The following is a 72,089-nucleotide window of genomic DNA, read 5'->3' as shown; positions in this document are numbered from 1 at the left end:
TGGAACCAAACATATGGCCAAACAATGGTCACTGATTTATTATGTTTTTTTAATCTTTTTATATTTGTATCTATGCTCATGGAATGAGATATGGCTAAACAATTGAAATTCTGGTTCAAAAGTGTTAGAAAATTCATTATATTTTGGATCTTGTTTCTTTGTTCGGTTTATTTCTTGTCAAGTAGATCATAAATCAAGAATATTAATGGAAGCTTTTGAATGTCTAAGAATCTGTTTGGAATTCCAGGTGGATTTGAATGCCCAATCACAATAGTAACTTTCTACTTAAACTCTGAATAAAATAAATTGGAGCCTTTATTTTTGTGTGTGTTTTTTCTTATTCTAAAGATACTTGAATATCTTGCAAGTGTATGAACATCAGGAAAAAAAAAAAAGCAAGTTTGTTTTTTTATTTTATTTAATTAATTATTATTATTATTTTTTAACATGATAGTATGGTTTTGCCTACTATAAATACCCAAGGATTGGAATTTATTTATTTATTTTTTTTATGGTTTTGTATTTGTACCTATGCTAAGAGATGAGATATGGTAACACAATTGAATTTTTGGTTTAGACATATTCATAAGCACTTGGTGGACAATTTATGGAGGCAGAGACGTGAATATCTTGTGTAGACATATAGTCAAACACATAATAGGTAGATTTTGAAGGAACACACCATGAATAAAACAAGAGCATGTGTCACACCCCAAATCCAAGCATGACCGGCTGTGGTCCACAGGGACTTAGCCCAAGGCGCACGTAAGCCTAAACATGAACCTAAAATCACAAAGAATAATTGTGACGATAGCCCATAAATAAATAAAACAAAACCCAATCCAGTGATAAGTCACAAGAATAAATGGTAAAACCAGCCATAACTAACTTCAAAAAAAAAAAAAAAAAAAAAATACTAAATGGGACACAAACCGCTCACAAAATAAAATAATTCTAAATAAAACCCAACCACAATGTATGCACAAAATTCGACATAACAAGCTAAAACAAAATCAATGAATGTCCTAGAGGTCTATGCAATTGAGTCCCTGTCATGCCCTGGATTTTATTACCTGAAAATATAACCAAAACCCTCCATACAATTCATTTTATTAACTATAATTATAATTGCAAATACTCATTACATGGTGTAACAATAATATTATTCTGTCTTGCATAAATACAACAATAATACATGTCAAGAGTCACATTGAATTACACATGAATCTCTCATTACAACAAGCGTCTCTCATTTACACTATGACAATATAAGAGAAAATAAACTCTTCAATCCTCAATTTGGCGTTCCAAACTTCGTCCCTAAAAAATGGTTAAAATAATTGGGATGAACACGAAGCCTAGTAGGAATCTTCCCTGACTCTAAACAATAAGGTCCTTAGATACATGAGGTCATGAAATGCTAAAGTGTGATACAAAAATAAATTCATTGTGCTCTTTTCATACTCAAATTACAATACATATAGGTAATACCATTCTCATAAAGAAATTCATGAAAACTTTTCAAAGAAAAAGCTCTTTCTTTTGTTTCTGTATCAGTCGAATATATTTTTCAAAAGAACCCATTATAATCCACATAAAAAAACCCATACAATTCCATATACTCGACTTTATCCAATCAAGATTATTCACTTTCCATTATCTCGAACACATGTACAAATCTCATTATAATCATTCCACATAATCCAAATGGGACACCGGCTCCATTACCAAGCCTTAACATCATACCACACGCTTTACTGATCACAAGCCAGAAGGAATGCGGAACCTCACGCTTTGCCGGTCACAAGCCGGAAGGAACGTGAAACCTTTACATATTTCATCAACCCACACGCTTTACCGGGCACTACTTGTAACGCCCTAAAAAATATAACATTAAACCAACATTTTAGACATGCATTGATACAAAAGAAATCAACCATTTCTATTCATCAGAGTAATTCTTACAACTGTATTACATGTTAACAACAAAAGCAACTGCCCTATGGGCTTACAGCTTTCCAAGTTAACACTTGGTTACAAAAGAAGAGTACTAACTCAATACATATTAAGCCCTTGGCTTGAATTTACATGTAATACATCGAATAAACAAAAGGAAGAGTCTTCAACTCTCATCATCATCCAAGTTATGACCTTGGAGGTAGCATACTACCTGTACCTGAAAATAACGTCCCATAAAGGGTGAGCCAACGCCCAGTAGAGATATGCTAAACACAGCATGAGCAATAACTAAGACATTAGCAATTGATAAATGTTCAATTTTCATAAACCAATTCATAACCCATTTCCATCTCATAACCACTACGTTCATGTTTCATTTCAGTTTCCATTTCTTATCAATTTCACAATTTACATCAATGGCTTAGAACCTGCCCAACTACTTATATGAGACAGTGGCTCATATTAAACATTTCTCATTATCCCAATAGATAAACATGCTAGTTGTATCAACATCTCAACAGGTAAGCATACAAGTTGTACCCACATTTCAATAGATATGCATATTAGCTATATCAACACTTCCAATGACAAGCATATAAGCTGTATCAACACTTCCAATGACAAGCATATGAGCTGTATCAACACATTATCTGACAAGCATATGAGCTGTATCAATGGAGTCCATCCCCTATCTCCTCCCAAACAACATCCGGTTTAGAGGTCCATCTCCTATCTTCCCCTAAATCGTGGAGTACATCCCCTATCTCCTCCCCCACACACACAATGCATATATACACAAAGGTCATATACATAATCAATCAATACATAACGTTAATGTATTCTATCAATTGCCATACTCTATGACATATCCAATTGATTAGTTTTAGTTTGCCTAATCATCATGCATTGTCTACAACAATCAAAACTACCCTCCACTGGTGGCCCAAGCAATTATTTCTAAACAGATAATAAAAGCTCCAACAGATAAAATATCAATGTTTTCAAAAGTGAGCGATTTATAAATCCAACTCCATCATTTCACAACATATTGAGCCAATTTCATTATTTCCAACTCAATTCCATAAGTTCACAATTTTTTCAAATTAATTATACCAATTAATTTTAAACAACAAATTAGGGCTTTTACCCCCAACTCTCGATATTAACCCAAAGGTTCCAATATCACCAACCGACATGAATATCATCATTTTGAAACCCAAAACACATATTATGAGCCCAAAATCATAGAACCCTCTTTAACACATTTTGAAACCCTAAGTCCCAAAATCAACCATTTAAACAACAGGCTCAAAATCTAGGTTAAAACCCATAAGAGTGAGTAGGAATCCCTACCTCAAAAGATGAGATCCAAAGAAGAAGATGGTGAAAATGAAGTTGCTCCAAACCACGAGCTCCTCGAATCAAAAGATAGCCCTCGACGATCAACAACCTTTTTGTAAAGACCAAAGGTAAGGAAAACACCCTAGTTAGATCAATATCTAGAGAGAAGGCAAGGTTTTAGAGAGAGAGGCTCTCAAATGGCCTTTTCGAAAAAGTAAGAGAGAGAAAGGATGAGAAAAAGTGATTTAAAACTGCCTCACAGTCGATTGATATACGACATTCCCGCTCGAGCGAAAAACACAACGCTCGAGCGTCAAGAAAAAAAACTAGGTCCGCTCGAGCTCCAAGACACAAGAATAAAGTAAATCTGCTCGAGCGCGAAAACCAGTCCGCTCGAGCGTAGATTTCCCCCTCCCAGAACTTACACCCAAAGGTACCACCTGCTCGAGCGCCCAAGTACCCGCTCGAGTGCCACCGCTCGAGCGTAGAGAAACCCACTCGAGCGTAAAAATCACACCTGCAGAAGTTTTGCTGGGACACGAAAATACTGGGAGTGTGCAATCTCCGCTCGAGCGCAAGAAGACCCACTCGAGCGGACCTCCTAAAAACTGGGCAACAAAGAATTGAAACCAAGGCCTAACCAACCTGTAACAACTCTGCTCAATATATCCTAAAACTCAATCAAGCGGAATTAAAGGACGACAACAGGATAGATACAACTACCATCATCATGGAACCGAGTCCGGAATACAACAAATCAGTAAAGGGACAACCGGGATCGCTATAACCTCCCCCCCTTAAAGAATTTCGTCCCTGAAATTAAACACAAGTTTTTCAAAAACAAGATTTTTCTCAATCCTCAACAATATTACAACAGAATATTAAACAACCCGACCCATTACCGGTCAATCCCATCTCTTTTCAAGAGGCAAAACACATTATTTAAAACAACTTGCATTATCAACATGCATTTCTTTGAAATTTACCAATTTCAACTCATTTTCCACAATTCAATCATACATGCAACATTATCATCATGCTTGCATTTCCACGATACATTAACATACGCAATGTTAAAACAAACTTCCATTAGCCAAAATATTCACAATGCTTTACCACTTAAGATACATACAATGTTCTTAGAGTTCAACAATATTATAGAGTTTCATTACAAAATTACACATTGATAAACATGTCCGGATACTTCTCACGGACTTCCAACTCACGTTCCCAAGTGGCTTCCTCCACTCTGTGATGTTTCCACAAAACCTTTACCAAGGGAATGGTCTTGCCTCGCAAGACTTGATCTCGCCTATCCAAGACCCGCACTGGTCTCTCCTCATACGAGGCATCCTCATCTACCTCCAAGTCCGTCCAATCTAACACATGGGATGGATCCGGCTCATACTTTCGAAGCATACTAACATGAAAGACGTCATGAACCCCGGACAACTGTGGTGGCAAAGCCAAACGATAAGCAACTTCCCCATTCCTCTCGAGGATCTCAAAGGGACCAATAAACCGAGGGGATAACTTCTCACTCTTCCCGAACCTCATCAAACCTCGCCTAGGTGATATTTTCAAGAAGACATGATCACCTACCTCAAACGCCAAAGGCCTCCTCCTACGGTCGGCATAACTCTTTTGGCGACTTTGGGCTGTAATAAGCCTCCTACGGATAAGCTCAACTTTCTCTGTCGTCTCCCTAACCAACTCTGAACCCAACAAAGGTGCATCACCCACCTCGGCCCAACACACTGGAGACCTACACGGTCGGCCATACAAGGCCTCAAACGGTGCCATACCGATGCTAGACTGAAAACTGTTATTGTAGGCAAACTCCACTAAGGGCAACTGCCTCTCCCACGTCCCACTAAAGTCAAGGACACAACCTCGAAGCATATCCTCAAGGATCTGAATAGTACGCTCAGACTGCCCGTCAGTCTGAGGATGATAGGCCGTACTAAAGGTCAACTTAGTGCCCAAGGCACTCTGCAAACTCTGCCACAACCTAGCAGTAAAACGAGGATCTCTATCTGAGACGGTCGTCACTAGGACCCCGTGCAATCTCACTATGTCCCGAATATACAAGTCGGCGAGATGATCTACCAAATCTCTCACGCGTATAGGATTGAAGTGCGCCGACTTAGTCAACCGGTCTACAACCACCCAAATGGCATCACTACCCCGCTGAGTCCTCGGAAGACCTACAACGAAGTCCATAGTGATATGCTCCCACTTCTACTCGGCAATAGGCAAGGGTTGCAACAAACCCGCTGGCCTCTGATGCTCGGCCTTCACTTGCTGGCAAGTAAGGCACTTAGACACGAAAACAACCACATCTCTCTTCATACCCCGCCACCAAAACTGGCGACCCAAATCCTGATACATCTTAGTGCCTCCCGAATGCACCGCAAGACGTGAAGGATGGAACTCTCGGAGTACTTCCTCTCGGCACGACTCTGGCACACACAGACGGTCTCGGTATCTCACACTCAGGTCGGGATACACCGTTAAACCCTTCTCAGCCTTCCCATTTGAGATCTTCTCTCGGAAGGACTTTACCTCAAGGTCACCTCTCTGTGCCTCTAACACTCGAGTCACGAGTGTAGGCTGCGCAATAACAGAAAACAAGGCCGCAGCCCCAACAGATTCGCCCAGATGCAAATCAAACTTGCCAAGTACACCCAATATCCCCCATTCCTGGATGGCTATACAAGCTACACCACTAATGGATTTCCTACTAAGGGCATCGGCCACCACATTGGCCTTTCCCGGGTGATAGTGCAACTCAAAATCATAGTCCTCAATGAACTCCATCCATCTCCTCTGCCTCAAATTCAAGTCCCTCTGTGTAAACAGGTACTTCAAACTCTTGTGGTCTGAGAACACCTCGAACCTCTCACCATAAAGGTAGTGTCTCCACATCTTCAAGGCAAAGATCACTGCTGCTAACTCTAGGTCGTGTGTAGGGTAGTTCTTCTCATGTATTTTCAACTGACGTGAGCCATAAGCTATCACTTTCCCCTCTTGCATCAACACACAACCCAAACCCTCTGGTGAGGCATCACAGTAAACCGCATAACCCAACCCTCTCTCCAGAATAATCAAGACCGGAGCGGTGGTCAATCTAATCTTCAACTCTTGGAACGACTTTTCACAAGTCTCACTCCATACAAACTTGACCCCCTTCCGCGTCAATCTAGTCAACGACGAAGCTAGCTTGGAGAAATCTTTCACAAACCGACGGTAATACCCAGCTAATCCCAGAAAACTGCGGATCTCAAACACACTCTTAGGCTGTGCCCAATCTTGCACTGCCTCAACCTTGGATGTATCTACAGACACTCCTTCCCCGGATACCACATGGCCTAAGAATTTCACCTCTCCTAGCCATAACTCACACTTCCCAAACTTGGCATATAGCCTATGGGCTCTAAGCAACTCAAGCACCACTCTCAAGTGTTCCTCGTGCTCCTCCTCAGAAGGCGAATAGATAAGAATGTCGTCCACGAAAACGACTACAAAACGGTCTAAGAATTCCCGGAAGATCCAGTTCATCAAATCCATAAAGATTGCCGGTGCATTGGTAAGCCCGAATGGCATCACTAGAAACTCATAATGGCCATACCGCGTACGGAATGCCGTCTTTGGAATATCCTCCTCCCTGACCCTCAACTGGTGGTAACCCGATCTCAAGTCTATCTTAGAGAAACAACGGGAACCCTTCAACTGGTCAAACAAATCATCCATACGGGGCATAGGGTACTTATTCTTGACCGTAGCCCGATTTAACTTTCGGTAGTCTATACACAATCTCAAGGCACCATCTTTCTTTTTAGCAAAGAGGGTCGGTGCTCCCCACGGCGAAGCACTAGGGCGAACAAAACCCTTATCTAGCAATTCCTGGAGTTGGATTTTCAACTCACACAACTCGGCTGGGGCAAAACGATAAGGTGCCACAGAAATCGGCGCTGTGCCGAGCACTAAATCAATAGAGAACTCTATCTCTCGGTGAGGTGGCAAACTAACGAGATCCTCGGGAAAAACATCCGAATACTCACAAACCACCCTCGACAAAACAATCTGGGTCTCATCACACTCACCACTCATAAAGCTAGCAAGTAGACCACTAAGCTCATTCCGCCCTCGTGGACCATACATCGGTGGCAACACACTACCAACCTGATCCCCCAAGAAATGGAAACACTCCCCGCTCAAGGTACAAACCGTGACCCTTTGGCGGTAGCAATCAATAATAGCCCGGTATGACGATAGCCAGTCCATACCCAAAATAACATCAAAACCCTTAATGGGCATGACCATAAACGGAAAAGGAAGCCTATGGTCGGCGACCTCTATATCACAACCCCTAACACCTTGTTTCAAGATCAACTCACCACCGATAGGCGATACCACACATATAGGAGATGCTAACTGTGCTAACTCCAATTCCAAAACAGATGCAAATGCAGCAAATACAAAAGAATGAGATACACCCGTATCAATCAATACACTAGCAACCGAGTTGCAAAACAGAAAGGTACCTCTCACTACTGATGGAGCCGGTACTAGGTCCTGCGCGGTAACAGCATACACGTGCCCTGTAGGCCCCTGATCTACCTGCTCACCTCTAGGAGCAAAAGACTGCTGCACTGACTGGGATGACGAAGCTCCCGGATTGGCCCTTGAGGCCTGCACAGACTGAGCTAGCTGATAACTCTGCGTTTGCCTAGAACTAGACACTCCTGAAGTAGCACTAAACTGTGGGCAATACCTCTTCAGGTGCCCAGGCTGACCACACTGATAGCAAGACAAAGGCTGGCCCCTGTCCTGACTCTGGCCCTAAGGTCTAGCTGAAGAAGAAGCAGCTCGCTGACCCCCTCCCTTCTGCGGGCAAACCGAAGACTTGTGACCTAGCTGGCCACACGCAAAACAAGTCAAGCCTCCTTGACTACCTCTCCCAGAGCCCGTACTAGGCACTGGAAAGGTCGATCTAGCCACACCACCCTGAGACTGTTGAGGGTTAGAACCCCTCTGTCTCCTGCCGTCACCCTGACCATCATGGCTCCTCTTGGAGCCTCTCTGCCCCTCGTCTTTCTCCTGCATCATGAGCTCTATATGAGCTGCCGCATCCACCAAACGTCTATATTCCCTGATGAAAGATCCACCAACCCTCAACTTGAGGCCTCGCCTCAACTTCTGCTCAAACTCAAAGCAACGGCGTTCCTCGGACGCCACTAGTTCAGGTGCAAACCTGGATAGACTAGTAAAAGTAGCCTCAAACTTGGCCACTAACAAGCCCTGCTGTTTAAGCTGGCAAAACTGCTCCCTCAGCTTCTCCTTCGCAGCTGAATATAAAAATTTCTCCTAGAAAGCATTCACAAACGCCTCCCATGCACCACTAACACTGTCCTTCTCATACTTCCACCATTGACCCGCATCTCCCTTCAGCTGGAAGGATGCCAGGGTCACCTTCAAAGCCCCGTCCTCGATGCCCAGCATCTCAAACGTCTTCTCCATCTGTTCCAACCACTTGTCAGCCTTAAGTGGCTCCTTCGGATCCCCAACGAACTCGTCCGGGTTAGACCGGAAGAATTCCCTCTTCAAGAAAGAAGGCCCTGCCTTAGCAACCTGATTCTCAGCTCTGAGAATACCCAAAGCTCCCGCTATCTCTCGGGCCAAGGCACCCATAGCCTGCTGACCCGCTGGCTCGGCCACGTTGGCCTGACCAACTCCCTCCTGCACTGCCGGAACGTCATCCGGTAGAGGCACCTCCTGCCTACCATGCCTGCTACGCTTACCACGCCCTCGTCCTGACATCCTAATAAAGGTAACCAAGACTATTAGCACATTCACAAATGTGCCGAAGCTATAACACTTGCGTCCTAATGCATGGACAACTGTAATTCACTCCACGTAAGCACATAAACACATAAACACTTACGAATTTCATTTCCGGATAATGATAGTCCCGAGGCGTTACTAGAGTTCCGGTTAGAAACAACATTGATCAAGTGCTTTTCCAACAAGACTCCCAGAAACCCAAGGATCCAATCAACATCCTAGAAACTAAATCCCATACCCACATAGTCACATAAGCATGTTATCAATTAAGCACATAGCATATGACACTACATCTAAGTCTCTATCAAGCGAGACAAACCCATTGTGATCCTAATCACTTCCCACGTACCCAAAGTATTCGAACCCGGTACGTTCTGATACCAAGTTGTAACGCCCTCAAAAATATAACAATAAACCAACATTTTAGACATGTATTGATACAAAAGAAATCAACCATTTCTATTCATCAGAGTAATTCTTACAACTGTATTACATGTTAACAACAAAAGCAACTGCCCTATAGGCTTACAGCTTTCCAAGTTAACACTTGGTTACAAAAGAAGAGTACTAACTCAATACATATTAAGCCCTTGGCTTGAATTTACATGTAATACATCGAATAAACAAAAGGAAGAGTCTTCAACTCTCATCATCATCCAAGCTATGTCCTTGGAGGTAGCATACTACCTGTACCTGAAAATAACGTCCCATAAAGGGTGAGCCAACGCCCAGTAGAGATATGCTAAACACAGCATGAGCAATAACTAAGACATTAGCAATTGATAAATGTTCAATTTTCATAAACCAATTCATAACCCATTTCCATCTCATGACCACTACGTTCATGTTTCATTTCAGTTTCCATTTCTTATCAATTTCACAATTTACATCAATGGCTCAGAACCTGCCCAACTACTTATATGAGACAGTGGCTCATATTAAACATTTCTCATTATCACAATAGATAAACATGCTAGTTGTATCAACATCTCAACAGGTAAGCATACAAGCTGTACCCACATTTCAATAGATATGCATATTAGCTATATCAACACTTCCAATGACAAGCATATGAGCTGTATCAACACTTCCAATGACAAGCATATGAGCTGTATCAACACATTATCTGACAAGCATATGAGTTGTATCAGTGGAGTCCATCCCCTATCTCCTCCCAAACAACATTCGGTTTAGAGGTCCATCCCCTATCTTTCCCTAAATCGTGGAGTACATCCCCTATCTTCTCCCCCACACACACAATGCATATATACACAAAGGTCATACACACAATCAATCAATACATAACGTTAATGTATTCTATCAACTGCCATACTCTATGACATATCCAATTGATTAATTTTAGTTTGCCTAATCATCATGCATTGTCTACAACAATCAAAACTACCCTCCACTGGTAGCCCAAGCAATTATTTCTAAACAGATAATAAAAGCTCCAACAGATAAAATATCAATGTTTTCAAAAGTGAGCGATTTGTAAATCCAACTCCATCATTTCACAACATATTGAGCCAATTTCATTATTTCCAACTCAATTCCATAAGTTCACAATTTTCCCAAATTAATTATACCAATTAATTTTAAACAACAAATTAGGGCTTTTACCCCCAACTCTCGATATTAACCCAAAGGTTCCAATATCACCAACCGACAACAATATCATCATTTTGAAACCCAAAACACATATTATGAGCCCAAAATCATAAAACCCTCTTTAACACATTTTGAAACCCTAAGTCCCAAAATCAACCATTTAAACAATAGGCTCAAAATCTAGGTTAAAACCCATAAGAGTGAGTAGGAATCCCTACCTCAAAAGATGAGACCCAAAGAAGAAGATGGTGAAAACAAAGTTGCTCCAAACCACGAGCTCCTCGGATCAAAAGATAGCCCTCGACGATCAACAACCTTTTTGTAAAGACCAAAGGTGAGGAAAACACCCTAGCTAGATCAATATCTAGAGAGAAGGCAAGGTTTTAGAGAGAGAGAGGCTCTCAAATGGCCTTTTCGGAAAAGTAAGAGAGAGAAAGGATGAGAAAAAGTGATTTAAAACTGCCTCACAGTTGACTGATATACGACATTCCCGCTCGAGCGGAAAACACAACGCTCGAGCGTCAAGAACAAAAACTAGGTCCGCTCGAGCGCAAAAAGGTCCGCTCGAGCTCCAAGACACAAGAATAAAGTAAATCCGCTCGAGCGCGAAAACCAGTCCGCTCGAGCGTAGATTTCCCCCTCCCAGAACTTATACCCAAAGGTACCACCCGCTCAAGCGCCCAAGTACCCGCTCGAGTGCCACCGCTCGAGCGTAGAGAAACCCGCTCGTGCGTAAAAATCACACCTACAGAAGTTTAGCAGGGACACGAAAATACTGGGAGTGTGCAATCTCCGCTCGAGCGCAAGAAGACCCGCTCGAGCGGACCTCCTAAAAACTGGGCAACAAAGAATTGAAACCAAGGCCTAACTAACCTGTAACAACTCTGCTCAATACATCCTAAAACTCAATCAAGCGGAATTAAAGGATGACAACAAGATAGATACAACTACCATTATCACGGAACCGAGTCCGGAATACAACAAATCAGTAAAAGGACAACTGGGATCGCTATACTACTCCGGAAGGAAAGCGAAACCTTTATTAAGCGCCATGCTTTTCCGGCTCAAATACAGCGGGAAACGGACCCCAAGGCAACATTACAATCCATCAATTTCTTGAGTCATTGCTCATTATGAATTGTGGGCAAAGCCAACACATTCATTCATCATTTCCATTACTTATTAGCTCAATAACATGTACTCATTATGTTCCACAACATTCTCTAGTATTCATCAAGTCATTCGTTGTTACAATCCCAACAAAACCAATAACAACATTCATTATTTTTATCACAAAATTCATCCAATAACACATCAGCATATGGCGCATTTTTAGATGCATTCTCAATTCTTATATTCCAATGATCTTTTAACTTTTCCACATAATTATCAAGTCTTCATACTCAATTTCATACACAACAATCATCATAAATTATCCCCAATTAATTAATTTAATTACTCATCTTAATTTCTCCAACATAACCTTTCTATACAATAATTATTTTCCAACCATTATTCATCATTATTTGTTCTCATCTCTACAAAATGTAAACTTAATTTCATAAATCAAATGCCAATTGAAGCTTTCTTCATTCCCAATATAGATTTCATAACTAGGGTTAAACATAAATTAGGGCTTTTTACTATTTGACACAAAACCACATTCTCATGACCCTAACATTTTATATTTCACTTAAATCATCAATTCAAGTTCCATAAATTAAAAACCCTAGCTTCCTTCACATGTCGTTTTAAAAATCTCCTCAAAATGAGGGTTTTATGTAATAGAAATCATCACCCATCTATCCACAAGACAATATTGAAGAGAAGCAAGGAAAATCCCTACCTTTAGCAAAGAGAGAGAGAGAAACCCGAAATTTCAAATTCAACAAAAACACGATCTGCTTGGATAGATTGAAAGCCCTAGGCGTGCTCTTCGTTTTGATGTAAGGAACATGGGGTGAAAAGTGAAAGGAAGGGGATGATACTCAAGCTTGAAAGCTTGAAACCCACAACAATGATGGAAAAGAGGAAGAAGAGAAAGAAGGAGCAAGAGAGAATAATGAAAAAGTGAACCGAAAATGATTTTTAAATATGCTGAGTTCACACCCTTCGCTCAAGTGAAGGAAGATTGGCTCGAGCGAAGAAAAGAAGCTCTCAGAATCTTTGAAAAACGCACTGTTTGCTCGAGCTAAGAAAATCTTGCTCGAGCGAGCATGCCTCTAGCACAGAAACTCAAAATTGGAACAGGCATAACTCTCTCGTTGAACTCCGTTTTAGGTGGTTCTTATGTCCAAATCGAAGCCCCGGAAATAAAATTTCCAATGGTTCTAACCTCACATCCAAATTCAAAGTATGGAAAGAGAACAGGTAAAAAGAGTGAAGGCTGGTCAAAAACAAAAACTCAAATTTGGGGCTTTTGATCTAGTCTTGTCTAAATACCTTGTTAAGGCTTCAATCAAGGTTCGAAACATCACCCAAGGATCCTCAATTATAACATTTAAGGTTCACTTGCCAACCCATCAATGTCAAGAGTCTGACAACCATACAAATTTGAAGATGACGGGCGCCAATTTACACCAATTCGATACGTATTAGAACCCGAGCCATTACAGTCCCCGCTACGCCATGAGTTCATTCTAATTCCTTCTAACACCTGGAAGTGGTAAACAACTAAGTCAGCTGATAGCTCAGTGCGTAGCAACATGGATAGTAAATACAGTTTTGAAAACATGGTTCAATTCCAAAATAAGATATATCACAGAAACTAGATTGGCATACAGTTTGGATAAAGATAATCTGTTTCAAAAAGAAGGTTCCACAGTTCAACAGTTAAAATACTCATGTCTCTCAAGAACGTGATTGTGGGAGCCGAATAAATAACAGAATCAGAAGCATACGCTCTAGAAGATAGACATTACTCGACTCTAACCTGCACGATCAGGAGGCCGAATACAACAAATAGGCCGAATAACTATTGAACTATGGAGCCGAATAAATAAGCGGATAGTGAGCGAAAAGTGGACCAGTGTGATAACCCTATTCCGTATTATGCTAAATAATCTTAATTGTGATTGTGATTATATGTTTGATAAGATTTGGTGTGCCATTTATATGAATATATGTGGTTTTGAATTTCTATCTGTTCACCGTAGGAATATCTGTTTGATTTTCTGCTTTGGAATTTAAATTGAAGGCCCCATTGGCCACAGAAACCGAAATTGGCCACGCCATTGTAATTAGCGTAATTTTTAGAACCTACGGTGAAATTTAATTGAAAATTTATTCGGATCAAAATAATTAGATTCAGAACGGTTAATTAATTATTATTATTTAACTCTAATCAAATGTGATTAGTGAGAGACTATAAAAGGAGGTCTATTATGCTTATATTCATCTATTGTGAGCTCAAAATCGAAAATTGCTCCAAGGAAAGGGAGTGAGGGTCGGCTAGAGAGAGAGAGAGGGAAACAATTGAAGCTTGATCTTGAAGCTTGAATAATTTGAAGACCAACTCAAGAATTAGCATAAGTTTGGAAGATTGAGGCTCCTAGGTGAGTAACCAACCCTTAATTCATGGGTTTGAGTTTGTAACCATATGATTTCAAAAGGAATAGCTTACCTAGAACAAGAATTGTGTCATAATCGGTGAAATTGAAGTTAATTTGCACATGCATGTATAGGATCACCATGATTTTGCATAATCAAGCATGTATTAAGTTGAATGTGGGAAAATGAGTGTTAAAGCATACATGCAAGCATGGTTTTGTTGTTTTTCATGGTTATGAGCATCATTAGTGCCATTTGAAATGGAATTGGGGTCAAAGACTAACATGCATGTTGAATTAATAGAGATATGAATTTGGTATGAAATTGAATGCATGAGTTTTGATTATACAAAGGAAATGTTGGATAATTTGAGAATCTGATGATGATTTTGAGCAAATTGGTGTCATACTCTTTCATTCTCACATAGTGTGATGTATTTGCATGTTTTGAACCAAAATCATGAGCTTTGGAACCTTTGAATGTCGAATTTGAGCTCAAGAACAAGTTCTGAAAAACCCAGAATTCTTGAAGTCCGCTCGAGCAGGGGAACCGCTGCTCGAGTGTAAAATACGAGCTCCTAGAATATTTTGCAGACATTAATGTCCGCTCGAGCGGGGAGCTATGTAGAGTAACCTTCAGCTCGAGCGTCCGAATTCACGCTCGAGCATAAAAATGAGGTAACCAGTACTTTTGCAGACCTAATGGGTCCGCTCGAGCGGGGAAGTCCACGCTCGAGAGGGGACCCCTGTTTCAAAAATTTTGTAAAGGTGTTCTGTGCTTCGTTTTCCGTTCTTTTTCATTTCTAAGGACTCTTAGGCATGCATTGAGGATTATGATGAATTAAAAGAACAAGAAAGAAGCCTAAGAGGGATGTATGAATTAAGAACGGATTGAATCGTTTGTGACCCATATGTGTTATGTAATGTGTAGGGTTAAGCTCCAGGGCAAATCACCCAGCCGATCACTGTGAGTAATATTTTAATAGAGATATTTCGAAATATGTTATTTGTCCAATTACTTATTCCTCTATAAGCTTTCTGAGTCTGTTGATTTGAATTGTAGACAAATGTTTGCTATGCCATATGGTTGGGCCTAAGGCCGTTTTCTATAAATGAATGGGCCGGAGGCCGTCTGACATGAATGATAGTCTGACTCGAATGATAGTTTGATATGGATGGCAGTCTGACTTGAATGATAGTCTGACATGAATGAATGGGCCGGAGGCCGTTGGATATGAATGAATGGGCCAGAGGCCGTATGACATTAATGAATGGGCCAGAGGCCGTATGACACGAATGAATGGGCCAGAGGCCGTATGATACAAATGATAGGGCCAAAGGCCATCAGACATGAACGAATTGGGCCCGAGGCCATTTGATGTGTTTGGAATTGCAGTCGCTTGACCTACATATACTTATATCTATATGTATATGCCTCATAGAAATATGAATTGGGCCCAAGGCCGTTTGGTGTATATTGTTCTAAGTACCGTTCGTGTAACTTCTTTATTTAATATTATTTACTGGGCTTTTACTCACGCTCATTCATGTGTCTGTAGGTGAGCTAAGAGAGGTCCAAACCCTGCCTCAGTGAAGTTTGTGTGGAACAACCAAGGTTTTGAAGAGTCAGCCCATACGTCTCATGCACGAGACTCGTCTTCGCCCTTTTGCTATTATGTTATATTTTGTCATGTTGGCGAGGACTTTGGATTACGATTGTATATAGTTTTGATTGGCTGACCTAGACTTGAATGATCCTGTATGTACAGAACTTTGTGTTAGTACATATTTTGTTGTGAGTTATTAATGTGTACATGTATGGTTTGTTATGACGTGCCATATAAGCACAGCTCTAAGGACAAAGTTTTAAATTTGCTTCCGTTTGGCCCTTTTACTCTGATGAGTTATGCTTTATTTGGTTTGAGGCTGTAGGTAATCTCGTGATTACTGGCCGGTTATGTCCTTAATCCATGGGGGCAGGTTCGGGCCATGACAGAGTGGTATTAATAACTCACACACTTGTCCAAATGAACAATAAGCGTCTAGAAGAGATCTAGGATGCATTCATGTGATCAGTATGAATTTGGAAGCATCGAGAATATGCTTAAATGTTTTAATATGAACAATTATGTGCTATGAGTTTGTGATTTTCTTACATTGCAAATTATTTGAATAAGTATGCTCGTTAGTATATGCATATCTGTGAATTTTTTTGTATAAAGCATAATGCAAGTCTAATCAGATGGTGAGAACAAGAGGTGATGAGATAGAAGAGTCCTCTACTGCCAGAATGGATAGGATGGAAAGATTGATTCAGGAAATGGTAGAGACGTTGCGGCAACAACAGTGGCAACAACAGTGGCAGCAACCACAGCCTCCACCTTCGGCACCACCCGTGCCAGATAATCAGAATGATGATCGGATAATAGCTCTCACTAAAGAATTAAGAAAATGAAACCACCACAGTTCGATGGGGGATTAGATCCGTTGAAAGCCGAAGCATGGGTCCTCGATATCGAAAAGCTATTTGAGGTGTTCCCTTGTTCGAAGACACAGAAAGTGCTTCTAGCCACCTTTATGCTAGAAGACGAAGCAAGAAGATGGTGGATTAAATGCATGAAAATCATAAAGATGTTGACTGGACCAAATTCCTGGAAGTCTTTTATGATAAGTATTTCCCTCAGCGTGCCCGCGACAGGAAAGTGTCGGAGTTCATGGAACTTAAACAAAGACAGCATGACAGTGGCTGAGTATGAGGCCAAATTCACTGAATTGGCTAGGTTTGCACCACATGTGATCGACACTGATTAAGAGAAATCGAGGCACTTTGAAGGTGGGCTTCGAAACGACATTTTAGAAAGGGTGAATGTCTTGAAGCTGGAAACCTATATTGGGGTGCTAGGCAGGGCCATAATATTAGAAGCTAATATAGCTAGACAAACTAAACCAACAACCGACTAGAAAGGCAACAAAAGACAAGGCTTCTTTACGAAGAAGAAATTTTTGAAGAAGCAGAATACGGGCTCCTCGAGTACTTCTAATTCTTCCCGAGATACATCCCTAATGTGTAATATTTGTAGTAAAAGGCATCGTGGGGTTTGTTACCGTGTGTCAGGGGCCTGTTTTAAATGTGGTAAACAAGGGCATATGGCCAGAGATTGTAATCAGAATAGTGGGAAGTTAGCTGCTAGCTCAACTGCATCGATCCCGAAGCCGGGAAATACTATGAGATCTACTCCCACCGGGGATACCGTGAGGCAAGGGAGAGTTTTTGCGCTTGTTCTGGGCGATACACGGAATGCTAACGTAGTTGTCTCAGGTACTATTTCTATATGTAATCAAGATGCTTTTGTGTTAATTGACTCCGGGTCAACGCACTCTTTCGTAACATGTGCATTTGCATCTAGACTGAGTAGACCTCTAGAATTATTGCCATATTTACTATGTGTGTCTGCTCCATCTGGGGAATCTGTAATGTGTGAATCTGTATATCGTTTTTGTGACGTGCGAATTGGGAATGCTATTTTGTATGTGGATTTGTTGCCCTTAAACTTTAGGCACTTTGATATAATTCTGGGCATGGATTGGTTGACTAAATATTGTGCCACCATTGATTGTGTGACAAAACGTGTTGTGTTTAGACCACCAGAACATGAAGAAATTGTATTTGTGGGTAACGGGGTAGTACCTCCACCTTATTTAATATTTGCAATGAAGGCATGTAAACTGATCAGGAAAGGGTGCTAGCGTTATTTGTGTTATGTTTTGTCTGAACCATCTGTGAATGTTGAATTGAACAGTATCCCTATTGTTAGAGAATTTCCATATGTGTTTCCAAATGAATTACCAGGGGAATTGGTGGACAGGGAGATAGAGTTTACGATTGAAATTATGCTAGGCACCCAACCTATTTCTAAAACTCCCTACAGAATGGCTACTGCTGAAATGAAAGAACTGAAGGAACAGTTGCAAGGCCTGCTTGACAAAGGGTTTATCCGGCCTAGCACTTCACCATGGGGTGCACCAGTGTTGTTTGTGAAGAAGAAAGATAGAACTTTGCGTTTGTGCATCGACTATCGAGAACTGAACAAGGTAACAATAAAGAATAAATATCCCCTACCCCGTATTGATGACCTGTTTGACCAGTTGTAGGGATCACAAGCATTCTCCAAGATTGATTTGAGATTCGGGTATCATCAGTTGAAAGTAAAGGCAGAAGATGTTGAGAAAACCTTGTTTAGAACGAGGTATGGTCATTTTGAATTTCTTGTTATGCCATTTGGAGTGACTAATGCTCCGGCAGCGTTTATGGACTTAATGAACCGAATTTTTAAAACCTACCTTGACGAATTTGTTATGGTTTTTATTGATGACATTTTGATATACTCCAAGAATAGACTTGAACATGAACATCATTTGAGAACTGTCCTGCAAACACTTAGAGAAAAGAAATTATTTGTCAAACTAAAGAAATGTGAATTTTGGTTGGATGAAGTTATCTTTTTAGGGCATGTGATCAACAAGGAAGGGATTTTAGTGGACCCACAGAAAATAGAGGCAATTGTGAATTGGCCTACACCAACAAATGTGACAGAAGTCCGTAGTTTCATGGGCTTAGCCGGTTATTACAGGAGATTTGTGAAAGACTTTTCAAGGATAGCTGTATCCCTTACCTAACTGAAACGCAAAGGGCAACCATTTGAATGGAATGACGAAAGAGAATATGCCTTTCATGAACTAAAGACAAAATTGACCACTGCACCAGTATTGACATTGCCCATATGTATGGAAAACTTTGTAATTTACAGTGATGCATCTTATAAAAGTTTGGGTTGTGTACTAATGCAGAACGGAAGGGTAATTGCCTACGCCTCTCGGTAGTTGAGGCCACACGAGAAGAACTACCCAACACATAATTTAGAATTGGCCGCAGTTGTTTTTGCTTTGAAAATCTGGCGACACTATTTGTATGGGGCAAAATGTGAAGTTTACACGGATCACAAGAGCCTGAAATACTTCTTTACACAGAAAGAGCTAAATATGCGGCAGAGGAGATGGCTTGAACTGATAAAGGATTATGATCTTGAAATCCAATATCACCCTGGGAAAGCTAATACAGTTGCTGATGCCCTAACTAGAAAGTCGATAAGAAGTATGGCTTATTTGCTTACTGAACAGAAAGAGATCTTGCAAGATTTTGAGAAGTTTGAGATTGAAGTGGTATTGTGTGAACAGGGCGAATTGATAGCTGCTATTTCAGCCGAACTGGCGATCATGGATGAGATTAAGCAGAAACAAAAAGAGGATGAATTCCTCAAGAAAGTGATTGATGAATTTGAGACAAGTTTGAAAGCAGAGTTCAGCATTGAAGGCGAAGTGTTGAGATTTCGAAACCGAATGTGTATCCCAGATATTCCGGAACTAAAGAAAAGGGTTCTAGATGAAGCCCATAAATCAGTGTTTGCTATGCATCTGGGTAACAATAAAATGTATTGGGACTTGAAACAAAGCTATTGGTGGCCTAAAATGAAGAAAGAAATTGCAGAATATGTGTCCAAATGTCTTCAATGTCAACAAGTTAAAGCTGACATCAAAAATCGGGCGGTCTACTTGAACCCCTCCCTATTCCTGAATGGAAGTGGGAGCATGTGACTATGGACTTTGTTATTGGTGTACCTCGGACCCCTCGATGTATGGATTCTATTTGGGTTGTTGTTGATAGACTGACTAAATCTGCACATTTTCTACCTGTTAGAACTACATTTGATGCTTATAGACTGGCTACTACATATGTTGATGAAATTGTCCGTTTACACGAAGTTCCGGTATCTATTGTGTCGGATAAAGATCCGAAATTTGTGTCTAGATTGTGGAAGAGTTTGCAGAAAGCTATGGGGATAGAACTGAGGTTTAGCACCGCATTCCACACTCAGACAGATGGGCAATCAGAACGGACTATACAGACGCTAGAGGATATGTTGAGAATGTGTACCTTAGATTTTTAGGGAAGTTGGGAAGACTATTTGCCGCTAGCAGAGTTTGCATACAATAACAGCTTCCACTCCAGCATTTGTATGGCACTATACGAGGCTTTGTATGGTAGAAGGTGTAGATCACCAATTTGTTGGACAGAAGTCGAGGATAGAGCTTTACTTGGGCCTGAAATTGTGCAAGACACTTTTGAGAAGATCAAAACCATTCGGCAAAGGCTCAAAACAGCTCAGGACCGACAAAAGAATTATACGGATGTCCGAAGGAGACCTCTCAAGTATGAGGTTGGTGCCATGTATTTATCCGTGTGACTTCGATGAAGGGCCAAGTTAGGTTTGGAAAGAAGGGTAAATTGCCGCCCCGTTACATTGGGCCGTTTCAAATTCTGGAAAGGCTTGGCCCAGTTGCTTATTGAGTCGTTTTGCCACTAGGATTCGAGCAAATCCATAATGTGTTTCATGTGTTGATGTTGACGGGTTATCTCCGAGACCCATTTCATGTGATTGATTATCACTGGGTAGCTCTTGATGAAAATATGGAGTACGCCGAATGGCCGAAACGAATCGTTGACCGGCAAGTGAAACAATTGAGAAGCAAGTCCATCCCAATGGTGAAAGTGGAATGGAAAGAACACAATGGGACAGATGCCACATGGGAAAAAGAAGATGAAATGTGACTATGCTATCCACATTTGTTCCTCGACGAAGGTAAAATAAGTTTGGAGGACCAAACTTCTTAAAGGGGGGAAGACTGTGATAACCCTATTCCGTATTATGCTAAATAATCTTAATTGTGATTGTGATTATGTGTTTGATATGATTTGGTGTGACATTTATATGAATATATGTGGTTTTGAATTTCTATCTATTTACCGTAGGAATATCTGTTTGATTTTCTGCTTTGGAATTTAAATTGAAGGCCCCATTGGCCACAGAAATTGAAATTGGCTACGCCATTGTAATTAGTGTAATTTTTTGAGCCTATGGTGAAATTTAATTGAAAATTTATTCGGATCAAAATAATTAGATTCAGAACGGTTAATTAAGTATTATTATTTAACTCTAATCAAATGTGATTAGTGAGAGACTATTAAAGGAGGTTTATTATGCTTATATTCATCTATTTTGAGCTCAAAACCGAAAAATTGCTCCAAGGAAAGGGAGTGAGGGTCAGCTAGAGAGAGAGAGAGAGAGAGGGAAACAATTGAAGTTTGATCTTGAAGCTTGAATAATTTGAAGACCAACTCAAGAATTAAGCATAAGTTTGGAAGATTGAGGCTCCTCGGTGAGTAACCAACCCTTAATTCATGGGTTTGAGTTTGTAACCATATGATTTCAAAAGGAATAGCTTACCTAGAACAAGAATTGTGTCATAATCGGTGAAATTGAAGTTAATTTGCACATGCATGTATAGGATCACCATGATTTTGCATAATCAAGCATGTATTAAGTTGAATGTGGGAAAATGAGTGTTAAAGCATACATGCAAGCATGGTTTTGTTGTTTTTCATGGTTATGAGCATCATTAGTGCCATTTGAAATGGAATTGGGGTCAAAGACTAACATGCATGTTGAATTGATAGAGATATGAATTTGGTATGAAATTGAATGCACGTGTTTAATATTGGATAATTTGAGAATCTGATGATGATTTTGAGCAAATTGGTGTTCTTTCATTCTCACATAGTGTGATGTATTTGCATGTTTTGAACCAAAATCATGAGCTCAAGAACAAGTTCTGGAAAACCCAGAATTCTTGAAGTCCGCTCAAACAGGGGAACCGCTGCTCGAGCGTAAAATACAAGCTCCCAGAATATTTTACAGACATTGATGTCCGCTCGAGCGGGGAGATTCACGCTCGAGTGGGGAGCTATGTAGAGTAACCTTCAGCTCGAGCATCCGAATTCACGCTCGAGCGTAAAAATGATGTAACCAGTACTTTTGCAGACCTAATGGGTCCGCTCGAGCGGGGAAGTCCACGCTCGAGCGGGGACCCCTGTTTCAAAAATTTTGTAAAGATGTTCTGTGTTTCGTTTTCCGTTCTCTTTCACTTCTAAGTACTCTTAGGCATGCATTGAGGATTATGAATGAATTAAAAGAATAAGAAAGAAGCCTAAGAGGGATGTATGAATTAAGAACGGATTGAATCGTTTGTGACCCATATGTGTTATGTTTGTATAGGGTCAAGCTCCAGGGCAAATCACCCCGCCGATCACTGTGAGTAATATCTTAATAGAGATATTTCGAAATATGTTATTTGTCCAATTACTTATTCCTCTATAAGCTTTATGAGTCTGTTGATTTGAATTATGGACAAATGTTTGCTATGCCATATGGTTGGGCCTCAGGCCGTTTGCTATAAATGAATGGGCCGGAGGCCGTCTGACATGAATGATAGTCTGACTCGAATGATAGTCTGACATGAATGAATGGGCCAGAGGCCGTTGGATATGAATAAATGGGCCAATGAATGGGCCAGAGGCCGTATGACACGAATGAATGGGCCAGAGGCCGTCAGACATGAACGAATTGGGCCCGAGGCCGTTTGATGTGTTTGGAATCGCAGTCGCCTGACCTACATATACTTATATCTATATGTATATGCCTGATAGAAATATGAATTGGGTCTAAGGCCGTTTGGTGTATATTGTTCTAAGTACCGTTCGTGTAACTTCTTTATTTGATATTATTCACTGGGCTTTCGCTCACGCTCATTTATGTGTCTGTAGGTGAGCCAAGAGAGGTCCAAACCCAGCCTCAGTGAAGTTTGTGTGGAACGACCAAGGTTTTGAAGAGTCAGCCCATATGTCTCACGTACGAGACTCGTCTTCGCCCTTTTGCTATTATGTTATATTTTGTCATGTTGGCGAGGACTTTGGATTACGATTGTATATAGTTTTGATTGGCTGACCTAGACTTGAATGATCCTGTATGTACAGAACTTTGTGTTAGTACATATTTTGATGTGAGTTATTAACATGTACATGTATGGTTTGTTATGACGAGCCATATAAGCACAGCTCTAAGGACAAAGCTTTAAATATGCTTCCGTTTGGCCCTTTACTCTGATGAGTTATGTCTTATTTGGTTTGAGGCTGTAGCTAATCTCGTGATTACTAGCCAGTTATGTCCTTAATCCATGGGGGCGGGTTCGGGCCATGACAACTAGGCCTCGAGGCCCTGAAAACGAGTATAAATAAAGGAACAACAGTCGAAGAAAGGTATGTGAGAACTAGTATGCTTAACTTAAAATACAAGTAACCCAGAAAGAGTAAAGACTGACTTATCCGTCGGAGTACTAATTCCGGCACCCCCGACCGGAGTGTTCATTTCTTTTCAGGTGTCTATTTGAGGATCACGAGCGTTTCCCAGGATCAGAAGAGTATTTCCAAACCACTTTCCTACAATGATAAATGACATTTTCCACTTAAAACAGATTACAACATGTACACTAATAATTTTCTAGGTACCAAGAATAACAAGTAACATGCCACAAAGTTCTTAAGGCAATAAGTTCGTTGGATCCAATATCGAACCAAGAGTCATTCTCAGGGTGGCAACTCGGGCCTTTTCTCTAAGACGATCCGATTGAAGGTCTCCTAGCCTAACCTAGGTCTTTTCATTACAGTTGTTGAGCACTAGTGTCATGACCCAAACCCGCCCCCATAGGTTTAGCGTCGTAATTGGCCAGTAATCCTTGGATTACCAAAGGCCTCTAAACAGAACAACATATAAATAGGGGTTGCATAAGCAAACATATAAAGTACAACGTCCATTGAGCTGTGCAGACATACATGGGACAAAATAATTTTTAAACTCATAACATACGTGACGTCACATAGGTACAGTAATTTTATGTCATCCCATGTACAGATAACCAAAAACTCGTTCAAAAACCAAAAGAAAACAAAGTTTTAAATGTTCGTGAAACAAGGCCACATGCTTGACTTGATCCAGAACCTCCTCGGGAGGCGCAAAGAGTGGCTGACAAAACAGAATCTTAGGCCATCAACTCAAGGCCTGGTCACGTGCTTGATCACCTACATACATAATATAAATAGTGAGCTGGAGTTCAGTGAATAATAATAGAGTAAAGGGTTTAATGAATGCTGTCCATAATAGTTATAGAAAACAAAATTCAGTAGTTATCAGAAATGGATTTATAATCATGTTCATAAATCATAGTTCATAACAGAAATAGACTCAAAATCATACTCATAATCAGAATTTGCAATTAATCATACATGGTATATCCATTAGCACTAGCAGAAATAGTTGACCTATAAAAGGGACGGCCATAAAGGCATACAGTTGACTCACGTGCATGGAGACGGTACAGTTGGCTCGTAAGACGTGCAGTTGGCCCAAAAAAGGGACGTATACATAAGGATCCATAACAGTTGGCTCATGAGACGTACAACTGACCCATAATTGGGACGTAATAGAACAGATAACAGATGTCATCTGAAGCTAATGATGCCACGAATACATTTCACAAACAATGGACTACCATTCATTTATACAGAGATAATATTGCAGAAAACAGACCATCTTATATTATTCAGAAAATACTTATAAATTGAACATAGCTTTACAAAGTTACTCATTAAGCTTTCTTAATCATAGATTGCACGTTAATTATGGGTCGGGATTGTTATAACTAGAGTCATCATAGCCTAACCCAGATCTATTCCCTAGTGGCCAGAGTCACCACACATAGTGGAATAATTTCCCTGGACTAAAATATACATATGGTCCCGATAATCAATACAATTCAGTTTCGTAAAACATGGTAGTTCATCATTACAAACATGAGACCATAACAAATAGCTTACAATATGCCAAGTTTACACATGTTTCAGAAATAATTTAATTCCATTGATAATATAATAATGAATAATGCTAGAGATCCCAAAAATTTTACCAAACTTTCTACCAAATGTCTCACATGGGTGTGGGACCCACATGGGACCCATATGGTGTGGATCCCACACCCATGTGAGACATTTGGTAGAAAGTTTGGTAAAATTTTTGGAGTCCCTAGCATTTTTCTATAATAATTTGTCAAAACAACTTAGTCTTGAAACAAATTAAATTTTCCAACAGTTCAAGGCAAAGGAACATTTATAAAATATGTAGCATGTAACTACTCACCTGAACACAGTATAATATAATCCGCGAATAAAGTATGAAAGTCCAACTAGTGCCCTAAAAAAAGTATTAAAACCACACGTCACTACTAATTCAAGCATACTAAAAGAAATAATAAACTAAGTAACCCCAAACTAAAGCGCACTAACACAGCTCAACTCTACTCACCGTTACTCTTAAATAATACCTAAGTTCATGTTCTTCAAGGTGTAAAATTACCCAAGACATGGGTTCAGATCGAAACTTAATTAAAAGTAACTTTAAGATAAAATAGATTTTTAAACAAGTTTTCCCAATCTATTCGATAACTTTGAAAATTAAAAACTCACTCCACACTATTCAAAAAATTCCAAAACCCTCCAGATATCAACTGATATATCATAATTTTCAAGCCCAATTTGTTTTACTTGATTTGCTTATCAAAATAATTATTTACAATTAATTATGCCCAAACCGATTGTTTTTTGTAGCACTTTAAAGAAATTAATGGTTCTCTTAGTATACATGAGAAACCAATGGAAGGTCAAAAATTTAAGAAACTAGACTCGTAATCAGTTCTAATGATGCTGATTTGATAATTTTCAGATTCATACCCAAAGAGAACGACACTTTCGAAGTTACTGTTTTACACCAGTTTTCTAGATAGATTTGAACGCACCAGTTAATATAGATTTTGACTCCCAAAAACTTATGAGAAAATTCTGATATACAATTCAATATGTAATTAATCTACTGTAAAAATTTTAGTTCAAAATTTATCCGTTTGATATGGTTTCTTGATTTTTAAAGTTTGTGATTCTGTACAGAATTTTTTAAACTAAGAATTACACCCATTCTTTACACACAATTTATTTCCTCAGGTTTCTTAACAGTGTATATATATACAAAATGTATAACCTTATAACCTCTCCATCAATAAACTAAATAATAATAGAATAAGGATAAAGAAGAAAGAAAAGAAGAAAACCTAAGAGAGCTATCATTTGATGATCCCACACAGCACAACACACCCAATCCTTCCTTTGTCGCAACCTCTTTTGTTTTTTTTTCTTTTCCCCCATTCTCTCTCTCCTGTGGCTGCTGCTGCTACTGCTAGGAACACTAGGGCTGTTTTTTTTTTTTTATATATATATATCTAAACAAAAGGTTTTAAATTATTATCTCTTTATATTATTTTATTTCCTATCTCCATTAATTTAAATAAAATATAACTATTATTATATCAAAATATACTTACTAACTTGCCCTCTATTTTTTTTTAAATAATAAATCTTGCCTCTAAATTAAAGACTTTCACCATAAATTTATTTTAGGTTTAAAATTAATTAAAAGACCCTCCAATAATATTTAATTTGCACCTTAAAATTTACAAGTAAAATATTTGAGGTTTGTAAAAATAATTATTATTTAATTATTTATTTTATTTGTATATTCGGATTCTCATAGCATGAATCTATGGCAAAAAATCAAACAAAATATAGCATTAACGATAGGATCAGACAAAGAAGAAGAACATACCAGGTATTTTGTTTGTTGCAGATGACACCAATGGTAGAAGCAAGTGTTGTTCAGAGATGAAACTTGAGATCGTCGATCGGCATTGATAGAGCAGTTGTGAGAGTTGAGAGAATAGATCCCGTAAAAACCCTAAACAAAAATGCTCTCTTCGCTCCGTCTCTCTTCATGGTCTCTTCTTCGTTCTCTCTCTGTCTCTCTCTCTCTTGGACATATCTCCCTCTACGTAGTTTTTCTCTATTTTTCCCTTTTCTTGTTTTTTTTTGGGACCAGGGAATAGAAATTTAGGCAAAATTTTAGGAGGGAATTTTAATTTAGGAAAATTTTTGGAGGGATTGTTTCAAATATTGAGAAAAAATTTGAATTTGGGACAAAATTTTGTTGTAAAAATTGGTTTTAATTTATACTTTTTTTTAAAAGTTTTATTATTTATGTTTGTAATTTTACCTTTATTAAAGTTTAATTAATATTTTGAATGAAAAAATAAATTTAAGAAATTTTATGATTTTAATCAATAAATAATAATTGTATTAAAAAATAATTACTATTATGTTCTTAATAATTTATTATTTAATTATTAATAATTTTTTTGAACTGATTATTAATAGTTATTTCAAATAGTAACAACTTTAATTAATATTAGGAAATATTCAAAACTACGTAGTTTTGATACAAAATATGACATTTTCCTTTCTGTGACCACAATTTATTGCTCACCAAAGGTTTTAAGATCCCCTTTTTTTTCTCCCTCTCCCGCCATTATTATTTTTTGGTCGCAAAAAATTACCTATTATCTACCAAAATGTCGTTGGTCACAAAAATACAACTCATCAGCGACCAAAAAAATGTTAGTAGCAGAAAGTCAACTATCTGCGACCAACTCAAAAAAGGTGGTCACCAAAAGTGTTTTTCTTGTAGTGTTTCTACCATATTCCTTCCTTAGGTCACGAACTGAGTGTGGGCTCAAAAACATGAATCTCTTTGCTCTCTCTTTAAGCTCAAAAAATTATTTCTTTTAGAGAGCTACAAGGATGCATAAATATAGGCTATGATAGGGACCATTAGGAGTAGATTAGGATTAACTCCCTATAGAATTAGGAAAACTTAATTCAACCTGAATTATAATTCCTAATTGCATAAATTATATTTCATACCACTAAAGAATTGTAATTGTACTTCTATCTTAATCTCTAGATTATATTTCGAGCTCTACATTTTTAAATACTTATTTATCTTCCCACGTTAAGATTACTAATACCTGTCAATTAAATAAATTATTGACAATTATATTTAATCGACTTCTTAATATTTCCTTGAGACCTTCCAATTAACTTATTTGATATGTCGGATACAAAATCCACCTACACAGTTTGACATAATCAAAACTGATAAGCTTCTTCAAGGGGGTATTATTAATCCCTAAATCGAAACATGTATTTTGTCAATAATGAATATCCACAATAAACATGAAGTGATCACTTAACTCACTAAGCTTATTAACTAATAAAGAATCTCACTCTTTTATGAATCAAAATGACCAACACTAAATGCACGTGATTATTAATTATTTTCAAATTAAGAGCATAAGCACTCATAATAACTATGGGATGTAAATTTTCTCATCTAATCAATACATGAACAATTATCCCAAGATGGTCCTGCTCAATACACACAAAGCGTACTAGCACAACGAGTTAAAACTTTACCGTCACTACTACAAAAATAGTTAAAGATCACACTTCATCAAATAGAAATATCTCACTTTTATTGGAAGTGTGATAAAAAAAAAATTAGATTGATATTTTAGTGATACTTGATTTGATTAAGTGTGATAATATTTATTTTTTATGTCACTTTTCAATTAAGTGTGATTATATATATATATATATATTAGTCACACATTCTAATTAACACATGATTAAAGATCACATACGAAGAATTAAAAATGTCTCACTTTTATTAGAAGTGTGATTAAAAAAATTAAAATGATTTTTTAATCACCCTTAATTTAATGAGTGAGATAATATTTTTTTTAATCACACATTTTAAATAAGTGTGATTATATATATTTATTTTCATCATAGTTCTAGGTGTGATTGTATATAATTTTTCAATTTAATTTTTATATAAAATAATTATTCCGATATTGTATATAAGCTCATGAAATTGCTTTGGTAGAGAGAGAAAGAGCTGGTCAATTTCTTTCTAGGGTTTCTAGTGCCTCTCCATCTCGCCTCTACCGCCGATGGCCACTGATCGACGCGCCTCTCCATCTTTCCTCTTGCTCCTCCTCCTTTCCTTGCTAATCGGTGCCGCTGCTGCTCTTGCTAGTCGCCACCGTTGGCCTTTCCAGTGCTGCTTCTCCTCTCACCGTTGATGCTTTTTCCCGATTTGGTACGTGGCTCTCTTAATGCTCTCTCTCTGGTTTATGTTTTTGCTGTCTCTCTCTGGTTTATGTTTTTCCTTTGCTTTTTGGTTGATTTTTTCTCTTTGCTCTCTCTCTCTGGTTTATGTTTTCCCTTTGCTTTTTCTCTCTATATCTGGTTTATGTTTTCTCATTCATTGTAAGTTCTTCAATTCCTTCCCCAACCCCATGATTTCATACATACATACATATATATATATGTGTGTGTGTGTGTGTGTGTGTGTGTGTGTGTGTGTGTGCGTGTGCGTGTGTGTGAAATTCCAGTGTTCAAATGTTTTCTTTGAAAGGGTTAGTGTCTCAAATTCGTAATTCTATGTATTTACTTTTGGGTTATTATATACATGCATTATTCTCTCTATTTGTTTTTCTTCAAAATCAATTGCAAGCTTAAGCTCCAAGTTTTATTTGATTTTTGCCATACTGTACTGACATACATACTAACGCACTCACACACACACACACAGACACACACACACATATACACACATGATTATCCTCAACCAAGTCAAAGCTAAGTATAAGTATCTCAGTGAGTGTTTTTTTGTTGCAATTGAACTGGGTTATTTGACATAATAGTGCTCATTTTTCTTAAGTGATATTACTATGTTCACTTCTTGCCCACAAAATAGATACTTTATACTTGTATGTTCTACAAACACTAGCTCCTAAAGGCTAAGCATTTCCCTATACACTAAGAACATTGAAGAGGATAGAAAAGGTCATATATTATTGTACCTTATTAGTTGGTCATGAATGTGCAATTCTTTTGCCCAATCTTTTATCTTTGTTATTGTTTGCTTTGAATAATTAGGTGTGACACTTTTGTTTCTGGGTCCGTTCGATCATAAAAAGTCACGTTCAAGCGGAAAATTTTAACTCTCAGTATCTTTTGAGTTTGCAGGCGGGACGCTCGAGCGCAGGAAATGGCGCTCGAGCGAAGAATGTTGGTTCCCAATTGTTTCAGTGTAGCTCTGCAAAACTTCTGGGACTTGTCATTTTACGCTCGAGCGAGAGATTCATCGCTCAAGCAAGCCTCTAAGTTTGTGTCTTACGCTCGAGCGGAAATGGTGGCGCTCAAGCGGACTGCGCAAATTCAGCAACTTTAAAAACGTGATTCTAGATCATTCCTTACACTTTTCATTTCTATCTTCCCTTCTCTCTCCTCATTTCTGAAAAACCTAGTTCCTCACTCTAGAATACCTTCCATTCCACTAAGATTTGGCTTAGATCACCTATCAAAAAGTGGAGAAGACTTGGAGATCTTGCTCTTCCACCGATTGAATCTTGGTTTTGCGAAGGATTTTTCAAGGGGCTTCATTTTCTTTCTACTTGTAGAGGTATGGCTACTTTTACCCTAGTATGTCTTTATTTTGAAGAGATTTCATGGTGTGGTTGTGACTTATGAGCTCATTTGAGAATATTGTTGGATTAATCCCATGTTTTTCATAAATAAACCGTTTTACTTGAATCTTGCTTGAAATTTCCTTACACTCTTTTCTCAAAACATGTACATAAATGTTGTTGAAACCCATATCTATGATAAAGGAGACAAACCCCCAAATTTGGTAAAACTTTAATTTCTCAATTTGAGTAGAAAACACCAAATTGAATGGAGTTTCCTTTACTTCATGAAATGCTATAAATAATAAAGGAATGAAAGATGGGGATGTGATATGGCAGAGGAAATGTGGCTTGGATGTTATTTTTTCTTGAATGTTGTGTGGTATTCCATTCTTTAGTAATGTTGGATGCATGTGGATGGAACAAAATGTGATTGAATTGTTAATTGTGCATGAGTTCGGTTAAGAGTCGGTCTTGGAAAAGTGTGGTGTTGTGTTGGTACCCACGCGGGGAGTTTAAAAAGGTGCCCAAATGTCTAGGCTTATCACTAGATGAATGTGGAAAAAATGGTTTTTGGGTGTCCACACAGTCCCGCCGTATAATAGCCGGTGAAAGTAAAAAAATGGATGTGTCATGACCCGCCCCCGCCCCCGCCCCCGCCCCTATGGATTAAGGTCATAACCGGCCAGTAATCATGAGATTACCTACGGCGTCAATCAAAATTAGACATACTTTAATAATAATGGGTCCAAACGGAAGCAGACTTAAAGATTTGTCCAATGAGCTGTGCTTATATGGCATTGCAAAATTGCTCCAGAAACACATCATAATAACTCACTCATATCTACAGAATTAACGTCTTTGTACATCCAGGAACTTCAAACTCATAGTCAACTAAACAAAAGCTTATATACATAGGTAATACAACATATTCACCAAGATAGCAAAAGAGTGACAAAAGAACAAAAACAAAGTCTTTAATCGTGAGACATTCGGGTTACTCCTCTAAAATGACATCCTCTCATAATCTTCACTGAGGCTGGGTTTGGGCGTCTCTTTGCTCACCTAAATACACATGAATGAGAGTAAGCGAAAGCCTAGTGAATAATATCAAATAAGAAAGTTACATGTATAAAAATTCGTAACAATCATATCGAACGGCCTTAGGCCCATTCATGTTCTATCTAATACATCAAACAGCCTTGGGTCCAAACTTATCAAACGGCCTCGGGCCCAATTCATTCTTATCAAACGACCTCCAGCCTAATTCGCTTGTGTCAAACGGCCTTTGGCCCAATCATTCATGTCAAACGACCTTTGGCTCAATCATTTATATCAAACGGCCTTTGGCCCAATTATCTATATCAAAAGGCCTTTGGCCCAATTATTTCTATCAAATGGCCTTTGGCCCAATCATTTCTATCAGACGGACATTCGATTCAAATTAGCAAATCCATAGAGCTCATACAGAAGTAAGCATTTGGAAGTAGCATACTTTAATACATTCTTATTAATATTACTCACAGTATTCTACCGGTGGATTTGCCCTTGCGCTTGACCCTACACATTTCATAACACATTAGGTCACAAGCGATTCAATCCGTTCTTTAATTTATTTATTCCTCTTAGGCTTTTTTTTCTTATCTTCTTACTCCATCTACAATGCTCAATGCATGCCTAAGAGTGCTTAGAAATGAAAGAGAACGGAAAACAAATCATAAAACGCGTTTTCAAAATTTCTGAAACAGGGCTCTCCGCTCGAGCGCCACTTTCGTCGCTCGAGCGGACCCTTTTGGTCTGCAAAAGTTCTGGTTACTTGTAATTTATGCTCGAATGAGATTTTTGATGCTCGAGCGAGGAGTCATGCAAAGCAAGGTATGCTCGAGCGCAGATTCGACCGCTCGAGCCACCGTGCTATTTTTGCAAAACTTCTGCGAGCTACAATTTCACGCTCGAGTGAGGCTTTTCTAGCTCGAGCGGACAGGTCGAATTCTGGGTTTTCCAGAATTCTGTTTGAAGCTCAAACTTGATATTCAAAGGTCCAAAGCTCATGTTTTTGGTACAAAAAACATAGGAACACATTACATAACATGAAAACACAAGCAATATGAGACCAATTATTCAAAATCATGATCCATTTCCAAAATCATTCCCAATTCCTTTCATGTATTTCAAAACTCATACAAACTTCATATCTTCATCAATCATGCATGCATGTTAATTATGGACTTTAATTTCACTTCAAATGGTATAAATAATGCTAAAAGTTACAAAACTCAACAAGACTATGCATGCATGTGTGATTTGGTGCTCAATTCTCCACATTTAACATGTTACATGCTTTATCACACAAATTCATGACAATTCTTTACATGCATGGTTATAGTAACTTCAAATTCATTAGAACCAACTCAATTCTTGCTCTTAGTTACATATCTTGCTTGAATTCACTCAATCATGAACTTAAACTCCTAAAGTTGAGTTCAATTACTCACCTAGGAGCCCCAATCTCCCAAATTCTAGCTAGTTCTTGAGCCTAGCCTTCCAAATATTCAAGATTTGAGGCAATTCTACAATTTTCCTCTTCCTCTCTCTAGAATCGGCCCTTTCTCTCTCTCTCTCTCTCTAAAGTGTGATTTCAGCCAAGATGAGTTCAAAAGAAGGAATTTGAGTGTATATAGGCCTATTTATAGGCTTGGCTAATCAAATTGACTAAGGCTAAGTAATGATGCTCTAATTTGATCATTTTGAATCTAATTATTTTGATCTGAATCAATTTCTAATTAAATTTCACCGTAGCCTCTAAAAATTACGCTAACCATAATGGCATAGTCAATTTCGGTTTCTGTGGCCAATAAGGCCTTCAATTTTCAGTTTATAACAGTAAGTTGAATAGAATTCGGTGACCAGATATAAGGTCAAAATCATATTTAATCATACAATTAACACCCAAATTCAAATTAATCACATAATCACAACATAATCTCGATTAATTAACTTAACATAAGACAGGGTTATCACAATCTTTTCCCTTTTAGGAAGTTTGGTTCTCTAAACTTATTTTACCTCCGTTTGAAAACAAGTGCGGGTAGCGTAGTCACATCTCATCCTCTTTTTCCTACGTAGCGTCCTTCCCATAGTGTTCTTTCCACTCTACCTTCACCATTGGGATGGACTATTTCACTTGCTAGTCAATGATTCGTTCTGGCCATTCTTCATATTCCATATTTTCATCGAGTGTTATCCGGTGGTAATCAACAGATCTCAAAGATAACCCCTCAACATTGATACATGGAACACGTTATGTATTTGCTCAAATCTTGGTGGCAAGGCAACTCTGTAAGCAACTGGACCAAGTCTTTCTAGAATTTGAAACGGTCCAATGTAATGGGGTGACAATTTACCTTTCTTACCAAATCTTAGTTGGCCTTTCATCAAAATCACATGTATAAATTCATGGTCACCAACCTCATATTCAAGAGGTCTTTTTCAAACATCCGCATAATTCTTTTGCCGGCTTTGTGCTGTCTTGAGCCTTTGTTGGATGATTTTAATCTTCTTGGAAGTGTCTTGCACAATTTTGGGCCCAAATAAAGCCCTATCTCTGACTTCTGTCCAACAAATTAGCGATCTACACTTCCTGCCATACAAGGCTTCGTATGGTGCCACACCAATGCTGGAGTGGAAGCTGTTGTTGTATGCAAATTCTGCTAGTGGCAAATAATTTTCCTAACTCCCCTGAAAATCTAGGGCACACATTCTAAGCATATCTTCCAAAGTTTGTATGGTTCGTTCTGATTGTCTGTCTGTCTGTGGATGCAACACCGTACTGAATTTCAGTTATATTCCCATTGCTCTCTACAGGCTTTTCCACGATCTAGATACAAATTTCGGATCTTTATCCGATACAATAAGTACCGGAACCCCATGTAAATGAACAACTTCATCAACATATATAGTGGCCAATCTATACGCATCAAAAGTAGTCTTCACAGATAGAAAATGCACAGATTTAGTCAGTCTATCGACTATGACCCAAATAGAATCCATACCTCTAGGAGTTTGAGGTAGGCCCACAACAAAATCCATGGTCACATGTTCCCACTTCTATTCCAGAATAGGGAGAGGTTGAAGTAGACCACTTGGTTTTTGATGTTCAGCTTTAACTTGCTGACATTGAAGGCACTTGGACACATACTCTGCGATTTCCTTCTTTATTTTGGGCCACCAATAGCAATAGCTCTATTTCAAGTCCCGATATATTTTGTTGTTACCTAGATGCATAGCAAACACTGACTTATGGGCTTCATCAAGAATTCTTTTCTTTAGTTCCAGAATGTTTGGGACACACATTCGGTATTGAAATCTCAACACGTCATCATGATGCTGAATTCTAATTTTGGATTTGCTTCAAACTCATCAATTACCTTTTTGAGGAACTTATCCTCTTTTTGTCTTTGCTTGACTTCATTAATTATTGATGGCTCAGCTGAAATGGCGGCCACCAATCTGGTTTGTTCAATCAACACGACTTCAATCTTGATTCTCTCAAAGTCTAGCAAAATTTCCTTTTGTTCTGTAAGTAAGCAAGCTAAATTCCTCGTCGATTTCCTATTTAAGGCATCAGTAACTGTATTGGCTTTCCTGGGGTGATATTGGATTCGAAGATCATAATCTTTTATCAATTCAAACCATCTTCTCTGTCGCATATTTAACTCTTTCTGCGTAAAGAAGTACTTCAAACTTTTGTGATCCGTGTAGACTTCGCATTTTGCCCCATACAAATAATGCCGCCAAATTTTCAAAACAAACACAACCGTGACTAACTCCAAATCATGTGTTGGGTAGTTCTTTTCATGCGGTCTCAATTGATGAGAGGCATAGGCGATCACCCTTCTATTCTGCATTAGTACACAGCCCAAACCTTTATAAGAAGCATCACTATATATCACAAAGTTTTCCATACCTTAGGGCAATGTCAAAACTGGTGCAGTGGTTAGTCTTGTCTTCAATTCCAGAAAGGCAGACTCTCTTTCATCAGTCCACTCAAATGGTTGTCCTTTGCGTGTGAGTTGGGTAAGGGGTACAACTATTTTTGAAAAGTCCTTTACAAACTGTCTGTAATACCCGGCCAGGCCCATGAAACTGCGGACTTCTGTTATATTCGTTGGAGTAGGCTAGTTCACAATTGCCTCTATCTTCTATGGGTCTACTGAAATCCCCTCCTTGTTGATAACATGCCCTAAGAAAATAACTTCATCCAACCAAAATTCACATTTCTTTAGTTTGGCAAATAGTTTCTTTTCTCTAAGTGTTTGTAAGACAGTCCTCAAGTGGTATTCATGTTCAAGTCTACTCTTTGAATATGTCAAGATATCATCAATAAAAACCACAACAAAGTCATAAAGGCAAGTCTTAAAAATTTGGTTCATTAGGTCCATGAATGCTGCAGGAGCATTAGTCACTCCAAATGGCATAACAAGAAATTCATAATGGCCATACCTTGTCCAAAACATAGTTTTCTCAACATCCTCTGCTTTTACTTTAAACTGATGGTACCTGGATCTCAAATCAATTTTAGAAAACACTTGCGAGCCTTATAACTAATCAAATAAGTCGTCAATACGGGGTAAAGGATATTTATTCTTTATTGTTACCTTGTTCAATTCACGATAGTCAATTCCATCTTTCTTTTTCACAAATATTATCGGTGCACCCCATGGCGAAGTACTTGGTCGAATAAACCCTTTGTCCAGTAGGTCATGCAACTGTTCCTTCAATTCTTTCATTTCAGCAGTAGCCATTATGTAGGGAGTTTTAGAAATAGGCTGAGTGTCTGGCACAACTTCAATGGTAAACTCTATTTCCCTATCAACCAATTCTCCTGGCAATTCACTTGGGAACACATCTGGAAATTCTCTAACAATAGGAATACTGTTCAATTCAACATTCACAGATTGTCTACATAAAACACAACACAAATAACCCTGGCACCCTTTCTTGATCAATTTACATGCTTTTATTGCAGATATCAAACAAGGTGGATGCACTACCCCATTACCCACAAACACAATTTCTTCATGCACCGGTGGTTTAAATATAACCCATTTCATTACACAATCAATGGTGGCACAGTATTTAGTTAGCCAGTCCATGCCCAAGATTACATCAAAATGTCTAAAGTCCAAGGGTAATAAATCTACATACAAGGTAACATTTCCAATACGCATATCACAAAATCGACATACAGATGTACACAACACAAATCCCCCGGATGGAGCAGATACACATAACAAATATGGCAATGATTCTAACGGTCTACTTAATCTAGATGCAATTGCATAAGTTATGAAAGAGTGTGTTGATCCGGAGTCGATTAATACAAAAGCATCCTGGTTGCATATAGAGATAGTGCCTGAGACAACGGCTTCTGTGTTCCGTGTATCGCCCGAAACAAGTGCAAAGACTCTCCATTGCCTCACAGTATCTCCGGTAGCAGTAGGCCTTGTAGTGTTTCCCAGTTTCAAAATTGATGCAGTTGAGCTAGTAGTTAACTTCCCACTGCTTTGATTACAATCTTTGGCCATGTGCCCTGTCTTACCACACTTAAAGCAAACCCCTGATATACGGTAACAAACCCCATGATGCCTTTTACCACATTGGTTGCACATTGGGACTGTGTCTCTGTAAGAATTCAAGGTACTTGAGAAGCCGTATTTTGCTTCTGTGAAAATCTTTTTTTTTTTGAAAAGCGGCCCTGTCTTTTACTACTTTTCCAATCAGTTGATGATTTGGCCTGTCTGGCTATATTGGCTTCTGATATTATGGCCTAGTCTAACACTTTGATATAGGTTTCCAGCTTGAGTACATTCACTTTCTCGAAGATATCATCCCGAAGGCCTCCCTCAAAATGTCTTGCTTTCTTATAGTCGGTATCGACCATGTGTGCTGCAAATCTGTCTAATTTAGTAAACTTGGCCTTGTACTTGGCTACTGTCATGCTATTTTGCTTCAGTTCCATAAACTCCGATACTTTCCTATCGCGAACACATTGCAGAAAGTATTTGCCATAGAAAAGTTCCAAAAATTGTGCCTAGCCTATAATTTTATTATCCTCACGAATCAACATCCACCACCTCCTTGCTTCGTCTTCTAATGTGAAGGTGGCTTGCATCACTTTCTATGTTTCTGGACAAGGAAACACTTCAAACAGCTTTTCTATGCCAAGGACCCATGCTTCAACCTTCAACGAATCCAATCCCCCATGAAACTGTGGCGGTTTCATCTTCTTGAACTCTTTGGTGAGAGCTATTGTTCGGTCATCATTTTCCAAATTTGGCACAGGTGGTGCCGGAGGTAGAGGTGGAGGGTGTGGCTGTTGCCATTGTTGTTGCCACTGTTGTTGTTGTCTTAATGTTTCTGCCATTTCCTAAATCAATCTTTCCATCCTATCCATTCTGGCAGTAGAGGACTCCTCTAATTCATCACCTCTTGTTCTCACCATATCTAATTAAACTTGCATTATTCTTCACAAGCACGCATATACAAGGAAGCATATGTATTCAAATAATTCACAATGCAAGTAAATCACAAATCATATAGCACATAGTCATTTATTTTGAACATTTAGGAAGATTCTCGATATCTTTAAGTTTTTATTTATCACATGAATGTTTCCTAGATCTTTTCAAGATGCTTATTGGTCATTTGGACAAGTGTGTGAGTTATTAACTCGTGCTCTGATACCACTCTGTCATGACCCGAACCCGCCCCTATGGATTAAGGTCATAACCGGTCAATAATCATGAGATTACCTACAACCTCAATCAAAATTAGACATACTTTAATAATAATGGGGCCAAACGGAAGCAAACTTAAAGATTTGTCCAATAAGCTGTGCTTATATGGCATGGCAAAATTTCTCCATAAACACATCATAATAACTCACCCATATCTATAGAATTAACATCTTTGTACATCCAGGAACTTCAAACTCATAGTCAACCAAATGAAAGTTTATATAAATATGTGATACAACATATTCACCAAGATAGCAAAAGAGTGACAAAAGAACAAAAACAAAGTCTCGAATCGTGAGACATTCGGGTTGACTCCTCTAAACTGACATCCTCTCATAATCTTCACCGAGGCTGGATTTGGACGTCTCTTTGCTCACCTACATACACATGAATAAGAGTGAGCGAAAGCCTAGTGAATAATATCAAATAAGAAAGTTATATGAATGAAAATTCGTAACAGTCATATCGAATGGCCTTAGGCCCATTCATGTTCTATCTAATACATCAAACGGCCTTGGCGCAAATGTATCAAACGGCCTCCAGCCCAATTCGCTTGCGTCAAACAGCCTTTGGTCCAATCATCTATATCAAATGGCCTTTGGCCCAATCTTTCATGTCAAACGGCCTTTGGCCCAATTATCTATATCAAATGGCCTTTGGCCCAATCATTCATGTCAAACGGCCTTTGGCTCAATTATTTCTATCAAACGGCATTTGGCCCAATCATTTCTATTAGACGGACATTCGATTGAAATTGAAAAATCCATAGAGCTCATACAGAAGTAAGCATTTGGAAGTAGCATACTTAATACATTCTTATTAATATTACTCACAGTGTTCTGCTGGTGGATTTGCCCTTGCGCTTGACCCTACAGATTTCATAACACATTGGGTCACAAGCGATTCAATATGTTCTTTAATTTATTTATTTCTCGTAGGCTTCTTTCTTATCTTCTTAGTCCATTTACAATGCTCAATGCATGCCTAAGAGTGCTTAGAAATGAAAGTGAACGGAAAACAAATCATAAAACACGTTTTCAAAATTTCTGAAACAAGGCTTTCTTCTTGAACGCCGCTTTGGTAGCTCGAGCGGACCCTTTTGGTTTGCAAAAGTTCTGGTTGCTTGTAATTTATGCTGGAGTGAGATTTTTGATGCTCGAGTGAGGAGTCATGCAAAGCAAGGTACGCTCAAGCACAGATTCGGCCGTTCGAGCCACCGTGCTTTTTCTGCAAAACTTCTGGGAGCTACAATTTCACGCTCGAGTAAGGGTTTTCTCACTCAAGCGGACAGGTCGAATTCTGGGTTTTTCAGAATTCTATTTGAAGCTCAAACTTGATATTCAAAGGTCCAAAGCTCATGTTTTTGGTACAAAAAACATAGGAACACATTACATAACATGAGAACACAAGCAATATGAGACCAATTATTCAAAATCATGGTCCATTTCCAAAATCATTCCCAATTCCTGTCATCAATTTCAAAACTCATATAAACTTCATATCTTCATCAATCATGCATGCATGTTAATAATGGACTTTAATTTCACTTCAAATGGTATAAAAAATGCTCAAAGTTATAAAACTCAACAAGACTATGCATGCATGTGTGATTTGGTGCTCAATTCTCCACATTTAACATGTTACATGCTTGATCACACAAATTCATGACAATTCTTTACATGCATAGTTATATTGACTTCAAATTCATTAGAACCAACTCAATTCTTGTGATGACCGGTGCAAAAGCCGTATCATTTCTTTTGTGTTACGTTGGGTAAGTCATTGTCGAAAATTTCTTCTCTAAACATTCTTCCGGCTGCGTTATTTTTTTTCTGGGTTTTCACTCGTTTCGGAGGGTGCAAGGTCAACTCCGGGGTGTCGGGGGTAAAGCCGAAGTTTTTTTGGGCTGGAGGGCCAGGGCTGCACGTGCGAGGCCTTGGGCTACATGTGCGGGGAGGGGCAACACGTGTGGGAGATCAAGCCGCACGTGTGGGAAGGTAAGGTTTGAGTTGTGTGCACACTGCCTAAAAGGCAGGTGCGGAAGTGTGGTGCGGGGAGGACTGCACATACAGGGGTGAGAGTCGCACGTGTGGGAGAGGCCGCTTCGCACATGCGGGAGAGGGCGCCGTACGTGCGGCCAAGCATGTTTCAGTCTCATTTTTCATGAAAAACAACTATGTATTGAGTTTTTGCTCCTTTTTCTCTCATTTTCTGATATATCACTCTCTCTCTACAATGTTTCTCTCATTTTCTCTCATCTCTCTCTACCCAAACCCTCAAAATCTTGTATCTTCTTTGATCTCAAGAAATCCGTTGAGATTTTGGTGCTAGTCCCTTATACCAAAATGATGAGCATGACGAGGGCTTCGTCTTGACCGGTGGAGATCGTATTCCGACGAGGTTGATTTTTGAGTTTTTTCTCCTCTTCTCTCTTGAGGTAGGGATTTCCTTGATTTTCTTCAATGCTTCACCTATAGATAGACATGTGGTATATTCTATTGCATTAAAACCATGTTGTTATGGATTCCTTTTGAAAATCGTGAATGGGGACCTAAGATGGGTTGTGTAAGGTTGAGATTTGAAGTATTTATTATTGTAGGGTGTATTTTGGAATGTGGACTAACATAGTTATATTTAGGAAGAGGTGAAATCCCAATTTTTAATAATAATGCTCATATGATAAAAAGGGGTTTAATTTGTGGAATAAGCATGCTATGAACTTAGGGATTTAAATGATGAATCTTGTTGATTTATTAGAGGCAAATCGAACTTCATGACATTTTTAACATTGGCTTGGTGTTGTGAATTAAAGAAGTTGATTAATGACTTGGTTGTACATTTGTGATTAAACCGGGTCTTATGCTTCTTAAAACCTACTTTGTGATTGGGTTGATTACAATTAAAGATAATGAATTGAAAATTTGTTAATTGTTAAAAGGGATTTAACCATGAGATTTGAATTATTTGGGTTAAACTTTCATTAAGTAGAATTGAGTATATTATGATTGTGTAATTGTAGACACCCCATTTTTGACCGACCTTAAGACTCAGACGTCATCGATTGAGTGCTCGGTGATTGCGCATGTTGTGCTCGTTTCAAGGTTTCGGAGTTTTGGCTGAGAGCCTTGCCTCCGGGCCTCTGAGCTCTTTGTGCTTTGGCTCGATTTTCGGACCAAGTCTTGTTTTCCTTGCCTGAGGGAGGGAGAGGTCTTGTAGACCACTCTTTTGCGGTCATAGACCACTTTTTCCGTTTAGAGACTATTTTCTGATTTTTCGAAGCCTTCGGTCTCGCGCCTTGTCTCGGGACCACTTAACGTTCTCCGTTTGGCGTGGTTTTTGAACCACACGTTGTTTCCTTGGCCTAGAGGGCCACTGTGGTTTGGGAGACACTTTTGTAGTCGTAAACCACTTTTGGTGCCTGTCAGCTAGTTTTTGAGGCTCCCGGCTGCGCGCTTTGCCTCTTGAACTTTCGTCTTGCATCCGTTTTGGTACAAACCTTGTTTTCCTTGTTTGGAAGGTGGTACAAGGGTGGGAGACCAGTATTTCCCCTTGGAGACCACTTTTCCTCCTCCCAGCCAGTTTTCTGGTCTAACAACTGGTCTCCTTGATCTTTAGACCATCAAAAGTGGTCGGCCACCACACCTTTTGCTTGTTTTCATGCTCTGGACCTTCTCCCACCATGGCTGGCCAGTTGTTGTTCTGGTAGACCACTTAAAGTGGTTGGCCGACCACTTTAAGTAGCTGGCCGATCACTTTAAGTGGTTGGCTGCTTTTTGTCACATTTTTGGAGATATTTTAGGCAGCTGGCACAGCTAGAGAGCATTTGAACCATCCTCCATACACGTGTATGGAGGGATGGCCATGAGCCTTAGCTTCTTGAAGAAGCTTATGCTTTTGTTCTCTATAAGAGGGAGGCTCCTCCTCCCTCCTCTAGGTTCAGAAAATTGAGGCTTGAGAGATAGATATACATTTGTATCTATTCTTCCTTGTTTGCTCTTGTTTTGTGCTTAAAAGTGTAGTTTTGTCTTACTTTAACACACAAACACACACTCAAACACCATACTCTTGGAGTTGAGGTCCCTTGAGGTTGTTTTTGGAGTTCTTGGACTGGTTTAAGCTCGAAAAACCTGTTGGAGTTGCAGTTTTGAAGGTGATCATCAAGGGTGAGTTTCTAACCCTTAAAACCTCCATTTTTGCTTAAGCTTTTGAACCTATTTGCATGCTATTTTGAGCTTAACTTCCTATTGTAAAAAGTTCTATATTTTGGTGTTTAAGATTTTTGTTTAAGGTCACTTTTGTGTTTGGGATTGTTTACCCCCTCTTAGGCCTTGTTTGGCCTTGTTCTTGTGCCTTCTTTTTAAGCTTTGGGATCACCTTGTTTTGGCCTTCTCACCACTGAAATCCAGAAGGATTTTAGTGGTGGGGATGGTGTTTTAAGGTTCCAAAAAGGAGAGGGTCCCTTCTCCTTGTGTCTTCAATACTTGCCTTGAATGCCTCATGTGTGAGCATGTTTGTTAAGCTTGTGTTGGCCATATCTTAGCTTGTATTTGTGGTTATTTTGCTGAGGCTTACCACTATTCTTGCTTGGATTGGTCATTCCATGCATGGTTTATACACTTGTAGTGTAAATCACACATACTAGCTTTGTATGCTTCATGAAGTAGCATGTCATTCTAGCTTATGTTGAGTCCATTTCAGCATGTTCTTGGTGTTGTTTTGCCATGTCATACCTCTGTTAGGGTTTGGTTTGGTCACCTCTTGCATGCTCCATGCACTTATAGTGCAATTCCATGAAATAGCCTAACATGCATCATGCTTTAACATGTCATTTTAGCATGCTTTTCGCTTAACCTTGAGAAGCTTTTGTCCATGTTTTAACATGCTTTAGCTCTAATTTTGGTTGTTTTGGCCATGCATGACTTGCTTTGTATAGCCATGGTTCAATCTAGCTTGTTAGCTTTGTGCATCAAGTCCATTAGCATACTTTACTTGGACTATGTGAATGATTTGGGATCTTTTATTATGTGATTTCAGTCCATGTTTCATGCTAATGCACTTGCATTTATCACTTATTCAATGCGTTGGAGGGTTTGCCCCTTTATGCCCTAACATGAATCATTGCGTATGCCTTCATGCCTTAGCTTGCGAGCCATCATTTCAATGTGTTTTTGGGGTTATCTTGCCATGACATAACTCTGATTTTTGTTGGTTAAGTCATCCCATGCTTGGTCTTAATAGGTGTAGTGTAATCCACCTTATTTGCCTTGTATGCATCATGCCTTATGCCCCTCATGCTAGCATGTTTTGGCTTCCTTCCATGCATGTGTATCATTTTGACATGTTCTAGGACTGTTTTGGGTTGCCTTTGCCATATCCTTCATGCTTTGTATAGCTGTAGTACAATTGGCCTTACTAGCTTTGTGTTTTGTTGGCTCATGCATGTTATCTTTAAGCTATTTAGATGATTTGGCATCATTTAATACTTCATTTCAGAGCTTATAGCATGCTTATATTCCCACTTCTTTCATGCTTTGAATGCCTTTAAGTGTTGTGCATTGTTGCCTTACTTGAAGCCTAGCATGTATGCCATCTTACATAGGCCTTTGAGCCTCCATTTTAGCATGTTTTGGTCATTGTTTTGACCTATTTCAGCTCTTTCCATGGTTGGTTCATGCATATGTGCCATGTATTGCATGCTCCCTTTGTCGTCCTCTTTACTAGCTTCATGCTTTAAGGACCTTTGCATGCTATGCTTACTTTGTTTGAACGATTTGGCATCATTTCTTACTTAATTTCAGTGCATTTAGTGTTGTTATACTTCTATGTTTATCACTCCTTAAGCACTCTTGAGAGTTGTGCTCTTAGGCCTAGTTGGTTAGCCAATGCGTTGTGCATGCACGCCTTGCCTTTTTGTGCCTTTGTTTCATCATCATGGCCTCTATTTTGGACATGGTTGAGGTCTATCCATTTTGGTTTAGGTCCATTGAGCATTGTGTATGCCATGTTACATCGCATCGTACATGTTATGTTATTGTTTGCATTGCGCATGCTATACTCTTGATTCGCATTGTGCATGCCATGATCATATTGCATTGAGTATGCTAGTTGCATTGTGTCATATTGTTGCATGCTTATGTTGTCTTGCATTGAGTATGCATACATTAGCATTGTGCATTGTGCATGCCATTAACCTTGTTAGGTTGTTCATGTTGCATGCTTGTGTTGCATTTTGTTTGGAATAGGTGTTAGTCCAAACACGAGAAACGAGGGACGTTTCATACTTAAAGTGATGAAATGTGCCTCAATTCCGGTCGCCGACGCTCTTGATCATACATGATAGAGTTTTAGGGTTTATGTGTTTACTTGTGTATTCATTTCATATGGAATTGTGCAACTTCGCCTCTCGGCCATTATGCATTGAAATGCGTGATTGGTGGCCCGAGGGTCGAGAACCACACTCCCTTGAGCTCATGTAATAATAAGGGGGATGGTTGTGCACACATATCTTGCAAATACATTGCCATGCCCTTTCTTGCTCTCTGTTGCAGCAAAGTGGAGTTTGGCAGCAACAACTGGTCGGCCGACCAGTAAACCTGGCTGGCCGACCACTTTTTCTAGTTTTCAGCACAGAAAGTGGTCGGTAGGTGGTCTCATTCCTCAACAACTGGTCGGTAGCCCTCCCACAGGTTCCCATGGTGGAGTTTAAGCTTTCTGGAGCTTGGTGCAAGGTTCTGAGGACAATTGCAAACAGAGACAAATTGGGGCATCGCGACGGATTTCAGAACAAGGCGACCGGGCATGCATGCATTCTTCTCCCTCTAAAAGCTCCTGTTTTATTGCTTTCCTTAGCTGCAAAGCTTAGATAGCTAGCTTATGCTTTGTTTTGTACTTTAATAGTTAATGCGTTTAGCTATTTCAATTTATTTTGTAATAATTAGTTAACTAGGATTAGTTAATTATTTTGTTTTGTAATAATTAGTTCGATTAGCTTAGATTAGCTAGTTAGCTTCTTATTCGGTCCCTCCGTCGAGAGGGCCTATTATTGTAATAAGCGTGCGTGTGTGTGATGCATGTCTTCCAACCCCCATTTTTTTCTCCCTTTTACTTAAATGCTTACGATGGTTAGTTTTAAGGCATATTTCGATTAGCAAACTTTATGCTTTGCATTCGTGCATCCATTCATCTGTCTTGCATGCACCGGGCTCGGCGCATCATACTAACTGCATTGTATTTTCAATACCTATTTGAATACATGTACCAAGTTGCATTTCACATGCCATCTTAGAATAACCGAGCCTATTTTAGTTGCATTCTCGCATGTGTTGCATTAGCCATCCTAACATGAACTAGGATCATGCATGATTTCTAACTAGTTCTCTATTTTGGCTCGGAGTACACTGTGAGTGTTTACACTTTAGCATACCGCATGTGTGGTGTTGACTGCCATGAAAGCATGCTTGCCATGAGGCTAACTGCTTACTTGATATAACTGCCTGAATGCTTGTGGGTGAAGGTTGGATTACTTGAATTGGAACAATTCATCGAATCCCGAATTTAGCCTACTTGCGAATAGCAAACTCCAAACCATTTTCAAACGAACATGCAATGTTTTGTTCCAAATTAGGCGATTTAGTCTATACTTGTATGCTGTGCGCATCACGTAGTAAGATTAGCTAATTAATCGGAATAAGAGCACATGTGTTTTCAAAAACAAAATATCATGCTTAGTACAGGCCGATCTTTGATCGGGCGAGCGGGGGTGCTCATTGCATGACCTTCCCCTCTCGTACCCAAGTTCCTGAGCCGAGGCAACTTTGGTGATGACGGACACATGGCCTTAGGCATGAGTCAGGGTTTCCTAAATTCCCCCAAAATAAAATATTTAGGTGGTGACTCTATATCTGGCAAAGCAGTCCATGTTTGGCACTTCTTTATTAAAATCAATTTTCCAAAACAATTTTCTGGATTTGGACTCTTTCGTGATTTATCGGTCTCACATGGCACATTGTAAGATTAGATTCAGAACCGTGACATTTGAGTCCGAACTGTAGTAGCTCAGAACAAAACGAGATCCGTGTGCCCTCGTGAGTGCGGATATCGGAGAGTTCCCGGGAGCGCGTCTACAGTAATCCATGTTTAGATTTTTCCTTGTCTAAATGATGGGAATTGAGTTATGGATGGTATAGTTGGTGCATTGTAAATTGGTGAATTTTGGAAATTAATATCAAAAGAAGAAGTAATGATAGCTATCTTTTAATTGAGAAAAGAACGTCCAGTAATAGATGAAACCTTGGGGTAGTGTTGTTATTGGCCTAAAACCTCGTGGGAATTGGTTAATGGTATTATGTGCATTCACTACGTTTTGGCTTAGAGGCTTTGTCCTTGGTCATCGGTGGAGGATGACATTGTTGTGTTGATTAGTTGTGTATATGTATTACACTTGTTGGTTGTACTTTATCATGTTGTGATGGTTGAGAATGTGTGTGCTGCACTGAGAATCAGAGGTACCATTACCTTTCAGCTAGCGCCTGGAGAATTGGCTGTGTGCGTTGCGCTAAAAGTCAGAGGTACCATTCCCTTCCAGCTAGCGCCTGGAGAATTGGCAGAGGTACCATTCCCTTCTAGCTGGTGTCTGGTAAATTGGCATGTTATTGTGGAGAGATGTATCATTGGCTAACCATGTTTCAGGCAGGTAGAGCAGAGTTTATTTATCATTATTGTGCTAGTTTGACTGTGTGTCATGTGTTGTGACGAGTAAGATTTTGTAAGATTGGATTGCCCTGTATTTTGAGTAGATGTGATCAAATATATTTGAACGTGCTAGAGAGTGGTTGAGGGGAAATTCTTACCATGAACTATTTGTTAAAGATGACTCATTAAATTTGAACTTAAGATTGAGAATACGATGAACGTGTAGAAACAGACTTTGGTGTTGTACCAGATTATTAATAATGTGAAGAAACGGGATTTGATGAATGTGTTTTCGAAAATAATGTGGAGGTTATGTGGTATTTTATTACAAATGGAAAATACGGTTATCGGGTAACAATTGTTTAGATGAAAAATGGGTAGTAAAAACAAACCTTAATGTTGTTGAATAAATTGAATGTTTTGAGAAAAGTATTTATGTAAGTATACTTTGGTTATAAAATGTCACATTATTTACATGGTATGAGACGAGCATTAATGATCATAGCTATCTGTAAGTTGTTATTGTTGAGGATTGTAGACCGCCCCGAACTCCGCTCCACGCGCGAGGGCGCGAATTGTGGTTCTAGCTACTACAGTTCGGACTCCTGTCACGGTTCTGAATCTAATCTCACAAAGTGCAATGTAAGACTGATAAATCACCAAAAAGTCCAAATCCGACGAATCATTTTGGAAAATCGATTTTAATCAAAAAACGCCAAACATGAACTGCTTTGTCAGATTTTAGAGTCGCCACCTAAGTGTTTTGTTTTTGAGAAATTTAGGCTCGTGCCTAAGGCCACGTATCCGTCATCACCAAAGTTGCCTTGGCTCGGGACCTTGGGTACGAGAGGGGAAGGTCCTGAAATGAGCACCCCCGCTCACCCGATCAAAGATCGACCTCTATTGACATGATATGTTGTTTTTTTGAAAACACATGCGTTCTTATTCCGGTTATTAATCTAATTTACTATGTGATGCGCACAACATACAAGTATAGACTAAATCACTCAAATTGGAACAAAACATCTCATGTTTGTTTTCAAAAATGGTTTGAAGTTGTTACTCGCAAGTAGGCTAAGACGCGGATTTGCCACTCAAGTGGGCTTAGAAAAACATGATTTGCCACTCTCAAGTGGGCTTAAAACGCACATTTTGATGAATTGTTCCAATTCAAGCAATGAAGCCTTCATCCACAAGCATTCATGCAGTTATATCATTTAAGCAAATAGCCTCATGGCAAGCATGCTGACATGGCAAGACTTACACACATGCAATATGCTAAAGCGTAAACACTCACAGTGTACTCCGAGCCAAAAAAGAAGCTACTTAGAAATCAATGCATGATCCTAGCTATGTCAAGAATACCTGATGCAACATATGCAGAATGCAACTAAGATAGGCTCGGCTATTCTAAGATGTCATGTGAATGCAACTAGATAACACGTATTCAAATTGGTATTGAAATACAATGCAGTTTGAATGATGTGCCGAGCCCAGTGCATGCAAGACAAAATGAATGATGTACGCATACAAAGCATAAGTATTCTAATTGAAACATGCCCTAAAACTAACCATCAAAAGCTGATAAATAAAAGGGAGAAAGACATGGGGTTGGAAGACATTCATACACACGTGCACACTTATTAAAAAATTCGCCTTCTCAACGGAGGGTCTGAATAATAAGCTAACTAGCTATGCTAATTAAACTAATTATTACAAACCAAACTAATTAACAAACTTCGCTAATTAATTATTACACAACCGAATTGAAACAAATAGCTATACTAAGCTAGTTGAGATTTTACACAACAAATTGAATGACTAATCACGCAAACTAATCATAAGCAGTGAAATGGCCTTGCGGGCAAGGAAGAGATGCATGCTCGGTCGGCTTCGCTCGGAAATCCACTGCCGTGCCTCATGATGCCTCTGTTTGCACTGTTTTAGACTTCTGAAAATTGTGCCAACTTCCAAGATGCTTCTAATCCACCTTATGCGCATGCTGAGGGGTGGTCGGCCAAGAGGAATGGCCATCGGCCAAAGTTAGTGGCTATCGGCCAATTGTTATAGCCGATCGGCAGATTAGATGGCCGGTCGGCCACTGATTCCTGCAATTTCTCCTTTTTTGCTGCAACAGAGCACAAACAGAGGCATGTCAGTGTATTTGCAAGGAATGTGTGCACAACCACCCTCCCTATCATTTCTTAAGCTCAAGGGAGTGCGGTTCTCGACTCTCGGGCCACCAACCGAGCATCGCAATGCACAATGGCTGAGAAGCCAAGTTTGCACTAGTCAATGTCAACGAATGCACACAAACAACACATAAGGGCCTTAACCTCTGTCATGATTGATCAAGAGGGTCGGCGATCGAGAAATGAAGCATGTTTCATCACTTCAAGTATGAAACGCCCCTCGTTTCTCGTATTTGGATCAACGTCCAATCCAAACACAATGCAACAAATACAACATGATCAACCTATCAATGCTAATGGTATGCACAAGATTCTATCATGTGAACAATGCATGCATGGCATGTTTGAAGGCTAACGCATCAAAGCAAGTAAAGAGCATCATACAAGAGGCATGCAATACCAAGCTTAAATGACCAAACTAATCCCGGACAGAGGTTAAACATGCCAAAACAGTGGCCTAAACATGCTGAAATGGGAACTCAAAATTCTAGAAGAACATGCACACATGTTGGCCTATGAGCAAGGCATAATGGCATAACTCATAAACACAATGACGAGTGATAAACTTGAGAGTATGGCAAGGATATAAGCTCTGAAGTACCATGCCAAATGATTCCAAGGCATGCAAACATCACAAATATAGCATGCTAGTGGTCTCAAAACTCAAGACTAGTGAAGCCCTCTATGCCATAGCTATACAAAGCAAGCCCCAAAAGGCCAAGAACACTCAAAATAGTCTAAAAGCATGTCAAAATAGTACCAAAACATGCATGGAGTATAGCCAAGACAAGCTAGAATGATGGGCCAAAACACCAAGTATAGTAGGCTAGTGAGCAAGGTTTACACTACAAATGTAAGAAGCATGCAAGAAGTGACCTTATCGACCAAAATTAGAGCTAATTCATGCCAAAATAACACCAAAAATGGGCCGAGACTAAGCCAACACATGCTAGAATAATAAACTAACTCATTAGGCATGCAAGCATCACAAAGAGAATTTACACTACAAGTGCATGAAGCATGTAAGAAGCAACCAAGACAGCCAAAAACAGACTCATGGCAGGTCTAAAAAGTCACAAAAAAGTGCTCAAAAAAAGCCTCAAGAAGATAGAAATACATGCTCTTTAGATGGGCCATCAACACAAGCAAGCAAGACAAGAGAAGGGGGGGACAACCCTCTCTATTTTGAGCCTCAAAACAAGTTTTCCACCACTGAAATTCCTCTGGAATTCAGTGGTTTTAAGACCAAAAAGAAGTTGTTTGAAAAGCTTGAAAGTTAGCTCAAAAAGCCATACAAGCCAAGAAGCAAAAGGGAGGAAACACCTCCTAGCCAAACAAGGCTTAAACCAACACTTTTAGGACTGAAAAACAGAGGAAAAATAGAGGTTTTTTTAGTTCAACACCACTCCAAAAATAGCCCCAAAACAATGGGAAAATGGTGGTGGAGCAAGTGTGCAAAACAAATACAAAAGAGGAGAGTTATACCTCTTGATGCACAACAGCAAAATAGCCTCTTTGTTGGCTCAAATGACCTTCCAACAGTCCAAAAATAGGCTCCAAGGGACCTCAGCCCATAGATATGCAACTTTGATGAAGGATGCCTAGGCAAACTAGTTGTGTTTCTCTACTTCTATGCATAAAATGGCAAGAGAGAGAGGCTTTAGAGAGAGAGGCAGAGATTAAGCTCTGAATTTTGTAGAGAGAGAGGGAGTTTAGTGAGAGAAGCTCTAAAACTTGTTCAAGAATGTTCTTGTTTACAAATTGGGAGATATATTTTCATATATAGCAAAAGCAAGAGTTTTGGTTGAAAATATCTGATTTGGGACAGCTGGAGCAAGCTGGAAACAGCTGAAGGAGAAATATCTTCAAAAATTCTGAATTTGTGTCACTCTTGGTAGACCGGCCATCTTTGGTGCCGACTTGCTACTTGTGATGGCCGATCGGCCATCTCCATGGCCGATTGTGCACATTTGTGGCCGATAGGACATTCTGCTCTACAAATCCAACTTCAAATGGGCATAAGTCCTTCATATGGACTCCTTTTAGGTCATTCTTGTGTCTAAATTGAAGCTCCGGAAGTAAGCTTTCCAATGGTGGCAGCCTTGCATCACAATTCCAAGTGTGCTAAGAGATATCCTTCTTTTAGTGAAGACTACTTAGTTTCGGTCCAACCGGATTGATGCCTAACTTCAACCAACCATATCTTCCCCATGCGGACTTGGCTTTAGGATATTCTTGAGTGTAAAATGAAGCCCCAGAAGTCTTATTTCCAACGGTAATGGCCTCATATCTTAAATCCAAGTATACAAAAGGATAGGCCTAATTTACCGAGGGATGCCCGGCTTTCTCTTAACGGTTCATGCCCAACTCTTTCCCCAGCTGGGTTTCTTCCCTCTTCTCCAATTTTCCTCAACTCCAAACCCCTAAACAAGGTGTTTTGAAAGATTTTTCAAATATTTCATCTCTCTTTCATTCATTTCCACATTGTCCTTGCTCAGTTTACCGAAAAGCATAACATTTAACAAAATGCGAGCCTTGGAACATCGTAAGAACCTATTTTCAAAAATGTTTTGAAAGAGAGGGTTTTAAGGTCTAAAATCTTTTGATCAAGATCATTTTGGTCCAAAAAAGGGGTATGAAGCTGGGATTTGATTCTCTCCTTGCCGAAGAAATTGAACCTTTGCACTGCACAACTTTCAACACCAAGTAAACCATCAATAACGCCCAAGTCTTAAGGGCGGTCAAAAATGGGGTGTCTACAAGGATCATGTTGAGATCCCTACTGGACTATATGTTTATTCCAAGTTGCAAATCTTTTTTAGGTGAATATCGAGATGTGCTACAAGGTCATGGATCTTTCTTAATTGTTGGCCACAGGGCCTTTTTATGTGTAGGCGGAATGCCATTGATGAAAAAGGGTTAAACCCTTCCTCTTGATTTAAGTGATGTAAGCCTATGGGCAAATTATTTAATTGTACTCTCTTGTTGCATTCATTTTTTTTCATCTGAGTGAGAGGACTCTTATTGATGTATTTCTTGTAAATGTAATGAGCTTCTGTGTGTCATCTCTGAAATGGAATTTATGATAATGGCTTGGGTAATGAATTCCGAGTAATAAAAAGTGGGGCGTGACAATTCTTGCTCTTAGTTACATATCTTGCTTGAATTCACTCAATCATGAACTTAAACTCATAAAGTTGAGTTCAATTACTCACCTAGGAGCCCCAATCTCCCAAATTCTAGCGAGTTCTTGAGCCTAGCCTTCCAAATCTTCAAGATTTGAGACAATTTTACAATTTTCCTCTTCCTCTCTCTAGAACCGGCCCTCTCTCTCTCTCTCTCTCTCTCTCTCTCTCTCTCTCTCTCTAGAGTGTGATTTCAGCTAAGATAAGTTTAAAAAAAGGAATTTGAGTGTATATAGGCCTATTTATAGGCTTGGCTAGTCAAATTGATTAAGGCTAAGTAATAATGCTCTAATTTAATCATTTTGAATCTAATTATTTTGATCTGAATCAATTTCTAATTAAATTTCACCGTAGGCTCTAAAAATTACGCTAACCATAATGGTGTAGTCAATTTCGGTTTCTGTGGCTGTGGCTGATAAGGCCTTCAATTTTAAGTTTACAATAGTAAGTTGAACATATTTTCCTATGGTGAATATATATAAGGTCAAAATCATATTTAATCATGCAATTAACACCCAAATTCAAATTAATCACATAATCACAACATAATCACGATTAATTAACTTAACACAAGATAGGATTATCACAGAATGATTTTCTTCGGGTGTCCACTCCCTGCCGCATAATAGCTGGCAAATATGGGGGCGATCTTTGAAATAAAAACAAAAAGGGTGTTTTAAATTGGACTCTTACAGATGGACTCATGGCTTGCTTTCTATGGTTGTGAATGTTTAATTGTTGTGATTGATGACGTGAATAGTGATTGTCATGGTTTGGTTATTATGAATCTATATAATTGTTAAAAATTGCATATGGAGATAAATGTCTTTGTAAAGTTTTGCTGTAAGGATACCATAATCTTATTCAATGGATTAAATACTTGGTTAAAAGTGTTCCTACTGGGCAATAGCTCAACCCTATTTTATATTTCAGGAATTGATGAAGCACCACCTCTTTGATGGATGGGATCAAGCAGTGGCTCCTTTTGGAAATAGTGATTCACATGTATTTTGTTATTTTGAATTGGGATTTTTGTAACCAGACTATCAATTTATTTTGTTGTTATTGTACGCCCTTGAGGCTTATATTTTGTAAGGCCATCTAGTTCATTGAACTGGTATATGAATTCTGAATGTTGTAGGATTGTAGCTGGTGAATTGTAATCCCTCGCCTCTTACTTCAATGAAAAAGATAATTTTTGGGTATATTCTTGTATTTGTGTTGGCATAGTCCTGTGAGAGAATTTCAGGGTGTTACATTAGGAGTATCTTAGAAATGAATTAATATATGCACACACATCTATTCTTGTATGTATATATATTTATTTATGATATTTCACTTCTTTTTCTTCAGAGACCTTTTGAGGAATCTAAAGCGTCACAAGGATGAGGATCTTCTTAAAGGTCAAGCAGTCAAAAACCGAAAGGTTCGATGTCTTCTTAATATTGTAGTTTATGGCTGTTTATGTAAAATTGTTCTCCCAACCTCCATTGGACAGGAGCACTTGCAGTAATGGACCTTTAATTGAATATTTCTCTATTAATTTCTTGTTCTCACTTTGCAATGTTTTGGTTTTCCAATCTTTGGAGGTCATACAGTTGCTCTAGATAAGAACTATGAGTGGGGTTTTCACATTTAACTACACTTGCTGCTTGTTGTATAATCTTTTCTCATGAACTTGACCTAAAAATGTAAAGCTTTTTTTGCTGTTGCCATCATCAATAATTAGCAAAAAAGCATATTATCTGTGGTAGTTAACATCTGTTTGTGTTTTTTTCTTGTAGTAGCTCTCTGCATTTGTTTTCTGAGCTTTTTTTTTTTTTTTCCTCTCGCAAAACATTTAATAAACTTTTTCATTTTTCATTTTTTTTCTTTCTTTCTTTTCCTTTAATCTTTTCTTGTAGACCTAAAAATGTTTAGGTTCCTAAGCGTTCCCATCATCATCAATAATTATCAAAAAATTTAATTATTTGAGTATATGGTAATTAACCCTGTTTGTGGTTTTTGTTCCTGTAGTAGCTTTCTACATTTCTTTTCTGATATCGTTTGCTAAACTTTTTCGTTTTTCCTTTTGTCTTTCTTCCTTCAAGGTTCTCTGGGACAAGACTCTTGAGTTGAGATTCTTGCTGCAAAAAGCATTCTCAAGTTCTAATAGACTTCCAAAGGTTTGTTTGATTGATAAATCTTGCTTGTCTATGGTAATTTATGTTCTATCGGAACCTTATAATTGAAACATGGCAAATTGTGTAGGAGCCACTCAAGTCTTCATTCTGTGACAGTAAGGTGAATGAAGCATATTCAGATCTAATTACCTCATCTAAGAAGACTTTGGATTCTCTACTGGAATTATAGGAGGTAAGAGATTATCTTACCCATTTATTTGCCTTTTTTCTTTTCCGTTTGTGTTGTGTAGGATTCTAACAATGGGATGAGTAGCTGATGCTTTCGAAATGTTATTAAAATTTGATGTACCTGTCAATCTCCGTTCCTTTGTTTTCATGTTATGCTTATTTTGACAGGCATTACTTGAGAAGAATCCATCCATTGCTCAAGCCATAGATGGTATGTCAAGTAATTTTTTGTAGGCCATTCTGAAACAAGAGTGTTAGGCATTACTTTCTTTCAAATTCTTTGTATCAAGTAATATAATAATGCTTGTGTCCTCTCCTTCTGCTTTGAGTAAAAAAGTTATGAAAGTATATCCTTTAAATTTTTCTTGAAGACTCTGTTTATCATGAATAAACTATTAGGCAGCACTCTCTATGATATATAAGATTGTCATTATGGGAATTTTGAAACACCCCCCCTCCCAATTTATACTTTGGGATTATATCTCTATGTGACTTTGTATGTAATGGTATCTAGAACATTTTTTTACAAATGTGCAATTACCAGTATGTGTATGCCCAAGGAGTTGAGTTGTTTTTCTTCTTTCTAAGGTAACTCTGGCCAACCTCCCAAGTGTTTAGAAGTTTCTAGGAGCTCAAATGGAGAAGATGATGAAGAATGGTCGCAAATATCTGGAATGCACTCAAGGTATTTGTACAATCAATATTCAATTGCATTTCTTTTGTAGAACATTAAATATTTGAGATGGATAGAGCCTCTTAAACTAAATTGTTGGTTGTAGTAAAATTTTTGTTGAACTTGCAATTTTTGTGGATAAAGTGACATTTTGTGTTTACATGCTTCATGTCATGCTAAAGGTATTTAATGTTAAGGCATTTGAAGGGGTGTGATCAGTCGAACTCAGTACTCTAGCAAAAGGGGGCTTATTTACTTTCATGGTATTTCCAACATGCCTGTTAGGTCACATACTAGGAGGGGAATGGTGGCGCTGCTCTGTTTATCTTACTATGTTGTATGGTTAATTTTGAACTTATGTAACTCTGTATTGTTGAGAGCACACAAGCTTCACCATCTTACATAAATTGGTGGTTACTAAGAGCTTTGCCTTATTTTCTTTATGCTATAAAAAATAATAAAAAAAAAATGTTTAAGATCTGTGTACAATTGAAGTGTCCTGGAAGTTCTCTTTCGATCCTATTTGAGAATTCTATGCACAGCAGGTCAAAAGATTCCTATCATCTAAAATGTTGACATGATTTTTTTTTTTTTTTGGATAAAATAACATATTATAAAAGAAAAGGCACCAAAGGGGTGCACAACCCACATACAAAACAACTATAATTGTTATACAAGAACAACCTATTCTAGAGCCTCTCTACAGAATCCAAAAATTGGTTCAAGGATAGGTTAATCATCCTGGAACACCAACTATACAATATACACAAAATAATTTTCAAAATGGGCATTTCATTTCCAATAACCGCTCTTCTATTCCACTTCCTATATCATCCAACAATCACTAAAGGAACCAATCATGAAGCCCTTTTTCTTTTTCTTTTTACCCACTTGAACACCTCCTCCAAGACCAAATAAGCTCCATTACCTTCCTCGAGAAGACCCACTCAAATTCTGTGAGACCCCTAACCTTTGTAAACCCTATTAAGTCCCTAAATTTTGAGTTATTATAATAAATCCCTTAGTTCTTCGTTTATTCACAAATTTAACCCTAGAATCGAAAACGCATCACAAATAAACTCGTACAAAACCAAATTGACCTCGATAGCTTAGTAATCATTTTTACACGCTAATATTAATTATTTAACTATGAGGCCCCTGACCTTTGTAACTTTATTTAGACCCTTACTTTGAACTATTTCGATATAGACCCTCGATCCCTTATTTATTTTCAATTTTAGCTCTAGAGCCGAAAACTCGCAAATCTTGATTGAACTCAGGAACTCAGGATCATTTCCAAAGCAAATTAATTCCCTAACTATATTTGCCGATCAAAAACCCTAGGCTTTTAGTTCTCATTACGACTCGCTGTTTAATTTGAAATAAAGAAACTTTAACCGAATGGAAGTTCCAAATCCTAATTAAATTAAATTCTACACTTAAATAAATGTTCCAATACATGAATTAAACCCAAAGCCCTCACATTTTTATTAAATTTCTAATTGACCCAAACTAGTACGATTATGCATATATATATATATATATATATATTTGTACCTTTCTTAAACAAATAAATTTGTACACAAAATATCTTCAAATTATACACAAAAAAATAAAATAATCCCCTCAAATCATTATCATGTAGCCAACCACCCTAGATGCTAGAGGAACCCTTTGTTGTGTACTTTTTGGGACAAGAATGCTTGATTTCATGAAGATTTTGACTAAATCCCCAAATCATGAAGATATGCTTGTACTAATTTTAAATCTAGTTCTATCTTGACCAAACTAGGACTAAATCATGTTCCAAGTTATAATTAATCTTCTTAATCAACCTTCATTTCATCCATTCCAACCAATTACAAATTCTTCCATCCAATTCCAACCAAGGGCTTTTTAGACTTTCCACCACAATTTTTTTCTTCTTCTATAAATAGGACCTCTCCCGTAGCAGTTTTGCACATCAAACACATTCACACACTACACATTTCAGCTAATAAAGAGAGGAGAGAGAGAGAGAAACATAGAGGAAGAGAGCTTTGGTGGTAAAGGGAAGGAAAAAAGAAAAGAAATTGTACAAACACTTCACTAGACAATCAAGTAAGCCACAGCACAACTCTCTCTTATTTTTCCTTTGTAATACATGCTCTTCGAAGTTTTAGACATTCATTTCAGATGTGTTTTGATGGCACTCTTGTGTTAAAAATGAAAGGAGTTGAGCCTTGATTCTACCATTCTTGTATTTCTCTTAATCGGTATAAAACCTTTTTCCATATCAATCTCTCAAAATTTCCAAAGGCACACCTTCACCTTAAATTTCTAAGATTAATACATATTATTTAGCATGTTTTTATCTCAAGAGAAGTATAAAATTTCCCCTAGTTGACCTCTTTTCTCACCAACTTTCATATTTCAAGAACTATGCCAAACAAATCTATTTTACAGCCAACTTTCGAAAATTCTAGAAAAATGTAGAAAACTCTTCTAGACCTGAATTTTATGTGAAAATCTTCCTTAAGGAGTCAAATTTCAAGGAAAATTGGTTTCATTGAAAAAGAGTGAGGGGTTTGTGAGAAAACCCAATTTTCGTAACGATCGACGAATCTAGACAGAGCTAGAGTATTTCTGAAATAACTAAAAATTGGGAAAATCTATTCCATTTCTGAAAAATGTTCTGAAAACTAGATAAAATTCTCTATAAACCATAGGAAGGCCGGATTTGGGAAAAGTCTGAAATAGTCCTTTTAATCTTGATCTTTAAGCGACTCTGAATCTGGAAATTCTATTTACATTGATGTTTTGTGCTCTTGACTTTATGAATATGCTTACTTATATATAATCATTTCTTGGTATGATATGATACATGTCATGGTTTTGTATTTTTTTTTCCTTGATGATGCTTTTATCTATGAAAATTTATTTCAATTGCTTGTGCTAACTAACCTAAGACATGTAACTCAATAGGAAACTTAATTGGGATGGTATTGGGTTTTTGATCACTTGAATAATGAAGAGATGATAATGTGTTGTGGATTAATGGGAACGTGTTCCCTAATTGAAGGAAAGTCTTGCGCAAGCGGTTGTATCAAAAACCTTGAATGGATCGGTTGTATTCGGACCCTAGGTGCTTATGATGGATAAGGTTGGAGGAGGTTACGCGCAAGGCCCTTATTTTACCGTCTCTTTTGAGGTCCTCAGTTGGCGCTATGCGATATATAACTGTTGGTAGGCATTTGGGGTAAGGTCTGCAAAGTAGCAAAAGAGGGAGGCATACCGAATAATCTGAGTCTAATTCTTGTGATTGGGAGGATAAAATCTCTTTGGGGGATTTCTAGATTACTAACATCTAACCTTGTAATCCTTTATTATTGAATGATTATCATGCTTCATTACTTTCTTCTTAGAAATATGATGGTGTATTGGATTGGGAAAAAGAGGCGGGGTGTGTGTGCGCTTACTAGGCATTCAAAGCTCGTGGCACTTCATGCCAGGTATTAAAGACTATTAGACCGGTCGAAGGCAACACTAAAGCATTTGAAGATGTATGGCTATCCTATTAGAGTTAGGAACTAGTTATGTAAACACGATTTGAGTTTGTAAGTGATTAATCCTTGTTGTAATTAACACCTGCTTTGTAATTATTAAATATATCATTTGTAACCTATCCGTATACTCCGTCAACTCATGTAGGCCTTGTGTTAATACTGTGTCAAGATCTGTCAAAAAGGCAGCTTTGTTATCTAAGGTGGTTGGACTTAGAAGGGATGATATATTGACTCCTTCGACCTTCCAGGGATCTTGCTTGGTTATTAAGCAAAGGACTCATTAGTGACATTTCCTACTCTTGTAACCTTAGATAAACCATGTATTTATTTGTTGATATATTATTTAATGTTCCTGATTTTTGGGGCATCACAAATTCAGACAATGTGAGAGCCAAAAATCACAACTCCTACACCACCTTACAATGGATTAGTTATGATTTGATGTCTTCCTGTCATGTTTGCACATAGAACACCAATTAACATGCACTTACCTTCTTTTAATCAAGTTGTCAATAGTAAGGATATTTCCATGAGCCGCACACCAAACAAAGAAAGTTTCCCTAGACAGAGCCTAAGTATCCCAGATTGCCCTCTAAGAAAAGGAAGACCCTTTATGACCGAAATGAGCCTCATAGTAAGATTTCACACTAATCAGGACAAAATTAGACCTCTTCCACTGCATTGCATCACCCCTGTCTACAATTCATAAAGCATATAAGCGCCAAATAAAACATATAACCTTTAGAAATTGGCCAGCAGCTTGTCAGATTTTGACCAATTAACTTCCAATTTCTTCTTTGGATTTTGTTTTGTTTTACTATTTTTTCTGCATGCGTTCTTTAGAATTTTTTGTCCAGTTCACATAAATTCAGCATTCTTGATGTTACTGAGACTGTTGATGCTCCTGTGTTTGCAGAATAGCTCATTTTAGAAACAAATCGATAGATAAATGGCAGAGGAAGTCCCAGGTGACAACTGGTGCTGTTGCTTTTAAAGGCAAATTACATGCCTTCGATCAGGTTTGTCTCTATGATTCAAGTGATATCCTTGCACTTTTATGTTATGTTTGGTCCATTGGAATAGAGTGTAATGGAATGATCATTCCATCAGAATGTCCATTCTCATGTTTGTTTCTTGGAAAAAAAGAAAAAGAAAAGAGAGACAATGTATTGCAAATGGAATCACATTCACTATTGTAAAGGAATGGTCATTTTATAAGGAAGTTAAGAAATGACCAATGCGTTCCAATGTACTTCCATTTCAATGAACCAAACACTATCTTAGAGGTGTAATGGTAGTGGTACTTATTTGATTCAGTCATCCACATACAGAATATTAGTTAGCAAATTGCTGCTTATATGAGGGATCCAAGTAGAATGATAAAGGGAATGCAACAGAGCTGGTCGGCTGTTTCTATATTTGGGATTGTAAGTTCATAAGTTTTCCCTTTTAATTTATTCGAAAGTTAAACAAGTTTACTGTAATGTGATTATGGAAAATGCATGTACAATAAGTTTTACCTTTTTTAATATCTATGGGTTTGTTAAACTGTTAATTACCTGCTATTGTTAATAACAGGTTCCAGATGTAGAGAGCAATACCAAGGAGTAGGTCTGAATTTATACTACTTCAGTGACTTAATGAGTTGTTTGGCATAGCTGTAATGACCCAAAATTTCTTTTTTTAAATAGTCAGTGCATAATTTAATTGAGCAAATTTTCGGATTTGACTCCTGTGTAAATCTATGCGAAAACTGTTTGGTTTTATATTTTTTAAAAATAGTTCCTAATCTCAGAAAATTATGATATTTTTATATGTTGTTCTCATATGAGTCTAGCAAGTTGGAAAAAAATTTCAAAATTTAATGATATGTATTTATTTTATGAAAATTCGCGGACTGATTGATGTTCAGTTTAATTCATATCAAAATTTTGTTATTAAATTTTGAATGTTTAGACCATGACTTGAGATAAAGTTTGTTGGGTCTATTCTGGTATATAATTGGGCTATATTTGGCTTATGGGTGAGAATTTAGGTCAAGACCCATGACTTAGATTCAATTTAATTTGAGTATGTCTAATGACTCATGATTAATTGTTTGGCCTATTTTAATTATGTGATTGGTAGTGATCACATTGAGAGTCGTTATTATTTATTATATAAGATTATAATATATATTTGAAAGTTAAATTTATTGTGTGTACCATACGGTGAAAAATTATATATTTTTGTAGTGAATAAAAATGGATGTATATTTTGTGATGTACAAAAATGTTATATTTTTGTGATGAGAAAAATTATATCATTTTGTTATTAAATTTTAAAATATTTTACAATATATTTTATATTAAGTTTTGTGATGTTACATCCGTGGGGAAGCGAACCCATGTGGGGTTGTCCCCTACGCCCTTTCCCTTTTTCCTTTTCCCATCAGACTTCTCCATTTCTTCTCCATTTTGCTTTTTCCTCATTTTGGTGAGCAGAGGGCCTGCCTCACTACTTCGGTTCTCTCCTTCCCATGGATATTCAAGCTTTGACCTTAGAGTGGGAGTCTTTAGAGTGAAATTTTGCAAAAGTTTTATAAATAAAATTCGGAGAGCTTGTCATGATCTTCGCAATGGTGGTCTCGGATTTATGATCGGGTTTGCTTTTCGGATTTGCTCCTCTTCATTATTTGAGGTAGGGACTTTCTTCATATTTTTACATTAAAGCTATGTTAGGGTTACTTTGAGAAAATATGTCATTTTAAGAGGTATTGCATATATATATATATATATAATTTTAGATTTTTGTTTGGTAATTTTTGGAAGAAAAATTATGTTGAAATATTAAGAATGTTGGCATTTTGAGATTGATTTTGGGAAAATCATTTTGTGTTGTTAATTTTGTAAAAAAAAATCCGAAAATAAAATTTAAAGGTTGTATGATTGTATTCACATCATATTATGAATGATGATTTATTTTGAGAAATATAAAGTTGAAACATTTTTTATCTTTGATTTTGCAATTTATTTTTGAGAAAAATAAATTGATATTGAGGAATATTGTGTAAATTGTTAAGTTGGGATTATGGAGTTGTTTTGAGATTAAAAACTTTAAAACTGTTACATTCATGATATTTTATGAAAAATGATATGTTGATGATTTAGTTGTATTCATTTTTGTGTAAATAAAAATGTGAAATGTGGGTTTTTGAACTCATAACTTTGAAAATGTTACTCTTGGGCATATTTCATAACATTTGATGTAAATATCATGTTGGTTAGGTAATTTTAGGGGGAAAAAAAGTGGTGAAATTGTTATTGGTAGATAATTTGGGGCAAATATTACATCTTTAAGTTGGCATGAAAAATGGTTATGTTAAGATATGGTTATGTTAGAGGGATGAGACATGTGAGGTTAAGTTGGTGTTATTAATTTGAAAGATGGTGAATATAATGAATTTACTAATTTGATGAATTAAATTAGTTTAGTTAATATTTTAAATCCTTCGTAATTAAAGGGGTGTTATTGGGTTTTTAATTCCTAACTTTAATATTATGAGATTAAAAGTGACGAAGTTGACCAAGGATGAGGTTTGGAGAAATAAGCGAGATTAAGTTGTTGTGGTATGGTATTGGGTTCCTAGTTTTACTAGTTGAGTAATGTTATAATAATAATTTCATACTTCAAAATTCTTATGAGATATTTTGAATTGTTTTGGCAGATTTGGACAAGAAAGGAAAGAATATGATTTTAGCTCGTTTGGAGCAAATGGATGAATTGAATTAAAACAAGAATGAATTATCAAAACTTTTAATTATTTATTTATTTTCCTTGGTTTAAATCGGTGGGGTTGATCTTGATAATTGGAAAGTGAACACCATGTTATATTTTATAATTATAGTTAAGAGAAGATTTTGATATAATTGATTAAGTGTTGGAATACTCACTTATGCTTATTGAGAATTATAATTGAACTTGAAGATCCCGAGATTTTACTTGCATGAGAAAAATGGGAATTTGATTCTATTTAATGTTTGGAATGGGGATGAGTTTTGGAAAGATTGTAATTACCTTTCATTGATAAAGTATGTGAGTTAGAAATTGATGAAACCTTGAACTTGTTTTGGTATCATATGTTATTGCTATTGATGAACCTATTGCTTAAAAGTTTTGGTTTTGGTAACCGGTAAAGGATTACCATGTTGATATTTAAATGAGGAGATCCTTGGAAAGGTAAGAAAATGTTTGATTTTGGAAGTTTGTTTTATATAAAGAATATTGTTGAATTGTCTTGAAAAGACTAAGTTGGAAGCTATTGATTTACATGTGGTACATACATGAACATTGACATTATTATATTATCTCTTGGAATTGTATCATGATATTACATCGATAGAGATATGGGATTTGATTACAATGGAACATTGTGTGGTGGAATTGAAATTGGAACTATCTTAATGCATTGTTACATATTGCATTGCCATTCCATTTCATTGTTATCATAGATTTTGAATTGTAATTGAAAATTATTATTTTGAGAAAGGAATTTTTTTGGGAAACAAGATCATTTGGATTTGTTTTGGGTAAATACGTTGGTAAGTTCGGATAGAGGGTATAGTTTGATGTTGGTTTAAGTTGGCCTGAGTGTCTGTGGTGAAAGACCGAAAACAAGTGCGGAGGAGATACCACTGCCCTTCCGGTGAGAGACCAGTAAAGTGGGGATTTGGTAGTGCCCGATATGCCCACTTGTAGACACCAGTTGTAGACATCCCATTTTTGACCGCCCTTAAGATTTGGGCGCTACTGATGGTTTACTGGGTGGTGAAAGATGTGCAGGACAAAGGTTCAATTTCTTTGGCAAGAAGAGAGTCAAACCCCCCAACCTTACACCTCATTTTGGACCAAAGCTATTTTAAATGGTTTTTAGACCTTAAAACCCTCTCTTTCAAAATATTTTTGAAAGAAGTTTCTACGATGTTCCGACCCTCACATTTTGTTAAAAGTTGCGCCTTTCGGTAAACCAAGCAAGGACAAAGTGGAAATGAATGAGAGAGAGGTGAACCCCTTGAAAAATCTTTCACAAAACCTTACTTATGGGTTTGGAGTTGAAGAAAATTGGGAAAGGAGAGAAGAAAACTAGTTTGGGAGAAGTTCGACATGAATCTGGGTAGGACCAAAACTGCGTGGCTTCACCAAAACAGGAATAACATTTTTCACAGTTGGAATTTTGATATGAGGCTGCCACCATTGGAAAGCTTACTTCTGGGGCTTCAATTTTCACACAAGAATGACCAGAAAAGGCCTCCAGATGAAGGAGCTAGGCTTGCTTCAAGTTGGGGACTAGGACTGATTTTTGCTGCCGGCCTCTATGGGAGTGTGCCGGCCATGAATGGCCAATGCCGTCCAAGAGTGACCCGTGCCAGCAAAAAATAGCGTGCTTCCGGCCAACAATGTTAAAGGTGCCGACCATTGATGAAAATATCAGTTTTGGACAAATATTTTGCTCCAGTTTGCTCCAACTGTCTCTCTTGAGATATTTTCGACCAAATGCTCCATTTTTGCTATATAATGAAGCCTTATATCTCATATTCAAGGGTGAGAACTTATTAAGCAAGTTTGAGAGCTTCTCTCACTAAACTCCCTCTCTCTCTACAATTTTCAGAGCCAAACCTCTGCCTCTCTCTCTAGATTTCTCTCTCTCTTGCCCTTTTGTGCATAGAAGTAGAGATATACAACTAGTTTGCCAAGGCATCCTTCATGAAAGTTGCATATCATTGGGTTGAGGTCCCTTGGAACCTATTTTGGGCTGTTGAAGGCTGGTTTCGGCTCAGATTTGGGGCTATTTTGCTGCTGTGCTTCAGAGGTAACCTCTTACCCACTTTAAGCTTGTTTTGCATGCTTATTTTACCACCTTTGCAAACTATTTTTGGCTTGGTTTTGAGCTGAAGAAAACTCTATTTTTCAATCCTAAAAATGTTGGTTTAGGCCTATTTTGTGTTTGGGGGTTGTCTCTCCCTTTTGTTCCTTAGCTTGTATAGCTTTTGAGCCATCTTCCAAGGCCTTTCAAACAAATTCTTTTTGGCCTTAAAACCACTGAATTCCAGAGAAATTTCAGTGGTATAAAACTTATTTTGAGGCTCAAAATAGGAGGGGGTTGTCCCCCCTCCTCTTCTCTTGTTTACTTGTGTTGATGGCCAACCAAATGGGCATGTGTTTTTACTTATTTATGGCTTTGTTTAGGCTCATTTTTGTGACTTTTCAGACCAACCATAACTCTGTTTTTAGCTGTCTTGGTCACCCCATGCATGCCTAATACACTTGTAGTTTAAATCTCACAAACTAGTCTTGTATGCTTCATGGAGTAGCATGTCTTTGTAGCTTATGTTGACTCCACTTTAGTAGGTTTTTGGTGTTGTTTTAGCATGCCATGAATCTATTTTGGGTGGGTTTGATGGCCCCTTGCATGCTCCATACACTTGTAGTGTAATTCCATAAATTAGCCTAGTGTGCCTCATGCTTTAACATGTCATTCTAGCATGCTTTAGGCTTAACTTCAAGAAGCTTTTGTCCATGTTTTAGCATGCTCTAGCTTTGGTTTATGTTGTTTTGGCCATGCATGACTTGCTTTGTATAGCTATAATGCACTCTAGCTTGTTAGCTTTGTGCATCAAGTCCACTAGCATGCATTACTTGGACTATTTCAATGATTTGACATCATTTATAATGTGATTTCAGTCCATGTTTCATGGCCATGCATTTGCATCTGTCACTCATTCAATGCGTTGGAGGGTTAGTCCTTTATGCCTTAACATGAGTCATTGTGTATGCCTTCATGTCTGAGCTTGCGAGCTATCATTTCAGTGCTTATTTGGGGTTATTTTGCCATGATATAACTCTGATTTTTGCTGGTTAAGCCATCCCATGCTTGGTCTTAATAGGTGTAGTGTAATCCACCTTATTTGCCTTGTATGCATCATGCCTTATGCCCTTCATGTTAGCTTATTTTGGCTTCTTTTCATACATGTTTTAGACTCATTTTGACATGTTCTAGGACTGTTTCAGGTTGCCTTTGCCATATCTTTCATGCTTTGTATAGCTGTAGTGCAATTGGCCTTGCTAGTTTTTTGTTTTGTTGACTCATGCATGCTATCTTTGAGCTATTTAGATGATTTGGCATCATTTAATGCTTCATTTCAAAGCTTATGGCATGACTATGTTCTCACTTTTTTCATGCTTTGAGTGCCTTTAAGTGTTGTGCATCATTGCCTAGCTTGTGGTCTAGCATGTATGCCATCTTGCCTAGGTCCTTGAGCCTCCATCTTAACATATTTTGGTCTTTGTTTAGACTTAATTAAGCTCTGTCCATGGTTGTTTAATGCACTTGTGCCATGTATTGCATGCCTTCTTTGTATGCCTCTTTACTAGCTTCGTGCTTTAAGGACCCTAGCATGCCATGCTTGTATTGATTGAATGATTTGGCATCATTTCATACCTTATTTCAGTGCTTATAGTGTTGCTACACTCTTACATTTGTCACTCCTTGAGCACTTTTGAGAGTTATGCTTTTATGCTTAGTTGGTGGGCTAGAGCATGTGCATGCTTGTCTCGTATTTCATGTCATCATTTCATCATTTTGGCCATTGATTTGGGCATGATTAAGGTCTGTCCATTTTAGTTTAAGTCCATTTTTGCATGTTGTTGCATGCTTGTCTTTGCATGTTGTTGCTTGCTTGTCCATCTTTGCATGTTGTTGCATGCTTGCTCCGTTTTGTTCTTATTCCTTGCTTGGTACATTGCATGTTTGCATGTCTAGGTTGCATTGCATTTTGCATGCTTGTTACATTGCATGTTTGCATGTCAAGATTAGCATGATTGTTTGCATGTTTTGCATTGCGTTCAATCGGATGTCGTATTGAACGCGAGGAAGATTGGTTCATTTCATACTTGAAGTGATGAAATGAGCCAATCTCCTTTAGTCTTCATTTCTTTTGATTCCTCATGATAAGGAGATGGTCTTGGTGTCTTATTTGTCATGCATTTATTGAATTTGTACGTGTTGGATCTTTGGCCATCATGCATCGAGATGCGTGATTGATGGTCTTGGATCCGATTATGCCCCTCCCTTGATGTTTTGAGGTGATATAGGATGGCATAGTGCGTACATACCCTTGGGAGACCCTCCCATTTCTCTATTTTGTGCTCTGCTGTAGCTTGGTGTCACAGTACACCAGTGGCCAGCACCCTCCCATGTCACGCCCCACATTTTATTACTCGGAGTCCATTACCAAATTCATTAAGTTTATGCAATTACAGAGATAACATGCGGAAACTCTTTACATCATTTGTAAGAATAAATAAAGATTCTCTCATCCGAAAATACAACATGTACATAACTAAGTGAATCGCCCGCATGCTTACATCTTTAACACTAAAAGAAAGGGTTTAACCCTTTTACATCAATGGCATTCCACCTACAAATCAAAGGCCCCGTGGCCAACACATAAAGGAGATCCTCAATCTTGAAACCCCTTTCGATGTTCACCTAAAAAAGGATTAACAACGTGGAATGAACGTAAAGTCCAGTAGGGATCTCAACATGATTCTAAATAATAGCAACATACAGATAGCTATGATCATGAATGCATCAAATCATATCATATACATAATGTGACGGTTTATACAAAAATATACTTATATAGGAACTTTTCTCAAAAACATTCTTTTCATTCAACAACATTAGCAATTTACTTTTCTTTCATCATGTTACTCATTATGAGAAATAACTAAAACAATAGCATTTGATATATGGTTGACACTTATAAACCAACTTACAACACCTTTCAATTCAACATCAAGTACATCCATTTTTCATTTCAATTTCCTTCACTTATACAGTTTCGATTCATAACTATGGCTCAGAACCTGGCTAAACAATTCAATGAGACTATAACACATATTAAAACACTTCCATACTTCACAATTCACATGAGAATATAACTCATATTAAAATACTTCCATACTTCAACACTTCCATATTTCAAGTGATACACAGATTTGCTGTATCAGTGGAGTCCATCCCCTATCTCCTCCCAAACAGGTTTGAGAGTCCATCCCCTATCTCCTCTCAAACCATGGACACATATACAATGTATTAAATCATATAATCACATGTATGGAGTACATCCCCTATCTCCTCCCAAACAAAGGTACATATACAATGTATTAAGGTAAATATGCACATATGGAGTACATCCCCTATCTCCTCCCAAACAATATACATATACAATGTAATAAAGCATATAATCACACATATGGAGTACATCCCCTATCTCCTCCCAAACAAAGGTACATATACAACGTATTAAGGCAAATATGCACATATGGAGTACATCCCTATCTCCTCCCAAACAATATACATATACAATGTAATAAAGCATATAATCACACGTATGGAGTACATCTCCTATCTCCTCCCAAATAATATACATATACAATGTATTAAACTCTTTATATTGTACTATGATCAATAAAGACACATATTCAATGTGTTCTTCCCACTATCATATTCAATGACATATTTCAAATGATTAGTTTCAATTCACTTAATCATCATGTAGTTTCTACAACAATCATGACAATCCTCCACCGATAACCCAAAACATATATTTCTAAACATATATATATATATATATATGATTTCCAAATAGATAAACTATCCATACTTTCATAAGTGAGAGATTTCAAATATCCAACGCCACCATTTAAATTCATATCCATCCATATCTACATTTCTCACGAAAGAAAAACAAACCCAATTCTCACTAGACTTACAGTCCAATTGAAGAAATAATATGTAAAAATAGTATGTGAAGAAATTCCAAAATCCAACCTCAAGTTCATTATCGATTTACAAAGGGTGGTGATTTCATTTTCCTTCAGAAGACCACTTTCCGTTATTTTCCGAACCACACAACCTTAACCATTTTCTAAAAATTCATTCTCATCATTTTACAAAACCAAAACCAAATCCATCACCTTTATTTTACAAAATCAATTCCATAGTACCAAAACCATAACTCAACTCAACATCCCGTGATTAGTCTGAAACAATACCAACACCGTGGTTACTTCTCTTTTGTGTTATTTTGATATGAACACAATTAATCAACCCATATTAGCAAGATATAAAGATTATTCAACTCCCTCCCCCTTTTTAAATCCATTATATCAATAATAACAAACTAGGGTTTCCTCCCTTTCTTCATAAACATAGTAAATCATTTCCAAAATAACTCAACAACAAACAGCTTAACAATACCAATCATGAGTATCAAACCCTAGATCCCCTTTCATGTTTTTCAAGAAAAACCCATAGTGAATATGGTTTTTATGCAATAAAACTACCACGTGTCTATCTATAAAAGTAGTATTGAAAAAGACCAAAGAAATCCCTACCTCAAACTTAGGAGAGAAAACCACCCAAAAATCACCGGCGTCGAAACCACGAACCACTCGGACCAAAAGGAAGCCCTTGACGAGATTTACAATCCATCTCAAAGGACCATGGTGAAAAGATCACTCTAGGTGAGTAGATCTAGAGATCTTTGAGCAAAAGTGATTTTGGAGAGGGAGAGAGAGTGATACGGTTTAGAGGGAGAAAAGACAAGAAGAAAAATAAAGAAAAGGGTCAAGTGAGAGCCTATTTATAGCACTAGGTAAAATTAGAAATAAGCCCCAAAGTCAACCCAAAATATCAAGTCAAAATCCCTAAAAAGTAGGGCTAAGAGTCAGACTAAAATCTGAAAAAATATCTGCAGGGGTCGACCCCTGCAACAGTGGTGTCGACCCCAAAGAGGAAAATCTGGGAAAACTAAGCTTGACTGCACTGCTGGTGTCGACCCTACCCCAGACTGGTGTCTACCCTATGTTCCAGCAACCAACACACAGACAGAAGAGGGTCGATCCTCTCCCAGTCTGGTGTCTACCCTATTTTCCAGCAACACTTCCAGAACTTCATCAACAAGTAAGGGTCGACCCTAGAATGAAATTTCTAAGTCTCCAAGGAACTTTTGACAAGAATAAGTGCGAATAACCAAACGCAACAAGTTTAAATCAATTTGTACTCCTCCAAAACTAAAGTATAACAACACCAAAGGTTGCCAAAATAGAATAAAGGGTCCAAATACATTTACCAAAAGCTTTAAAAGGCACAAGTGCTACAATCTTTGGCCGCCAGTATGCACTCTTGGTCGGCAGAGGGGTCGGCAGCAGCTCCTCATGGCCGGTAGGCCACTGGTGCACTCCTTAGCACTGTTTTGGTAAGATTCAACAGCTAATTCTCAAGGACACCCTATAGACAGAGCCTCTAAAAGAGCATTTGGAGAGCTTTTCGGGATGGGAATTGAGAGCATGCATCCTTCCTTGTTCAAGGCAGAGTTAGGGTAGCCTGATTTAGTGCTTTACTTGTTAATTAGCATTCAGTGTTGTAACTTAATTAATTTGTTTGATTAGTTGGTTTGTAATAATTAGTTGTAACTAGTTATTCAATTTGGTTATGTAATAATTAGTCTAATTAGATTATTATATTAGTTGATTAGCTTAGCGTATTCATTTGGACCCTCTGTCGAGAGGGCGAATTTTGTAATAAGTGTGCGTGCGTGTGTGAATGTCTTCCAACACCACGTCTTTCTCCCTTTTACTTAACCGCTTACGATGGTTAGTTCTAGGTCATGTTTCAATTAGCATTCCTATGCTCGCATGTTTGCATCCATTCATCTGTATTGCATGCATCGAGCTCGGCGCATCATACTAACCGCATTGTATTTCAATTCCTACTTGAATACATGATTATCAAGTTGCATCTCACGTGACATCTTAGAATAGCCAAGCCTATTTCTAGTTGCATTTTGAATGTGTTGCATTAGACATTGTTAATATAGCTAGGATCATGCATCGATTACTAACTAGCTATTGTTTTGGCTCAGAGTACTAGGTAAGCTTTTATGCTTTAGCATCTTGCATGTGTGTAAATGTTGCCATGATAGCATGCTTACCATGAGGCTAATTGCTTAAATGATATAACTGCCTGAATGCCTATGGGTGAAGGTTGGATTACTTGAATTGGAACAATTCATCAAAATGCGAGTTTTAAGCCCACTTGAGAGTAGCAGAATCATGTTTTCTAAGCCCACTTGAGGGTGGCAAATCTACGTCTTAGCCTACTTGCGAGTAGCACCTTCAAACCATTTTCAAACAAACATGAAATGTTTTGTTCCAATGTAGGCGATCTAGTGTATACTTGTGTGTTGTGTGCATCACATAGTAATTCCAGCTGATAACCGGAATAAGAACACATGTGTTTTCAAAAACAAAATATCATGTTAGTAAAGGCCGATCTTTAGATCGGGCGAGCGGGGGTGCTCATTGCATGACCTTCCCCTCTCGTACCCAAGTTCCCGAGCCGAGACAACTTTGGTGATGACGGACACGTGGCCTTAGGCACGAGTCAGGGTTCCCTAATTTCCCTCAAAATAAAATATTTAAGTGGCGACTCTGTATCTAGCAAAGCAGTCCATGTTTGGCACTTCTTTATAAAAAATCAGTTTTCCAAAACGATTTGCCAGATTTGGACTCTTTGGTGATTTATTGGTCTTACATTGCACTTTGCAGGATTAGATTCAGGACCGTGACTTTGAGTCCAAACTGTAGTAGCTCAATGAACAACACGGATTTCGTGCCATACTCGCGCGCGGAGCCCGTGACGTTCGGGCATGTCTACAATTTCTGGCGACTCCGCTGGGGATTTAGAGAACTTGACTCGAACTCATGATATCTTGTTTTGATTATGCTTATGTGTCTCTTTGCATTGCATTTGCATTGGTGCACCTAGGACACCGTGTTTGCCGTATACTATTCCTAAACGGTTTGTCGGAGGCTCGCT

General features: G+C 38.1%; 1 pseudogene; it reads left to right on the top strand.

Moving 5' to 3' along the window:
• The first annotated feature begins 53,290 nt into the window (after positions 1-53,290).
• Positions 53,291-60,775, top strand: LOC114284455 (uncharacterized; annotated as a pseudogene).
• The last annotated feature ends 11,314 nt before the right edge of the window (positions 60,776-72,089 follow it).

This window comes from Camellia sinensis, chromosome 4 (assembly GCF_055761805.1).
Source record: "Camellia sinensis isolate YWXY chromosome 4, ASM5576180v1, whole genome shotgun sequence".
Classification (NCBI taxonomy): Eukaryota; Viridiplantae; Streptophyta; class Magnoliopsida; order Ericales; family Theaceae; genus Camellia; species Camellia sinensis.
This window is presented reverse-complemented; position numbering and strand designations above follow the sequence as displayed.